This window comes from Pseudorca crassidens, chromosome 4, assembly GCF_039906515.1.
Source record: "Pseudorca crassidens isolate mPseCra1 chromosome 4, mPseCra1.hap1, whole genome shotgun sequence".
In the NCBI taxonomy this organism is placed as follows: Eukaryota; Metazoa; Chordata; class Mammalia; order Artiodactyla; family Delphinidae; genus Pseudorca; species Pseudorca crassidens.
The window spans coordinates 95825584-95897672 of NC_090299.1; positions in this window are offsets into that span (position 1 = coordinate 95825584).

Genomic DNA, 72089 nt, shown 5'->3' on the forward strand with positions numbered 1-72089 from the left:
AAAAATGGAGCTAAGGGCCACTGCAATTCAAAAACCTGCAGAGTTATAAAGGCCAACTATTTTCCAAAAGTATATTGAGGTAAGGCTATGAAGAGGCACTGACAGCAAGGCAGAATTGCAGGAAACCGATTTCAAGAGGTAGACTAGAATTGCATTGACAACATATGAAAAGACTCAGAACGTCGACAATGATGCACTTGGCCAAAAAGGGCGCATGCGTTTTTTCCTTAATATATTCAGGAAGAAACGCATATGCCCTTTCTGGCCAACCAAACAACCTTGCAAAGGAAATCTGCACTACAATGAAGTCTCACTTCCCCCCGGTCAAAAGGGCCATCTGAAAAAAGTATAAAATCCAGAAAGGAAGGACAGGCCATGGAGAACTGGGAGCCTTGTTATGCTGGTGGGCGGGATGTAAATTGGCAACAGCCACTCTGGAGAAGTGTATGGTGTTTCCTGAAACATCTAAAAAACAAAGCAACAGAGCCTAGGGCACTTCCACTTATGGTCCTATAGCTTAGGGAAATTAAAATCAAAAAGACACAGCCACCCCAAAGTTTGGGACGGCACTGTTTACAAGAACCTCGTTTACGGTACAAGTTCAATATCGCAGAAAGGGAAAAATGGATAAAGAAGTTGTGGTACTTACGTACAATGCAATATCACTCAGCAATGAAATCTATGTCATCAGGCCCGTAGCAGCATAATGAGTGGATTCAGGTACGATGATTCTAAGTGAAATAAGTCACACAGAAAAAGAAACATCATAAGATATCACTACTACACGGAATGTAAACTTGGCTACACAGGAACTGAATTACAAAACAGAACAGGGTCTCAAATGTAGAAAACCAACGTATGCTTGCTTAAGGGGAAAGGTGAGTTGGGGTGCTGCATAAAACCACAGATTGAAATTAGCACAGATACCTTTCCATAAGCCAAATATGTAATAGACAAGAGCTACTCCTTGCTCAACGAAGTGGACTCAACACCCCATATTAAACGCCTAAGAATATACCTGACTAGGAAGAATCTTAAAACCTATGGATTGATATGTCTCCGAAAGAGAATCAAGCGTGTGTACAGCGGCATAAACGCAGCAGTGATAGGTTTGGTGAGGTTCGGTGAGCAAATGCAGACCCTTTGAAGTCATATTGCATGGTACCCGTTCCATGGGTCTCAACTCTCGAGGTTTAAGGGATTCTTCATTCAGCTAAAACATGCATGTGGAACCCAGAGAATGATCCACTGTGTGATCGGGAAACGTGTTCAAATGTGACTCAGTTTTCGTCCCCTGGTACTCGGGTGCAACATTGCAGACACTTTCCTAACACTCTCCCCACTTGGAGAGTCAGTGCCTTTAACCTCCTGTTTGGCCCAGTTTGCAATTTCTGCGGAAAATGAACACGAATAGGGAGAACCAATGAGAGACTAGCTGGAGGTGTCTGGACGGGCAAATTTAACTCTCATTTCCCACCAGGAAGAGGAATTAACCAAAGGCTCAGCGTGCCATGCCGGAACCACACTAGGGCCTGAAGCAATCCTGCGGTGTTGCGGCCAGCTCACAAGAAAGCGAGTTGAAAAAAGAAGCTCAGGGGAACTGTAATTCACAAACCTGCAGAGTTATAAATGACAGCTATCGTCCAAAAAGATATTGAAGTAAGGCTGCCAGGAGGACTTGAAAGCGGGGCAGAATTGCAGGAAACCGATTTCAGGAGGTAGACTGGAATTGCATGTAAAGCATAGGAAAAGAGGCAGAACGTCCACAATGATGCACTTGGCCAAAAAGGGCGTATGCGTTTTTTCCGGAATACAGGAAAAAACGCATACGCCCTTTTTGGCCAACCAAGCAAGCTTGCAAAGGAAATCTGCACTACAATGAAGTCTCACTGCCCCCCGGTCAAAAGGGCCATCTGAAAAAAGTATAAAATCCAGAAAGGTAGGACAGGCAATGGAGAACTGGAGGCCTTGTTATGCTATTGGATGGGATGTAACTTGCCAACAGGCACTCTGGAGAAGTGTATGGTTTTTCCTGAAACATCTACAAAACAAAGCAACAGAGCCTAGGGCTCTTCCACTTATGGTCCTATAGCTTAGGGAAATTAAAATCAAAAAGACACAGCCACCACAAAGTTTGGGAAGGCTCTGTTTACAAGAACCTCGTTTACGGTACAAGTTAAATATCACAGAAAGTGAAAAATGGATAAAGAAGTTGTGGTACTTACGTACAATGCAATATCACTCAGCAATGAAATCTATGTCATCAGGCCCGTAGCAGCATAATGAGTGGATTCAGGTACGATGATTCTAAGTGAAATAAGTCACACAGAAAAAGAAACATCATAAGATATCACTACTACACGGAATGTAAACTTGGCTACACAGGAACTGAATTACAAAACAGAACAGGGTCTCAAATGTAGAAAACCAACTTATGCTTGCTTAAGGGGAAAGGTGAGTTGGGTTGCTGCATAAAACCAGAGATTGAAATTAGCACAGATACCGTTCCATAAGCCAAATATGTAATAGACAAGAGCTACTCCTTGCTCAACGAAGTGGACTCAACACCCCATATTAAACGCCTAAGAATATACCTGACTAGTAAGAATCTTAAAACCTATGGATTTATATGTCTCCGAAAGAGAATCAAGTGTGTGTACAGCGGCATAAACGCAGCAGTGATAGGATTGGTGAGGATCGGTGAGCAAATGCAGACCCTTTGAAGTCATATTGCATGGTACCCATTCCATGGGTCTCAACTCTCCAGGTTGAAGGGATTCTTCCTTCAGCTAAAACATGCATGTGGAACCCAGAGTATGATCCACCGTGTGATCGGGAAACGTGTTCAAATGTGACTCAGGTTTCGTCCCCTGGTACTCGGGTGCAACATTCCAGACGCTTTACTAACACTCTCTCCACTTGGAGACTCAGTGCCTTTAACCTCCTGATTGGCCCAGTTTGCAATTTCTGTGGAAAATGAACAGGAATAGGGAGAACCAATGAGAGACTAGCTGGAGGTGTCTGGACGGGCAAATTTAACTCTCATTTCCCACCAGGAAGAGGAATTAACCATAGGCTCAGCGTGTCATGCCAGAACCACACTAGGGCCTGAAGCAATGCAGTGGTGTTGTGGCCAGCTCACAAGAAAGCGAGTTGAAGAAAGGAGCTCAGGGGCACTGTCATTCACAAACCTGCAGAGTTATAAATGACAGCTATCGTCCAAAAATATATTGAAGAAAGGCTGCCAAGAGTGCTTGAAAGAGGGGCAGAATTGCAGGAAACCGATTTCAGGAGGTAGACTGGAATTGCATGTAAAGCATAGCAAAAGAGGCAGAACGTCCACAATGATGCACTTGGCCAAAAAGGGCGTATGCATTTTTTCCTGAATATATTCAGGAAAAAACGCATACGCCCTTTTTGGCCAAGCAAGCAACTTGCAAAGGAAATCTGCACTACAATGATGTCTAACTGCCCCCCGGTCAAAAGGGCCATCTGAAAAAAGTTTAAAATCCAGAAAGGCAGGACAGGCCATGGAGAACTGGGAGCCTTGTTATGTTCATGGGCGGGATGTAAATTGCCAACAGCCACTCTGGAGAAGTGTATGGTGTTTCCTGAAACATCTAAAAAACGAAGCAACAGAGCCTAGGGCAATTCCACTTATGGTCCTATAGCTTAAGGAAATTAAAATCAAAAAGACACAGCCACCCCAAAGTTTGGGATGGCTCTGTTTACAAGAACCTCGTTTACGGTACATGTTCAATATCGCAGAAAGCAAAATATTGGATAAAGAAGTTGTGGTACTTACGTACAATGCAATATCACTCAGCAATGAAATCTATGTCATCAGGCCCGTAGCAGCATAACGAGTTTATTCAGGTACGATGATTCTAAGTGAAATAAGTCACAGAGAAAAAGAAGCGTCATAAGATATCACTACTACACGGAATGTAAACTTGGCTACACAGGAACTGAATTACAAAACAGAACAGGGTCTCAAATGTAGAAAACCAACTTATGCTTCCTTAAAGGGAAAGGTGAGTTGGGGTGCTGCATAAAACCAGAGATTGAAATTAGCACAGATACCGTTCCATAAGCCAAATATGTAATAGACAAGAGCTACTCCTTGCTCAACGCAGTGGACTCAACACCCCATATTAAACTCCTAAGAATATATCTGACTAGTAAGAATCTTAAAACCTATGGATTTATATGCTCCGAAAGAGAATCAAGCGTGTGTACAACGGCATAAACGCAGCAGTGATAGGATTGGTGAGGTTCGGTGAGCAAATGCAGACCCTTTGAAGTCATATTGCATGGTACCCATTCCATGGGTCTCAACTCTCCAGGGTTAAGGGATTCTTCCTTCAGCTAAAACATGCATGTGGAACCCAGAGTATCATCCACCGTGTGATCAGAAAACGTGTTCAAATGTGCCAGTTTTCGTCCCCTGGTACTCGGGTGCAACATTCCAGACGCTTTACTAACACTCTCCCCACTTGGAGAGTCAGTGCCTTCAACCTCCTGTTTGGCACAGTTTGCAATTTCTGTGGAAAATGAACAGGAATAGAGGGAACCAATGAGAGACTAGCTGGAGGTGTCTGGATGGGCAAATTTAACTCTCATTTCCCACCAGGAAGAGGAATTAACCAAAGGCTCAATGTGCCATGCCGGAACCACACTAGGGCCTGAAGCAATCCTGCGGTGTTGCGGCCAGCTCACAAGAAAGCGAGTTGAAGAAAGGAGCTCAGGGGCACTGTCATTCACAGACCTGCAGAGTTATAAATGACAGCTATCGTCCAAAAATATATTGAAGTAAGGCTGCCAAGAGGACTTGAAAGCGGGGCAGAATTGCAGGAAACCGATTTCAGGAGGTAGACTGGAATTGCATGTAAAGCATAGGAAATGAGGCAGAACGTCCACAATGATGCACTTGGCCAAAAAGGGCGTATGCGTTTTTTCCTGAATATATTCAGGAAAAAACGCATACGCCCTTTTTGGCCAACAAAGCAATCTTGCAAAGGAAATCTGCACTACAATGGAGTGTCACTGCCCCCCGGTCAAAAGGGCCATCTGAAAAAAGTGTAAAATCCAGAAAGGCAGGAGAGGCCATGGAGAACTGGGAGCCTTGTTATGCTGATGGGCGGGATGTAAATTGCCAACAGCCACTCTGGAGAAGTGTATGGTGTTTCCTGAAACATCTACAAAACAAAGCAACAGAGCCTAGGGCACTACCACTTATGGTCCTATAGCTTAGGGAACTTAAAATCAAAAAGACACAGCCACCCCAAAATTTGGGACGGCTCTGTTTACAAGAACCTCGTTTACGGTACAAGTTCAATATCGCAGAAAGCGAAAAATGGATAAAGAAGTTGTGGTACTTACGTACAATGCAATATCACTCAGCAATGAAATCTATGTCGTCAGGCCCGTAGAAGCATAACGAGTGGATCCAGGTACGATGATTCTAAGTGAAATAAGTCACAGAGAAAAAGAAACATCATAAGATATCACTACTACACGGAATGTAAACTTGGCTACACAGGAACTGGATTACAAAACAGAACAGGGTCTAAAATGTAGAAAACCAACTTATGCTTGCTTAAGGGGAAAGGTGAGTTGGGGTGCTGCATAAATCCAGAGATTGAAATTATCACAGATAACGTTCCATAAGACAAATATATAATAGACAAGAGCTACTCCTTGCTCAACGAAGTGGACTCAACACCCCATATTAAACGCCTAAGAATATACCTGACTAGTAAGAATCTTAAAACCTATGGATTTATATGTCTCCGAAAGAGAATCAAGGGTGTGTACAGCGGCATAAACGCAGCAGTGATAGGATTAGTGAGGTTCGGTGAGCAAATGCAGACCCTTTGAAATCATATTGCATGGTACCCATTCCATGGATCTCAACTCTCCAGGTTTAAGGGATTCTTCCTTCAGCTAAAACATGCATGTGGAACCCAGAGTATCATCCACCGTGTGATCAGGAAACGTGTTCAAATGTGCCAGTTTTCGTCCCCTGGTACTCGGGTGCAACATTCCAGGCGCTTTACTAACACTCTCCCCACTTGGAGAGTCAGTGCCTTTAACCTCCTGTTTGGCCCAGTTTGCAATTTCTGAGGAAAATGAACAGGAATAGGGAGAACCAATGAGAGACAAGCTGGAGGTGTGTGAACGGGCAAATTTAACTCTCATTTAACACCAGGAAGAGGAATTAACCAAAGGCTCAGCGTGCAATACCGGAACCACACTAGGGCCTGAAGAAATCCTGCGGTGTTGCGGCCAGCTCACAAGAAAGCAAGTAAAAGAAAGGAGCTCAGGGGCACTGTCATTCACAAACCTGCAGAGTTATAAATGACAGCTATCGTCCAAAAATATATTGAAGTAAGGCTGCCAAGAGGACTTGAAAGCGGGGCAGAATTGCAGGAAACTGATTTCAGGAGGTAGACAGGAATTGCATGTAAAGCATAGGAAAAGAGGCAGAACGTCCACAATGATGCACTCGGCCAAAAAGTGCGTATGCGTTTTTTCCTGAATATATTCAGGAAAAAACGCATACGCCCTTTTTGGCGAACCAAGCAAGCGTGCAAAGGAAGTCTGCACTAAAATGGAGTGTCACTGCTCCCCAGTCAAAAGGGCCATCTGAAAAAAGTGTAAAATCCAGAAAGGCAGGACAGGCCATGGAGAACTGGGAGCCTTGTTAATGCGATGGGCGGGATGTAAATTGCCAACAGCCACTCTGGAGAAGTGTATGGTGTTTCCTGAAACATCTAAAAAACAAGGCATCAGAGCCTAGGGCACTTCCACTTATGGTCCTATAGCTTAGGGAAATTAAAATCTAAAACACACAGCCACCCCAAAGTTTGGGACGGCTCTGTTTACAAGAACCTCGTTTACGGTACAAATTCAATATCACAGAAAGTGAAAAATGGATAAAGAACTTGTGGTACTTACGTACAATGCAATATCACTCAGCAATGAAATCCATGTCATCAGGCCCGTAGCAGCATAATGAGTGGATTCAGGTACGATGATTCTAAGTGAAATAAGTCACACAGAAAAAGAAACATCATAAGATATCACTACTACACGGAATGTAAACTTGGCTACACAGGAACTGAATTACAAAACAGAACAGGGTCTCAAATGTAGAAAACCAACTTATGCTTGCTTAAGGGGAAACGTGAGTTGGGGGGCTGCATAAAACCAGAGATTGAAATTAGCACAGATACCGTTCCATAAGCCAAATATGTCATAGACAAGAGCTACTCCTTGCTCAACGAAGTGGACTCAACACCCCATATTAAACGCCTAAGAATATACCTGACTAGTAACAATCTTAAAACCTATGGATTTATATGCTCCGAAAGAGAATCAAGCGTGTGTACAGCGGCATAAATGCAGCCCTGATAGGATTGGTGAGGTTCGGTGAGCAAATGCAGACCGTTTGAAGTCATATTGCATGGTACCCATTCCATGGGTCTCAACTCTCCAGGTTTAAGGGATTCTTCCTTCAGCTAAAACATGCATGTGGAACCCAGAGTATGATCCACCGTGTGATCAGGAAACGTGTTCAAATGTGTCTCAGTTTTCGTGTCCTGGTACTCGGGTGCAACATTCCAGACGCTTTACTAACACTCTCCCCACTTGGAGAGTCAGTGCCTTTAACCTCCTGTTTGTCCCAGTTTGCAATTTCTGCGGAAAATGAACAGGAATAGGGAGAACCAATGAGAGACTAGCTGGAGATGTCTGAACGGGCAAATTTAACTCTCATTTCCCACCAGGAAGAGGAATTAACCAAAGCCTCAGCGGGCCATGCCGAAACCACACTAGGGCCTGAAGCAATCCTGCGGTGTTGCGGCCAGCTCACAAGAAAGCGAGTTGAAGAAAGGAGCTCAGGGGCACTGTCATTTTCAAACCTGCAGAGTTATAAATGACAGCTATCGTCCAAAAATATATTGAAGTAAGGCTGCCAAGAGGACTTGAAAGCGGGGCAGAATTGCAGGAAACCGATTTCAGGAGGTAGACTGGAATTGCATGTAAAGCATAGGAAAAGAGGCAGAACGTCCACAATGATGGACTTGGCCAAAAAGGGCATACGCGTTTTTTCCTGAATATATTCAGGAAAACATGCATATGCCCTTTTTGGCCAACCAATCAAGCTTGAAAACGAAATCTGCACTACAATAAGGTCTCACTGCGCCCCGGTCAAATGGGCCATCTGAAAAAAATGTAAAATCCAGAAAGGCAGGACAGGCCATGGAGAACTGGGAGCCTTGTTATGCTCATGGGCGGGATGTAAATTGCCAACAGCCACTCTGGAGAAGTGTATGGTGTTTCCTGAAACATCTAAAAAACAAGGCAACAGAGCCTAGGGCACTTCCACTTATGGTCCTATAGCTTAGGGAAATTAAAATCTAAAACACACAGCCAACCCAAAGGTTGGGACGGCTCTGTTTACAAGAACCTCGTTTACGGTACAAATTCAATATCACAGAAAGCGAAAAGTGGATAAAGAAGTTGTGGTACTTACGTACAATGCAATATCACTCAGCAATGAAATCTATGTCATCAGGCCCGTAGCAGCATAATGAGTGGATTCAGGTACGATGATTCTAAGTGAAATAAGTCACACAGAAAAAGAAACATCATAAGATATCACTACTACATGGAATGTAAACTTGGCTACACAGTAACTGAATTACAAAACAGAAGAGTGTCTCAAATGTAGAAAACCAACTTATGCTTGCTTAAGGGGAAACGTGAGTTGGGGGGCTGCATAAAACCAGAGATTGAAATTAGCACAGATACCGTTCCATAAGCCAAATATGTCATAGACAAGAGCTACTCCTTGCTCAACGAAGTGGACTCAACACCCCATATTAAACGCCTAAGAATATACCTGACTAGTAAGAATCTTAAAACCTATGGATTTATATGCTCCGAAAGAGAATCAAGCGTGTGTACAGCGGCATAAATGCGGCAGTGATAGGATTGGTGAGGTTCGGTGAGCAAATGCAGACCCTTTGAAGTCATATTGCATGGTACCCATTCCATGGGTCTCAACTCTCCAGGTTTAAGGGATTCTTCCTTCAGCTAAAACATGCATGTGGAACCTAGAGTATGATCCACCGTGTGATTGGGAAACGTGTTCAAATGTGTCTCTGTTTTCGTCCCCTGGTACTCGGGTACAACATTCCAGAGGCTTTACTAACACTCTCCCCACTTGGAGAGTCAGTGCCTTTAACCTCCTGTTTGGCCCAGTTTGCAATTTCTGCGGAAAATGAACAGGAATAGGGAGAACCAATGAGAGACTAGCTGGAGGTGTCTGGACGGGCAAATTTAACTCTCATTTCCCACTAGGAATAGGAATTAACCAAAGGCTCAGCGTGCCATGCCGGAACCACAGTAGGGCCTGAAGCAATCCTGCGGTGTTGCGGCCAGCTCACAAGAAAGCGAGTTGAAGAAAGGAGCTCAGGGGCACTGTCATTCACAAACCTGCAGAGTTATAAATGACAGCTATCGTCCAAAAATATATTGAAGTAAGGCTGCCAAGAGGACTTGAAAGCGGGGCAGAATTGCAGGAAACCGATTTCAGGAGGTAGACTGGAATTGCATGTAAAGCATAGGAAAAGAGGCAGAACGTCCACAATGATGCACTTGGCCAAAAAGGGCGTATGCGTTTTTTCCTGAATATATTCAGGAAAAAACGCATACGCCCTTTTTGGTCAACCAAGCAAGCTTACAAAGTAAATCTTCACTAAAATGAAGTCTCACTGCCCCCCGGTCAAAAGGGCCATCTGAAAAAAGTGTAAAATCCAGAAAGGCAGGACAGGCCATGGAGAACTGGGAGCCTTGTTATGCTGATGGGCGGGATGTAAATTGCCAACAGCCACTCTGGAGAAATGTATGGTGTTTCCTGAAACATCTAAAAAACAAAGCAACAGAGCCTAGGGCACTTCCACTTATGGTCCTATAGCTTAGGGAAATTAAAACAAAAAGACACAGCCACCCCAAAGTTTGGGACGGCTCTGTTTACAAGAACCTCGTTTACGGTACAAGTTCAATATCGCAGAAAGCGAAAAATGGATAAAGAAGTTGTGGTACTTACGTACAATGCAATATCACTCAGCAATGAAATCTATGTCATGAGACTTGTAGCAGCATAATGAGTGGATTCAGGTACGATGATTCTAAGTGAAATAACTCACAGAGAAAAAGAAACATCATAAGATATCACTACTACATGGAATGTAAACTTGGCTACACAGGAACTGAATTACAAAACAGAACAGGGTCTCAAATGTAGAAAACCAACTTATGCTTGCTTAAGGGGAAAGGTGAGTTGGGGTGCTGCATAAATCCAGAGATTGAAATTATCACAGATAACGTTCCATAAGACAAATATGTAATAGACAAGAGCTACTCCTTGCTCAACGAAGTGGACTCAACACCCCATATTAAACGCCTAAGAATATACCTGACTAGTAAGAATCTTAAAACCTATGGATTTATATGTCTCCGAAAGAGAATCAAGGGTGTGTACAGCGGCATAAACGCAGCAGTGATAGGATTAGTGAGGTTTGGTGAGCAAATGCAGACCCTTTGAAATCATATTGCATGGTACCCATTCCATGGATCTCAACTCTCCAGGTTTAAGGGATTCTTCCTTCAGCTAAAACATGCATGTGGAACCCAGAGTATCATCCACCGTGTGATCAGGAAACGTGTTCAAATGTGCCAGTTTTCGTCCCCTGGTACTCGGGCGCAACATTCCAGGCGCTTTACTAACACTCTCCCCACTTGGAGAGTCAGTGCCTTTAACCTCCTGTTTGGCCCAGTTTGCAATTTCTGAGGAAAATGAACAGGAATAGGGAGAACCAATGAGAGACAAGCTGGAGGTGTGTGAACGGGCAAATTTAACTCTCATTTAACACCAGGAAGAGGAATTAACCAAAGGCTCAGCGTGCAATACCGGAACCACACTAGGGCCTGAAGAAATCCTGCGGTGTTGCGGCCAGCTCACAAGAAAGCAAGTAAAAGAAAGGAGCTCAGGGGCACTGTCATTCACAAACCTGCAGAGTTATAAATGACAGCTATCGTCCAAAAATATATTGAAGTAAGTCTGCCAAGAGGACTTGAAAGCGGGGCAGAATTGCAGGAAACTGATTTCAGGAGGTAGACTGGAATTGCATGTAAAGCATAGGAAAAGAGGCAGAACGTCCACAATGATGCACTCGGCCAAAAAGTGCGTATGCGTTTTTTCCTGAATATATTCAGGAAAAAACGCATACGCCCTTTTTGGCGAACCAAGCAAGCGTGCAAAGGAAGTCTGCACTACAATGGAGTGTCACTGCTCCCCAGTCAAAAGGGCCATCTGAAAAAAGTGTAAAATCCAGAAAGGCAGGACAGGCCATGGAGAACTGGGAGCCTTGTTATGCTGATGGGCGGGATGTAAATTGCCAACAGCCACTCTGGAGAAGTGTATGGTGTTTCCTGAAACATCTAAAAAACAAGGCATCAGAGCCTAGGGCACTTCCACTTATGGTCCTATAGCTTAGGGAAATTAAAATCTAAAACACACAGCCACCCCAAAGTTTGGGACGGCTCTGTTTACAAGAACCTCGTTTACGGTACAAATTCAATATCACAGAAAGTGAAAAATGGATAAAGAACTTGTGGTACTTACGTACAATGCAATATCACTCAGCAATGAAATCTATGTCATCAGGCCCGTAGCAGCATAATGAGTGGATTCAGGTACGATGATTCTAAGTGAAATAAGTCACACAGAAAAAGAAACATCATAAGATATCACTACTACACGGAATGTAAACTTGGCTACACAGGAACTGAATTACAAAACAGAACAGGGTCTCAAATGTAGAAAACCAACTTATGCTTGCTTAAGGGGAAACGTGAGTTGGGGGGCTGCATAAAACCAGAGATTGAAATTAGCACAGATACCGTTCCATAAGCCAAATATGTAATAGACAAGAGCTACTCCTTGCTCAACGAAGTGGACTCAACACCCCATATTAAACGCCTAAGAATATACCTGACTAGTAACAATCTTAAAACCTATGGATTTATATGCTCCGAAAGAGAATCAAGCGTGTGTACAGCGGCATAAATGCAGCCCTGATAGGATTGGTGAGGTTCGGTGAGCAAATGCAGACCGTTTGAAGTCATATTGCATGGTACCCATTCCATGGGTCTCAACTCTCCAGGTTTAAGGGATTCTTCCTTCAGCTAAAACATGCATGTGGAACCCAGAGTATGATCCACCGTGTGATCAGGAAACGTGTTCAAATGTGTCTCAGTTTTCGTGTCCTGGTACTCGGGTGCAACATTCCAGACGCTTTACTAACACTCTCCCCACTTGGAGAGTCAGTGCCTTTAACCTCCTGTTTGTCCCAGTTTGCAATTTCTGCGGAAAATGAACAGGAATAGGGAGAACCAATGAGAGACTAGCTGGAGATGTCTGAACGGGCAAATTTAACTCTCATTTCCCACCAGGAAGAGGAATTAACCAAAGCCTCAGCGGGCCATGCCGAAACCACACTAGGGCCTGAAGCAATCCTGCGGTGTTGCGGCCAGCTCACAAGAAAGCGAGTTGAAGAAAGGAGCTCAGGGGCACTGTCATTTTCAAACCTGCAGAGTTATAAATGACAGCTATCGTCCAAAAATATATTGAAGTAAGGCTGCCAAGAGGACTTGAAAGCGGGGCAGAATTGCAGGAAACCGATTTCAGGAGGTAGACTGGAATTGCATGTAAAGCATAGGAAAAGAGGCAGAACGTCCACAATGATGGACTTGGCCAAAAAGGGCATACGCGTTTTTTCCTGAATATATTCAGGAAAACATGCATATGCCCTTTTTGGCCAACCAATCAAGCTTGAAAACGAAATCTGCACTACAATAAGGTCTCACTGCGCCCCGGTCAAATGGGCCATCTGAAAAAAATGTAAAATCCAGAAAGGCAGGACAGGCCATGGAGAACTGGGAGCCTTGTTATGCTCATGGGCGGGATGTAAATTGCCAACAGCCACTCTGGAGAAGTGTATGGTGTTTCCTGAAACATCTAAAAAACAAGGCAACAGAGCCTAGGGCACTTCCACTTATGGTCCTATAGCTTAGGGAAATTAAAATCTAAAACACACAGCCAACCCAAAGGTTGGGACGGCTCTGTTTACAAGAACCTCGTTTACGGTACAAATTCAATATCACAGAAAGCGAAAAATGGATAAAGAAGTTGTGGTACTTACGTACAATGCAATATCACTCAGCAATGAAATCTATGTCATCAGGCCCGTAGCAGCATAATGAGTGGATTCAGGTACGATGATTCTAAGTGAAATAAGTCACACAGAAAAAGAAACATCATAAGATATCACTACTACATGGAATGTAAACGTGGCTACACAGGAACTGAATTACAAAACAGAAGAGTGTCTCAAATGTAGAAAACCAACTTATGCTTGCTTAAGGGGAAACGTGAGTTGGGGGGCTGCATAAAACCAGAGATTGAAATTAGCACAGATACCGTTCCATAAGCCAAATATGTCATAGACAAGAGCTACTCCTTGCTCAACGAAGTGGACTCAACACCCCATATTAAACGCCTAAGAATATACCTGACTAGTAAGAATCTTAAAACCTATGGATTTATATGCTCCGAAAGAGAATCAAGCGTGTGTACAGCGGCATAAATGCGGCAGTGATAGGATTGGTGAGGTTCGGTGAGCAAATGCAGACCCTTTGAAATCATATTGCATGGTACCCATTCCATGGGTCTCAACTCTCCAGGTTTAAGGGATTCTTCCTTCAGCTAAAACATGCATGTGGAACCTAGAGTATGATCCACCGTGTGATTGGGAAACGTGTTCAAATGTGTCTCTGTTTTCGTCCCCTGGTACTCGGGTACAACATTCCAGAGGCTTTACTAACACTCTCCCCACTTGGAGAGTCAGTGCCTTTAACCTCCTGTTTGGCCCAGTTTGCAATTTCTGCGGAAAATGAACAGGAATAGGGAGAACCAATGAGAGACTAGCTGGAGGTGTCTGGACGGGCAAATTTAACTCTCATTTCCCACTAGGAATAGGAATTAACCAAAGGATCAGCGTGCCATGCCGGAACCACAGTAGGGCCTGAAGCAATCCTGCGGTGTTGCGGCCAGCTCACAAGAAAGCGAGTTGAAGAAAGGAGCTCAGGGGCACTGTCATTCACAAACCTGCAGAGTTATAAATGACAGCTATCGTCCAAAAATATATTGAAGTAAGGCTGCCAAGAGGACTTGAAAGCGGGGCAGAATTGCAGGAAACCGATTTCAGGAGGTAGACTGGAATTGCATGTAAAGCATAGGAAAAGAGGCAGAACGTCCACAATGATGCACTTGGCCAAAAAGGGCGTATGCGTTTTTTCCTGAATATATTCAGGAAAAAACGCATACGCCCTTTTTGGTCAACCAAGCAAGCTTACAAAGTAAATCTTCACTAAAATGAAGTCTCACTGCCCCCCGGTCAAAAGGGCCATCTGAAAAAAGTGTAAAATCCAGAAAGGCAGGACAGGCCATGGAGAACTGGGAGCCTTGTTATGCTGATGGGCGGGATGTAAATTGCCAACAGCCACTCTGGAGAAATGTATGGTGTTTCCTGAAACATCTAAAAAACAAAGCAACAGAGCCTAGGGCACTTCCACTTATGGTCCTATAGCTTAGGGAAATTAAAACAAAAAGACACAGCCACCCCAAAGTTTGGGACGGCTCTGTTTACAAGAACCTCGTTTACGGTACAAGTTCAATATCGCAGAAAGCGAAAAATGGATAAAGAAGTTGTGGTACTTACGTACAATGCAATATCACTCAGCAATGAAATCTATGTCATGAGACTTGTAGCAGCATAATGAGTGGATTCAGGTACGATGATTCTAAGTGAAATAACTCACAGAGAAAAAGAAACATCATAAGATATCACTACTACATGGAATGTAAACTTGGCTACACAGGAACTGAATTACAAAACAGAACAGGGTCTCAAATGTAGAAAACCAACTTATGCTTGCTTAAGGGGAAAGGTGAGTTGGGGGGCTGCATAAAACCAGAGATTGAAATTAGCACAGATACCGTTCCATAAGCCAAATATGTAATAGACAAGAGCTACTCCTTGCTCAACGAAGTGGACTCAACACCCCACATTAAACTCCTAAGAATATACCTGACTAGTAAGAATCTTAAAACCTATGGATTTATATGCTCCGAAAGAGAATCAAGCGTGTGTACAGCGGCATAAACGCAGCAGTGATAGGATTGGTGAGGTTCGGTGAGCAAATGCAGACCCTTTGAAGTCATATTGCATGGTACCCATTCCATGGATCTCAACTCTCCAGGTTTAAGGGATTCTTCCTTCAGCTAAAACATGCATGTGGAACCCAGAGTATCATCCACCGTGTGATCGGGAAACGTGTTCAAATGTGCCAGTTTTCGTCCCCTGGTACTCGGGTGCAACATTCCAGACGCTTTACTAACACTCTCCCCACTTGGAGAGTCAGTGCCTTTAACCTCCAGTTTGGCCCAGTTTGCAATTTCTGTGGAAGATGAACAGGAATAGGGAGAACCAATGAGAGACTAGCTGGAGGTGTCTGGACGGGCAAATTTAACTCTCATTTCCCACCAGGAAGAGGAATTAACCAAAGGCTCAATGTGCCATGCCGGAACAACACTAGGGCCTGAAGCAATCCTGCGGTGTTGCGGCCAGCTCACAAGAAAGCGAGTTGAAGAAAGGAGCTCAGGGGCACTGTCATTCACAAACCTGCAGAGTTATAAATGACAGCTATCGTCCAAAAATATATTGAAGTAAGGCTGCCAAGAGGACTTGAAAGCGGGGCAGAATTGCAGGAAACCGATTTCAGGAGGTAGACTGGAATTGCATGTAAAGCATAGGAAAAGAGGCAGAACGTCCACAATGATGCACTCGGCCAAAAAGAGCGTATGCGTTTTTTCCTGAATATATTCAGGAAAAAACGCATACGCCCTTTTTGGCCAATCAAGCAAGCGTGCAAAGGAAGTCTGCACTACAATGGAGTGTCACTGCCCCCCGGTCAAAAGGGCCATCAGAAAAAAGTGTAAAATCCAGAAAGGCAGGACAGGCCATGGAGAACAGGGAGCCTTGTTATGCTGATGGGCGGGATGTAAATTGCCAACAGCCACTCTGGAGAAGTGTATGGTGTTTCCTGAAACATCTAAAAAACAAAGCAACAGAGCCTAGGGCACTTCCAATTATGGTCCTATAGCTTAGGGAAATTAAAATCAAAACGACACAACCACCCAAATGTTTGGGACAGCTCTGTTTACAAGAACCTCATTTACGGTACAAGTTCAATATCGCAGAAAGTGAAAAATGGATAAAGAAGTTGTGGTACTTACGTACAATGCAATATCACTCAGCAATGAAATCTATGTCATCTGCCCGTAGCAGCATAATGAGTGGATTCAGGTACGATGATTCTAAGTGAAATAAGTCACACAGAAAAAGAAACATCATAAGATATCACTACTACACGGAATGTAAACTTGGCTACACAGGAACTGAATTACAAAACGGAACAGGGTCTCAAATGTAGAAAACCAACTTATGCTTGCTTAAGGGGAAAGGTGAGTTGGGGTGCTACATAAAACCAGAGATTGAAATTAACACAGATACCGTTCCATAAGCCAAATATGTAATAGACAAGAGCTACTCCTTGCCCAACGAAGTGGACTCAACACCCCATATTAAACGCCTAAGAATATACCTGACTAGTAAGAATCTTAAAACCTATGGATTTATATGTCTCCGAAAGAGAATCAAGCGTGTGTACAGCGGCATAAACGCAGCAGTGATAGGATTGGTGAGGTTCGGTGAGCAAATGCAGACCCTTTGAAGTCATATTGCATGGAACCCATTCCATGGGTCTCAACTCTCCAGGTTTAAGGGATTCTTCCTTCAGCTAAAACATGCATGTGGTACCCAGAGTATGATCCACTGTGTGATCGGAAACGTGTTCAAATGTGTCTCAGTTTTCGTCCCCCGGTTCTCGGGTGCAACATTCCAGACACTTTACTAACACTCTCCCCACTTGGAGAGTCAGTGCCTTTAACCTCCTGTTTGGCCCAGTTTGCAATTTCTACGGAAAATGAACAGGAATAGGGAGAACCAATGAGAAACTAGCTGGAGGTGTCTGGACGCGCAAAGTTAACTCTCGTTTCCCACCAGGAAGAGGAATTAACCAAAGGCTAAGCGTGCCGTGCCGGAACCACACTAGGGCCTGAAGCAATCCTGCGGTGTTGCGGCCAGCTCACAAGAAAGCGAGTTGAAGAAAGGGGTTCAGGGGCACTGTAATTCACAAACATGCAGAGTTATAAATGACAGCTATCGTCCAAAAATATATTGAAGTAAGGCTGCCAAGAGGACTTGAAAGCGGGGCAGAATTGCAGGAAACCGATTTCAGGAGGTAGACTGGAAATGCATGTAAAGCATAGGAAAAGAGGCAGAACGTCCACAATGATGCACTTGGCCAAAAGGGGCGTATGCGTTTTTTCCTGAATATATTCAAGAAAAAACGCATACGCCCTTTTTGGCCAACCAAGCAAGCTTGCAAAGGAAATCCGCACTACAATGAAGTCTCACTGGCCCCCAGTCAAAAGGGCCATCTGATAAAAGTGTAAAATCCAGAAAGGCAGGACAGGCCATGGAGATGTGAGAGCCTTGTTATGCTGATGGGCGGGATGTAAATTGCCAACAGCGACAATGGAGAAGTGTATGGTGTTTCCTGAAACATCTAAAAAACAAAGCAACAGAGCCTAGGGCAATTCCACTTATGGTCCTATAGCTTAGGGAAATTAAAATCAAAAAGACACAGCCACCCCAAAGTTTGGGACGGCTCTGTTTACAAGAACCTCGTTTACGGTACAAGTTCAATATCACAGAAAGCGAAAAATGGATAAAGAAGTTGTGGTACTTACGTACAATGCAATATCACTCAGCAATGAAATCTATGTCATCAGGCCCGTAGCAGCATAATGAGTGGATTCAGGTACGATGATTCTAAGTGAAATAAGTCACACAGAAAAAGAAACATCATAAGATATCACTACTACACGGAATGTAAACTTGGCTACACAGGAACTGAATTACAAAACAGAACAGGGTCTCAAATGTAGAAAACCAACTTATGCTTCCTTAAGGGGAAAGGTGAGTTGGGGTGCTGCATAAAACCAGAGATTGAAATTAACACAGATACCGTTCCATAAGTCAAATATGTAATAGACATGAGCTTCTCCTTGCTCAACGAAGTGGACTCAACACCACATATTAAACGCCTAAGAATATACCTGACTAGTAAGAATCTTAAAACCTATGGATTTATATGTCTCCGAAAGAGAATCAAGCATGTGTACAGGGGCATAAACACAGCAGTGATAGGATTGGTGAGGATCGGTGAGCAAATGCAGACCCTTTGAAGTCATATTTCATGGTACCCATTGCATGGGTGTCAACTCTCCAGGTTTAAGGTATTCTTCCTTCAGCTAAAACATGCATGTGGAACCCAGAGTATGATACACCATGTGATTGGGAAACGTGTTCAAAGGTGTCTCAGTTTTCGTCCCCTGGTACTCGGGTGCAACATTCCAGACGCTTTACTAACACTCTCCCCACTTGGAGAGTCAGTGCCTTTAACCTCCTGTTTGGCCCAGTTTGCAATTTCTGCGGAAAATGAACAGGAATAGGGAGAACCAATGAGAGACTAGCTGGAGGTGTCTGGACGGGCAAATTTAACTCTCATTTCCCACCAGGAAGAGGAATTAACCAAAGGCTCAGCGTGCCATGCAGTAACCACACTGGGGCCTTAAGAAATCCTGCGGTGTTGCGGCCAGCTCACAAGAAAGCGAGTTGAAGAAAGGAGCTCAGGGGCACTGTCATTCAAAAACCTGCAGAGTTATAAATGACAGCTATCGTCAAAAAATATATTGAAGTAAGGCTGCCAAGAGGACTTGAAAGCGGGGCAGAATTGCAGGAAACCAATTTCAGGAGGTAGACTGGAATTGCATGTTAAGCATAGGAAAAGAGGCAGAACGTCCACAATGATGCACTTGGCCAAAAAGGGCGTATGCGTTTTTTCCTGAATATATTCAGGAAAAAACGCATACGCCCTTTTTGGCCAACCAAGCAAGCTTGCAAAGGAAATCTGCACTACAATGAAGTCTAACTGCCTCCCGGTCAAAAGGGCCATCTGAAAAAAGTGTAAAATCCAGAAAGGCAGGACAGGCCATGGAGAACTGGGAGCCTTGTTATGCTGATGGGCGGGATGTAAATTGCCAACAACCACTCTGGAGAAGTGTATGGTGTTTCCTGAAACATCCAAAAAACAAAGCAACAGAGCCTAGGGCACTTCCACTTATGGTCCTATAGCTTAGGGAAATTAAAATCAAAAAGACACAGCCACCCCAAAGTTTGGGACGGTTCTGTTTACAAGAACCTCGTTTACGGAACAAGTTCAATATCGCAGAAAGCGAAAAATGGATAAAGAAGTTGTGGTACTTACCTACAATGCAATATCACTCAGCAATGAAATCTATGTCATCAGGCCCGTAGCAGCATAATGAGTGGATTCAGGTACGATGATTCTAAGTGAAATAACTCACAGAGAAAAAGAAACATCATAAGATATCACTACTACACGGAATGTAAACTTGGCTACACAGGAACTGAATTACAAAACAGAACGGGGTCTCAAATGTAGAAAACCAACTTATGCTTGCTTAAGGGGAAAGGTGAGTTGGGGTGCTGCATAAATCCAGAGATTGAAATTAGCACAGTTACCGTTCCATAAGCCATATAAGTAATAGAAAAGAGCTACACCTTGCTCAACGAAGTGGACTCAACACCCCATATTAAACGCCTAAGAATATACCTGACTAGTAAGAATCTTAAAACCTATGGATTTATATGTCTCCGAAAGAGAATCAAGAGTGTGTACAGCGGCATAAACGCAGCAGTGATAGGATTGGTGAGGATCGGTGAGCAAATGCAGACCATTTGAAGTCATATTGCATGGTACCCATTCCATGGGTCTCAACTCTCCAGGTTTAAGGGATTCTTCCTTCAGCTAACACATGCATGTGGAACCCAGAGTATGATCCACCGTATGATTGGGAAACGTGTTCAAATGTGTCTCAGTTTTCGTCCCCTGGTACTCGGGTACAACATTCCAGACGCTTTACTAACACTCTCCCCACTTGGAGAGTCAGTGCCTTTAACCTCCTGTTTGTCCCAGTTTGCAATTTCTGCGGAAAATGAACAGGAATAGGGAGAATCAATGAGAGACTAGCTGGAGGTGTCTGGACGGGCAAATTTAACTCTCATTTCCCACCAGGAATAGGAATTAACCAAAGGCTCAGCGTGCCATGCCGGAACCACACTAGGGCCTGAAGCAATCCTGCGGTGTTGCGGGCAGCTCACAAGAAAGCGAGTTGGAGAAAGGAGCTCAGGGGCACTGTCATTCACAAACCTGCAGAGTTATAAATGACAGCTATCGTCCAAAAATATATTGAAGTAAGGCTGCCAAGAGGACTTGAAAGCGGGGCAGAATTGCAGGAAACCAATTTCAGGAGGTAGACTGGAATTGCATGTAAAGCATAGGAAAAGAGGCAGAACGTCCACAATGATGCACTTGGCCAAAAAGGGCGTATGCGTTTTTTCCTGAATATATTCAGGAAAAAACGCATACGCCCTTTTTGGTCAACCAAGCAAGCTTACAAAGGAAATCTGCACTAAAATGAAGTCTCACTGCCCCCCGGTCAAAAGGGCCATCTGAAAAAAGTGTAAAATCCAGAAAGGCAGGAGAGGCCATGGAGAACTGGGAGCCTTGTTATGCTGATGGGCGGGATGTAAATTGCCAACAGCCACTTTGGAGAAGTGTATGTTGTTTCCTGAAACATCTAAAAAACAAAGCAACAGAGCCTAGGGCACTTCCACTTATGGTCCTATAGCTTAGGGAAATTAAAATCAAAAAGACACAGCCACCCCAAAGTTTGGGATGGCTCTGTTTACAAGAACCTCGTTTACGGTACAAGTTCAATATCGCAGAAAGCGAAAAATGGATAAAGAAGTTGTGGTACTTACGTACAATGCAATATCACTCAGCAATGAAATCTATGTCATGAGGCCCGTAGCAGCATAATGAGTGGATTCAGGTACGATGATTCTAAGTGAAATAAGTCACAGAGAAAAAGAAACATCATAAGATATCACTACTACATGGAATGTAAACTTGGCTACACAGGAACTGAATTACAAAACAGAACAGGGTCTCAAATGTAGAAAACCAACTTATGCTTGCTTAAGGGGAAAGGTGAGTTGGGGTGCTGCATAAAAACAGAGATTGAAATTAGCACAGATACCGTTCCATAAGCCAAATATGTAATAGACAAGAGCTACTCCTTGCTCAACGAAGTGGACTCAACACCCCATATTAAACTCCTAAGAATATACCTGACTAGTAAGAATCTTAAAACCTATGGATTTATATGCTCCGAAAGAGAATCAAGCGTGTGTACAGCGGCATAAACGCAGCAGTGATAGGATTGGTGAGGTTCGGTGAGCAAATGCAGACCCTTTGAAGTCATATTGCATGGTACCCATTCCATGGATCTCAACTCTCCAGGTTTAAGGGATTCTTCCTTCAGCTAAAACATGCATGTGGAACCCAGAGTATCATCCACCGTGTGACCGGGAAATGTGTTCAAAGGTGTCTCAGTTTTCGTCCCCTGGTACTCGGGTGCAACATTCCAGACTGTTTACTAACACTCTCCCCACTTGGAGAGTCAGTGCCTTTAACCTCCTGTTTGGCCCAGTTTGCAATTTCTGCGGAAAATGAACAGGAATAGGGAGAACCAATGAGAGACTAGCTGGAGGTGTCTGGACGGGCAAATTTAACTCTCATTTCCCACCAGGAATAGGAATTAACCAAAGACTCAGCGTGCCATGCCGTAACCACACTGGGGCCTTAAGAAATCCTGCGGTGTTGCGGCCAGCTCACAAGAAAGCGAGTTGAAGAAAGGAGCTCAGGGGCACTATCATTCACAGACCTGCAGAGTTATAAATGACAGCTATCGTCCAAAAATATATTGAAGTAAGGCTGCCAAGAGGACTTGAAAGCGGGGCAGAATTGCAGGAAACCGATTTCAGGAGGTAGACTGGAATTGCATGTAAAGCATAGGAAAAGAGGCAGAACGTCCACAATGATGCACTTGGCCAAAAAGGGCGTATGCGTTTTTTCCTGAATATATTCAGGAAAAAACGCATACGCCCTTTTTGGCCAACCAAGCAAGCTTGCAAAGGAAATCTGCACTACAATGAAGTCTAACTGCCTCCCGGTCAAAAGGGCCATCTGAAAAAAGTGTAAAATCCAGAAAGGCAGGACAGGCCATGGAGAACTGGGAGCCTTGTTATGCTGATGGGCGGGATGTAAATTGCCAACAACCACTCTGGAGAAGTGTATGGTGTTTCCTGAAACATCCAAAAAACAAAGCAACAGAGCCTAGGGCACTTCCACTTATGGTCCTATAGCTTAGGGAAATTAAAATCAAAAAGACACAGCCACCCCAAAGTTTGGGACGGTTCTGTTTACAAGAACCTCGTTTACGGAACAAGTTCAATATCGCAGAAAGCGAAAAATGGATAAAGAAGTTGTGGTACTTACGTACAATGCAATATCACTCAGCAATGAAATCTATGTCATCAGGCCCGTAGCAGCATAATGAGTGGATTCAGGTACGATGATTCTAAGTGAAATAAGTCACAGAGAAAAAGAAACATCATAAGATATCACTACTACACGGAATGTAAACTTGGCTACACAGGAACTGAATTACAAAACAGAACGGGGTCTCAAATGTAGAAAACCAACTTATGCTTGCTTAAGGGGAAAGGTGAGTTGGGGTGCTGCATAAATCCAGAGATTGAAATTAGCACAGATACCGTTCCATAAGCCATATAAGTAATAGAAAAGAGCTACACCTTGCTCAACGAAGTGGACTCAACACCCCATATTAAACGCCTAAGAATATACCTGACTAGTAAGAATCTTAAAACCTATGGATTTATATGTCTCCGAAAGAGAATCAAGAGTGTGTACAGCGGCATAAACGCAGCAGTGATAGGATTGGTGAGGATCGGTGAGCAAATGCAGACCATTTGAAGTCATATTGCATGGTACCCATTCCATGGGTCTCAACTCTCCAGGTTTAAGGGATTCTTCCTTCAGCTAACACATGCATGTGGAACCCAGAGTATGATCCACCGTATGATTGGGAAACGTGTTCAAATGTGTCTCAGTTTTCGTCCCCTGGTACTCGGGTACAACATTCCAGACGCTTTACTAACACTCTCCCCACTTGGAGAGTCAGTGCCTTTAACCTCCTGTTTGGCCCAGTTTGCAATTTCTGCGGAAAATGAACAGGAATAGGGAGAATCAATGAGAGACTAGCTGGAGGTGTCTGGACGGGCAAATTTAACTCTCATTTCCCACCAGGAATAGGAATTAACCAAAGGCTCAGCGTGCCATGCCGGAACCACAGTAGGGCCTGAAGCAATCCTGCGGTGTTGCGGGCAGCTCACAAGAAAGCGAGTTGGAGAAAGGAGCTCAGGGGCACTGTCATTCACAAACCTGCAGAGTTATAAATGACAGCTATCGTCCAAAAATATATTGAAGTAAGGCTGCCAAGAGGACTTGAAAGCGGGGCAGAATTGCAGGAAACCAATTTCAGGAGGTAGACTGGAATTGCATGTAAAGCATAGGAAAAGAGGCAGAACGTCCACAATGATGCACTTGGCCAAAAAGGGCGTATGCGTTTTTTCCTGAATATATTCAGGAAAAAACGCATACGCCCTTTTTGGTCAACCAAGCAAGCTTACAAAGGAAATCTGCACTTAAATGAAGTCTCACTGCCCCCCGGTCAAAAGGGCCATCTGAAAAAAGTGTAAAATCCAGAAAGGCAGGAGAGGCCATGGAGAACTGGGAGCCTTGTTATGCTGATGGGCGGGATGTAAATTGCCAACAGCCACTTTGGAGAAGTGTATGTTGTTTCCTGAAACATCTAAAAAACAAAGCAACAGAGCCTAGGGCACTTCCACTTATGGTCCTATAGCTTAGGGAAATTAAAATCAAAAAGACACAGCCACCCCAAAGTTTGGGATGGCTCTGTTTACAAGAACCTCGTTTACGGTACAAGTTCAATATCGCAGAAAGCGAAAAATGGATAAAGAAGTTGTGGTACTTACGTACAATGCAATATCACTCAGCAATGAAATCTATGTCATGAGGCCCGTAGCAGCATAATGAGTGGATTCAGGTACGATGATTCTAAGTGAAATAAGTCACAGAGAAAAAGAAACATCATAAGATATCACTACTACATGGAATGTAAACTTGGCTACACAGGAACTGAATTACAAAACAGAACAGGGTCTCAAATGTAGAAAACCAACTTATGCTTGCTTAAGGGGAAAGGTGAGTTGGGGTGCTGCATAAAAACAGAGATTGAAATTAGCACAGATACCGTTCCATAAGCCAAATATGTAATAGACAAGAGCTACTCCTTGCTCAACGAAGTGGACTCAACACCCCATATTAAACTCCTAAGAATATACCTGACTAGTAAGAATCTTAAAACCTATGGATTTATATGCTCCGAAAGAGAATCAAGCGTGTGTACAGCGGCATAAACGCAGCAGTGATAGGATTGGTGAGGTTCGGTGAGCAAATGCAGACCCTTTGAAGTCATATTGCATGGTACCCATTCCATGGATCTCAACTCTCCAGGTTTAAGGGATTCTTCCTTCAGCTAAAACATGCATGTGGAACCCAGAGTATCATCCACCGTGTGACCGGGAAATGTGTTCAAAGGTGTCTCAGTTTTCGTCCCCTGGTACTCGGGTGCAACATTCCAGACTGTTTACTAACACTCTCCCCACTTGGAGAGTCAGTGCCTTTAACCTCCTGTTTGGCCCAGTTTGCAATTTCTGCGGAAAATGAACAGGAATAGGGAGAACCAATGAGAGACTAGCTGGAGGTGTCTGGACGGGCAAATTTAACTCTCATTTCCCACCAGGAATAGGAATTAACCAAAGACTCAGCGTGCCATGCCGTAACCACACTGGGGCCTTAAGAAATCCTGCGGTGTTGCGGCCAGCTCACAAGAAAGCGAGTTGAAGAAAGGAGCTCAGGGGCACTATCATTCACAGACCTGCAGAGTTATAAATGACAGCTATCGTCCAAAAATATATTGAAGTAAGGCTGCCAAGAGGACTTGAAAGCGGGGCAGAATTGCAGGAAACCGATTTCAGGAGGTAGACTGGAATTGCATGTAAAGCATAGGAAATGAGGCAGAACGTCCACAATGATGCACTTGGCCAAAAAGGGCGTATGCGTTTTTTCCTGAATATATTCAGGAAAAAACGCATACACCCTTTTTGGCCAAACAAGCAAGCTTGCAAAGGAAATCTGCACTACAATGGAGTGTCACTGCCCCCCGGTCAAAAGGGCCATCTGAAAAAAGTGTAAAATCCAGAAAGGCAGGAGAGGCCATGGAGAACTGGGAGCCTTGTTATGCTGATGGGCGGGATGTAAATTGCCAACAGCCACTCTGGAGAAGTGTATGGTGTTTCCTGAAACATCTACAAAACAAGGCAACAGAGCCTAGTGCAATTCCACTTATGGTCCTATAGCTTAGGGAAATTAAAATCTAAAAGACACAGCCACCCCAAAGTTTGGGACGGCTCTGTTTACAAGAACCTGGATTACGATACAAGTTCAATATCACACAAAGCGAAAAATGGATAAAGAAGTTGTGGTACTTACGTACAATGCAATATCACTCAGCAATGAAATCTATGTCATCAGGCCCGTAGCAGCATAATGAGTGGATTCAGGTACGATGATTCTAAGTGAAATAAGTCACACAGAAAAGGAAACATCATAAGATATCACTACTACACGGAATGTAAACTTGGCTACACAGGAACTGAATTACAAAACAGAACAGGGTCTCAAATGTAGAAAACCAACTTATGCTTGCTTAAGGGGAAAGGTGAGTTGGGGTGCTACATAAAACCAGAGATTGAAATTAGCACAGATACCGTTCCATAAGCCAAATATGTAATAGACAAGAGCTACTCCATGCTCAACGAAGGGGACTCAACACCCCATATTAAACGCCTAAGAATATACCTGACTAGTAAGAATCTTAAAACCTATGGATTTATATGCTCCGAAAGAGAATCAAGCGTGTGTACAGCGGCATAAACGCAGCAGTGATAGGATTGGTGAGGTTCGGTGAGCAAATGCAGACCCTTTGAAGTCATATTGCATGGTACCCATTCCATGGATCTCAACTCTCCAGGTTTAAGGGATTCTTCCTTCAGCTAAAACATGCATGTGGAACCCAGAGTATCATCCACCGTGTGACCGGGAAATGTGTTCAAAGGTGTCTCAGTTTTCGTCCCCTGGTACTCGGGTGCAACATTCCAGACTGTTTACTAACACTCTCCCCACTTGGAGAGTCAGTGCCTTTAACCTCCTGTTTGGCCCAGTTTGCAATTTCTGCGGAAAATGAACAGGAATAGGGAGAACCAATGAGAGACTAGCTGGAGGTGTCTGGACGGGCAAATTTAACTCTCATTTCCCACCAGGAATAGGAATTAACCAAAGACTCAGCGTGTCATGCCGTAACCACACTGGGGCCTTAAGAAATCCTGCGGTGTTGCGGCCAGCTCACAAGAAAGCGAGTTGAAGAAAGGAGCTCAGGGGCACTATCATTCACAGACCTGCAGAGTTATAAATGACAGCTATCGTCCAAAAATATATTGAAGTAAGGCTGCCAAGAGGACTTGAAAGCGGGGCAGAATTGCAGGAAACCGATTTCAGGAGGTAGACTGGAATTGCATGTAAAGCATAGGAAATGAGGCAGAACGTCCACAATGATGCACTTGGCCAAAAAGGGCGTATGCGTTTTTTCCTGAATATATTCAGGAAAAAACGCATACGCCCTTTTTGGCCAAACAAGCAAGCTTGCAAAGGAAATCTGCACTACAATGGAGTGTCACTGCCCCCCGGTCAAAAGGGCCATCTGAAAAAAGTGTAAAATCCAGAAAGGCAGGAGAGGCCATGGAGAACTGGGAGCCTTGTTATGCTGATGGGCGGGATGTAAATTGCCAACAGCCACTCTGGAGAAGTGTATGGTGTTTCCTGAAACATCTACAAAACAAGGCAACAGAGCCTAGTGCAATTCCACTTATGGTCCTATAGCTTAGGGAAATTAAAATCTAAAAGACACAGCCACCCCAAAGTTTGGGACGGCTCTGTTTACAAGAACCTGGATTACGATACAAGTTCAATATCACACAAAGCGAAAAATGGATAAAGAAGTTGTGGTACTTACGTACAATGCAATATCACTCAGCAATGAAATCTATGTCATCAGGCCCGTAGCAGCATAATGAGTGGATTCAGGTACGATGATTCTAAGTGAAATAAGTCACACAGAAAAGGAAACATCATAAGATATCACTACTACACGGAATGTAAACTTGGCTACACAGGAACTGAATTACAAAACAGAACAGGGTCTCAAATGTAGAAAACCAACTTATGCTTGCTTAAGGGGAAAGGTGAGTTGGGGTGCTACATAAAACCAGAGATTGAAATTAGCACAGATACCGTTCCATAAGCCAAATATGTAATAGACAAGAGCTACTCCATGCTCAACGAAGGGGACTCAACACCCCATATTAAACGCCTAAGAATATACCTGACTAGTAAGAATCTTAAAACCTATGGATTTATATGCTCCGAAAGAGAATCAAGCGTGTGTACAGCGGCATAAATGCAGCAGTGATAGGATTGGTGAGGTTCGGTGAGCAAATGCAGACCCTTTGAAGTCATATTGCATGGTACCCATTCCATGGGTCTCAACTCTCCAGGTTTAAGGGATTCTTCCTTCAGCTAAAACATGCATGTGGAACCCAGAGTATGATCCACCATGTGATCGGGAAACGTGTTCAAATGTGTCTCAGTTTTCGTCCCCTGGTACTCGGGTGCAACATTCCAGACGCTTTACTAACACTCTCCCCACTTGGAGAGTCAGTGCCTTTAACCTCCTGTTTGGCCCAGTTTGCAATTTCTGCAGAAAATGAACAGGAATAGGGAGAAACAAGAGAGACTAGCTTGAGGTGTCTGGACGGGCAAATTTAACTCTCATTACCCACCAGGAAGAGGAATTAACCAAAGGCTCAGCGTGCTGTGCCGGAACAACACTAGGGCCTGAAGCAATCCTGCGGTGTTGTGGCCAGCTCACAAGAAAGCGAGTTGAAGAAAGGAGCTCAGGGGCACTGTAATTCACAAACCTGCAGAGTTATAAATGACAGCTATCGTCCAAAAATATATTGAAGTAAGGCTGCCAAGAGGACTTGAAAGCGGGGCAGAATTGCAGGAAACCGATTTCAGGAGGTAGACTGGAATTGCATGTAAAGCAGAGGAAAAGAGGCAGAACGTCCACAATGATGCACTTGGCCAAAAAGGGCGTATGCGTTTTTTCCTGAATATATTCAGGAAAAAACGCATACGCCCTTTTTGGCCAACCAAGCAAGCTTGCAAAGGAAATCTGCACTACAATGAAGTCTCACTGCCCCCCGGTCAAAAGGGCCATCTGAAAAAAGTGTAAAATCCAGAAAGGCAGGAGAGGCCATGGAGAACTGGGAGCCTTGTTATGCTGATGGGCGGGATGTAAATTGCCAAGAACCACTCTGGAGAAGTGTATGGTGTTTCCTGAAACATCTACAAAACAAAGCAACAGAGGCTAGGGCACTTCCACTTATGGTCCTATAGCTTAGGGAAAATAAAATCAAAAAGACACAGCCACCCCAAAGTTTGCGATGGTTCTGTTTACAAGAAGCTCGTTTACGGTACAAGTTCAATATCGCAGAAAGCGAAAAATGGATAAAGAAGTTGTGGTACTTACGTACAATGCAATATCACTCAGCAATGAAATCTATGTCATCAGGCCCGTAGCAGCATAATGAGTGGATTCAGGTACGATGATTCTAAGTGAAATAAGTCACAGAGAAAAAGAAACATCATAAGATATCACTACTACACGGAATGTAAACTTGGCTACACAGGAACTGAATTACAAAACAGAACGGGGTCTCAAATGTAGAAAACCAACTTATGCTTGCTTAAGGGGAAAGGTGAGTTGGGGTGCTGCATAAAACCAGAGATTGAAATTAGCACAGATACCGTTCCATAAGCCAAATATGTAATAGACAAGAGCTACTCCTTGCTCAACGAAGTGGACCCAACACCCCATATTAAACGCGTAAGAATATACCTGACTAGTAAGAATCTTAAAACCTATGGATTTATATGTCTCCGAAAGAGAATCAAGCATGTGTACAGCGGCATAAATGCAGCAGTGATAGGATTGGTGAGGATAGGTGAGCAAATGCAGACCATTTGAAGTCATATTGCATGGTACCCATTCCATGGGTCTCAACTCTCCAGGTTTAAGGGATTCTTCCTTCAGCTAACACATGCATGTGGAACCCAGAGTATGATCCACCGTGTGATTGGGAAACGTGTTCAAATGTGTCTCAGTTTTCGTCCCCTGGTACTCTGGTACAACATTCCAGACGCTTTACTAACACTCTCCCCACTTGGAGAGTCAGTGCCTTTAACCTCCTGTTTGGCCCAGTTTGCAATTTCTGCGGAAAATGAACAGGAATAGGGAGAACCAATGAGAGACTAGCTGGAGGTGTCTGGACGGGCAAATTTAACTCTCATTTCCCACCAGGAAGAGGAATTAACCAAAGGCTCTGCGTGCCATGCCGGAACCACAGTAGGGCCTGAAGCAATCCTGCGGTGTTGCGGGCAGCTCACAAGAAAGCGAGTTGAAGAAAGGAGCTCAGGGTCACTGTCATTCACAAACCTGCAGAGTTATAAATGACAGCTATCGTCTAAAAATATATTGAAGTAAGGCTCCCAAGAGGACTTGAAAGCGGGGCAGAATTGCAGGAAACCGATTTCAGGAGGTAGACTGGAATTGCATGTAAAGCAAAGGAAAAGAGGCAGAACGTCCACAATGATGCACTTGGCCAAAAAGGGCATATGCGTTTTTTCCTCAAGAAAAAAAGCCTACGCCCTTTTTGGCCAAGCAAGCAAGCTTGCAAAGGAAATCTTCACTACAATGAAGTCTCACTGCCCCCCGGTCAAAAGGGCCATCTGAGAAAAGTGTAAAATCCAGAAAGGCAGGACAGGCCATGGAGAACTGGGAGCCTTGTTATGCTGATGGGCGGGATGTAAATTGCCAACAGCCACTCTGGAGAAGTGTATGGTGTTTCCTGAAACATCTAAAAAACAAGGCAACAGAGCCTAGGGCACTTCCACTTATGGTCCTATAGCTTAGGGAAATTAAAATCTAAAACACACAGCCACCCCAAAGTTTGGGACGGCTCTGTTTACAAGAACCTTGTTTACGGTACAAATTCAATATCACAGAAAGCGAAAAATGGATAAAGAACTTGTGGTACTTACGTACAATGCAATATCACTCAGCAATGAAATCTATGTCATCAGGCCCGTAGCAGCATAATGAGTGGATTCAGGTACGATGATTCTAAGTGAAATAAGTCACACAGAAAAAGAAACATCATAAGATATCACTACTACACGGAATGTAATCTTGGCTACACAGGAACTGAATTACAAAACAGAACAGGGTCTCAAATGTAGAAAACCAACTTATGCTTGCTTAAGGGGAAACGTGAGTTGGGGGGCTGCATAAAACCAGAGATTGAAATTAGCACAGATACCGTTCCATAACCCAAATATTTAATAGACAAGAGCTACTCCTTGCTCAACGAAGTGGACTCTACACCCCATATTAAACGCGTAAGAATATACATGACTAGAAAGAATCTTAAAACCTATGGATTTATATGTCTCCGAAAGAGAATCAAGCGTGTGTACAGTGTCATAAACGCAGCAGTGATAGGATTGGTGAGGTTCGGTGAGCAAATGCAGACCCTTTGAAGTCATATTGCATGGTACCCATTCCATGGGTCTCAACTCTCCAGGTTTAAGGGATTCTTCCTTCAGCTAAAACATGCATGTGGAACCCAGAGTATGATCCACCGTGTGATCGGGAAACGTGTTTAATTGTGTCAGTTTTCATCCCCCGGGACTCGGGTGCAACATTCCAGATGCTTTACTAACACTCTCCCCACTTGGAGAGTCAGTGCCTTTAACCTCTTGTTTGGCCCAGTTTGCAATTTCTGCGGAAAATGAACAGGAATAGGGAGAACCAATGAGAGACTAGCTGGAGGTCTCTGGACGGGCAAATTTAACTCTCATTTCCCACCAGGAAGAGGAATTAACCAAAGGCTCAGTGTGCCATGCCGGAACCACACTAGGGCCTGACGCAATGCTGTGGTGTTGCGGCCAGCTCACAAGAAAGCGAGTTGAAGAAAGGAGCTCAGGGGCACTGTCATTCACATACCTGCAGAGTTATAAATGACAGCTATCGTCCAAAAATATATTGAAGTAAGGCTGCCAAGAGGACTTGAAAGCGGGGCAGAATTGCAGGAAACCGATCTCAGGAGGTAGACTGGAATTGCATGTAAAGCATAGGAAAAGAGGCAGAACGTCCACAATGATGCACTTGGCCAAAAAGGGCATATGCGTTTTTTCCTTAATATATTCAGGAATAAACGCATACGCCCTTTTTGGCCAACCAAGCAAGCTTGCAAAGGAAATCTGCACTACAATGAAGTCTCAATGCCCCCCGGTCAAAAGGGCCATCTGAAAAAAGTGTAAAATCCACAAAGGCAGGACAGGCCATGGAGAACTGGGAGCCTTGTTATGCTGATGGGCAGGATGTAAATTGCCAACAGTCACTCTGGAGAAGTGTATGGTGTTTCCTGAAACATCTAAAAAACAAGGCAACAGAGCCTAGGGCACTTCCACTTATGGTCCTATAGCTTAGGGAAATTAAAATCTAAAACACACAACCACCCCAATCTTTGGGACAGCTCTGTTTACAAGAACCTCGTTTACGGTACAAGTTCAATATCACAGAAAGCGCAAAATGGATAAAGAAGTTGTAGTACTTACGTACAATGCAATATCACTCAGCAATGAAATCTATGTCATCAGGCCCGTAGCAGCATAATGAGTGGATTCAGGTACGATGATTGTAAGTGAAATAAGTCACACAGAGAAAGAAACATCATAAGATATCTCTACCACATGGAATGTAAACTTGGCTACACAGGAACTGAATTACAAAACAGAACAGGGTCTCAAATGTAGAAAACCGACTTATGCTTGCTTAAGGGGAAAGCTAAGTTGGGGTGCTGCATAAAACCAGAGATTGAAATTAGCACAGATACCGTTCCATAAGCCAAATATGTAATAGACAAGAGCTACTCCTTGCTCAACGAAGTGGACTCTACACCCCATATTAAACGCCTAAGAATATACCTGACTAGTAAGAATCTTAAAACCTATGGATTTATATGTCTCAGAAAGAGAATCAAGCATGTGTACAGTGGCATAAATGCAGCAGTGATAGGATTGGTGAGGTTCGGTGAGCAAATGCAGACCCTTTGAAGTCATATTGCATGGTACCCATTGCAGGGGTCTCAACTCTCCAGGTTTAAGGGATTCTTCCTTCAGCTAAAACAGGCATGTGGAACCCAGAGTATGATCCACCATGTAATCGGGAAACGTGTTCAAATGTGTCTCAGTTTTCATCCCCTGGTACTCGGGTGCAACATTCCAGACGCTTTACTAACACTCTCCCCACTTGGAGAGTCAGTGCCTTTAACCTCCTGTTTGGCCCAGTTTGCAATTTCTGCGGAAAATGAACAGGAATAGGGAGAACCAATGAGAGACTAGCTGGAGGTGTCTGGACGGACAAATTTAACTCTCATTTCCCACCAGGAAGAGGAATTAAACAAAGGCTCAGCGTGCCATGCCGGAACCACACTAGGGCCTGAAGCAATCCTGCGGTGTTGCGGCCAGCTCACAAGAAAGCGAGTTGAAGAAAGGAGCTCAGGGGCACTGTCATTCACATACCTGCAGAGTTATAAATGATAGCTATCGTCCAAAAATATATTGAAGTAAGTCTGCCAAGAGGACTTGAAAGCGGGGCAGAATTGCAGGAAACCGATTTCAGGAGGTAGACTGGAATTGCATGTAAAGCATAGGAAAAGAGGCAGAACGTCCGCAATGATGCACTTGGCCAAAAATGGCGTATGCGTTTTTTCCTTAATATATTCAGGAAAAAACGCATACGCCCTTTTTGGCCAACCAAGCAAGCTTGCAAAGGAAATCTGCACTACAATGAAGTCTCACTGCTCCCCGGTCAAAAGGGCCATCTGAAAAAAGTGTAAAATCCAGAAAGGCAGGACAGGCCATGGAGAACTGGGAGCCTTGTTATGCTGATGGGCGGGATGTAAATTGCCAACAGCCACTCTGGAGAAGTGTATGGTGTTTCCTGAAACATCTAAAAAACAAAGCAACAGAGCCTAGGGCACTTCCACTTATGGTCCTATAGCTTAGGGAAATTAAAATCAAAAAGACTCAGCCACCCCAAAGTTAGGGACAGCTCTGTTTACAAGAACCTCATTTATGGTCCAAGTTCAATATCACAGAAAGCGAAAAATGGATAAAGAAGTTGTGGTACTTACGTACAATGCAATATCACTCAGCAATGAAATCTATGTCATCAGGCCCGTAGCAGCATAATGAGTGGATTCAGGTACGATGATTCTAAGTGAAATAAGTCACACAGAAAAACAAACATCATAAGATATCACTACTACAAGGAATGTAAACTTGGCTACACAGGAACTGAATTACAAAACAGAACAGGGTCTCAAATGTAGAAAACCAACTTATGCTTGCTTAAGGCGAAAGGTGAGTTGGGGTGCTGCATAAAACCAGAGATTGAAATTAGAACAGATACCGTTCCATAACCCAAATATTTAATAGACAAGAGCTACTCCTTGCTCAACGAAGTGGACTCTACACCCCATATTAAACGCGTAAAAATATACCTGACTAGAAAGAATCTTAAAACCTATGGATTTATATGTCTCCGAAAGAGAATCAAGCGTGTGTACAGTGGCATAAACGCAGCAGTGATAGGATTGGTGATGTTCGGTGAGCAAATGCAGACCCTTTGAAGTCATATTGCATGGTACCCATTCCATGGGTCTCAACTCTCCAGGTTTAAGGGATTCTTCCTTCAGCTAAAACATGCATGTGGAACCCAGAGTATGATCCACCGTGTGATCGGGAAACGTGTTTAATTGTGTCAGTTTTCATCCCCCGGGACTCGGGTGCAACATTCCAGATGCTTTACTAACACTCTCCCCACTTGGAGAGTCAGTGCCTTTAACCTCTTGTTTGGCCCAGTTTGCAATTTCTGCGGAAAATGAACAGGAATAGGGAGAACCAATGAGAGACTAGCTGGAGGTGTCTGGACGGGCAAATTTAACTCTCATTTCCCACCAGGAAGAGGAATTAACCAAAGGCTCAGTGTGCCATGCCGGAACCACACTAGGGCCTGACGCAATGCTGTGGTGTTGCGGCCAGCTCACAAGAAAGCGAGTTGAAGAAAGGAGCTCAGGGGCACTGTCATTCACATACCTGCAGAGTTATAAATGACAGCTATCGTCCAAAAATATATTGAAGTAAGGCTGCCAAGAGGACTTGAAAGCGGGGCAGAATTGCAGGAAACCGATCTCAGGAGGTAGACTGGAATTGCATGTAAAGCATAGGAAAAGAGGCAGAACGTCCACAATGATGCACTTGGCCAAAAAGGGCATATGCGTTTTTTCCTTAATATATTCAGGAATAAACGCATACGCCCTTTTTGGCCAACCAAGCAAGCTTGCAAAGGAAATCTGCACTACAATGAAGTCTCACTGCCCCCCGGTCAAAAGGGCCATCTGAAAAAAGTGTAAAATCCACAAAGGCAGGACAGGCCACGGAGAACTGGGAGCCTTGTTATGCTGATGGGCGGGATGTAAATTGCCAACAGTCACTCTGGAGAAGTGTATGGTGTTTCCTGAAACATCTAAAAAACAAGGCAACAGAGCCTAGGGCACTTCCACTTATGGTCCTATAGCTTAGGGAAATTAAAATCTAAAACACACAACCACCCCAATCTTTGGGACAGCTCTGTTTACAAGAACCTCGTTTACGGTACAAGTTCAATATCACAGAAAGCGCAAAATGGATAAAGAAGTTGTAGTACTTACGTACAATGCAATATCACTCAGCAATGAAATCTATGTCATCAGGCCCGTAGCAGCATAATGAGTGGATTCAGGTACGATGATTGTAAGTGAAATAAGTCACACAGAGAAAGAAACATCATAAGATATCTCTACCACATGGAATGTAAACTTGGCTACACAGGAACTGAATTACAAAACAGAACAGGGTCTCAAATGTAGAAAACCGACTTATGCTTGCTTAAGGGGAAAGGTGAGTTGGGGTGCTGCATAAAACCAGAGATTGAAATTAGCACAGATACCGTTCCATAAGCCAAATATGTAATAGACAAGAGCTACTCCTTGCTCAACGAAGTGGACTCTACACCCCATATTAAACGCCTAAGAATATACCTGACTAGTAAGAATCTTAAAACCTATGGATTTATATGTCTCAGAAAGAGAATCAAGCGTGTGTACAGTGGCATAAATGCAGTAGTGATAGGATTGGTGAGGTTTGGTGAGCAAATGCAGACCCTTTGAAGTCATATTGCATGGTACCCATTGCAGGGGTCTCAACTCTCCAGGTTTAAGGGATTCTTCCTTCAGCTAAAACATGCATGTGGAACCCAGAGTATGATCCACCATGTGATCGGGAAACGTGTTCAAATGTGTCTCAGTTTTTGTCCCCTGGTACTCGGGTGCAACATTCCAGACGCTTTACTAACACTCTCCCCACTTGGAGAGTCAGTGCCTTTAACCTCCTGTTTGGCCCAGTTTGCAATTTCTGCGGAAAATGAACAGGAATAGGGAGAACCAATGAGAGACTAGCTGGAGGTGTCTGGACGGGCAAATTTAACTCTCATTTCCCACCAGGAAGAGGAATTAAACAAAGGTTCAGCGTGCCATGCCGGAACCACACTAGGGCCTGAAGCAATCCTGCGGTGTTGCGGCCAGCTCACAAGAAAGCGAGTTGAAGAAAGGAGCTCAGGGACACTGTCATTCACATACCTGCAGAGTTATAAATGATAGCTATCGTCCAAAAATATATTGAAGTAAGGCTGCCAAGAGGACTTGAAAGCGGGGCAGAATTGCAGGAAACTGATTTCAGGAGGTAGACTGGAATTGCATGTAAAGCATAGGAAAAGAGGCAGAACGTCCACAATGATGCACTTGGCCAAAAATGGCGTATGCGTTTTTTCCTTAATATATTCTGGAGAAAACGCATACGCCCTTTTTGGCCAACCAAGCAAGCTTGCAAAGGAAATCTGCACTACAATGAAGTCTCACTGCCCCCGGTCAAAAGGGCCATCTGAAAAAAGTGTAAAATCCAGAAAGGCAGGACAGGCCATGGAGAACTGGGAGCCTTGTTATGCTGATGGGCGGGATGTAAATTGCCAACAGCCACTCTGGAGAAGTGTATGGTGTTTCCTGAAACATCTACAAAACAAAGCAACAGAGCCTAGGGCACTTCCACTTATGGTCCTATAGCTTAGGGAAATTAAAATCAAAAAGACTCAGCCACCCCAAAGTTAGGGACAGCTCTGTTTACAAGAACCTCATTTATGGTCCAAGTTCAATATCACAGAAAGCGAAAAATGGATAAAGAAGTTGTGGTACTTACGTACAATGCAATATCACTCAGCAATGAAATCTATGTCATCAGGCCCGTAGCAGCATAATGAGTGGATTCAGGTACGATGATTCTAAGTGAAATAAGTCACACAGAAAAACAAACATCATAAGATATCACTACTACAAGGAATGTAAACTTGGCTACACAGGAACTGAATTACAAAACAGAACAGGGTCTCAAATGTAGAAAACCAACTTATGCTTGCTTAAGGCGAAAGGTGAGTTGGGGTGCTGCATAAAACCAGAGATTGAAATTAGAACAGATACCGTTCCATAACCCAAATATTTAATACACAAGAGCTACTCCTTGCTCAACGAAGTGGACTCTACACCCCATGTTAAACGTGTAAGAATATACATGACTAGAAAGAATCTTAAAACCTATGGATTTATATGTCTCCGAAAGAGAATCAAGCGTGTGTACAGTGTCATAAACGCAGCAGTGATAGGATTGGTGAGGTTCGGTGAGCAAATGCAGACCCTTTGAAGTCATATTGCATGGTACCCATTGCAGGGGTCTCAACTCTCCAGGTTTAAGGGATTCTTCCTTCAGCTAAAACAGGCATGTGGAACCCAGAGTATGATCCACCATGTAATCGGGAAACGTGTTCAAATGTGTCTCAGTTTTCATCCCCTGGTACTCGGGTGCAACATTCCAGACGCTTTACTAACACTCTCCCCACTTGGAGAGTCAGTGCCTTTAACCTCCTGTTTGGCCCAGTTTGCAATTTCTGCGGAAAATGAACAGGAATAGGGAGAACCAATGAGAGACTAGCTGGAGGTGTCTGGACGGACAAATTTAACTCTCATTTCCCACCAGGAAGAGGAATTAAACAAAGGCTCAGCGTGCCATGCCAGAACCACACTAGGGCCTGAAGCAATCCTGCGGTGTTGCGGCCAGCTCACAAGAAAGCGAGTTGAAGAAAGGAGCTCAGGGGCACTGTCATTCACATACCTGCAGAGTTATAAATGATAGCTATCGTCCAAAAATATATTGAAGTAAGGCTGCCAAGAGGACTTGAAAGCGGGGCAGAATTGCAGGAAACCGATTTCAGGAGGTAGACTGGAATTGCATGTAAAGCATAGGAAAAGAGGCAGAACGTCCGCAATGATGCACTTGGCCAAAAATGGCGTATGCGTTTTTTCCTTAATATATTCAGGAAAAAACGCATACGCCCTTTTTGGCCAACCAAGCAAGCTTGCAAAGGAAATCTGCACTACAATGAAGTCTCACTGCCCCCCGGTCAAAAGGGCCATCTGAAAAAAGTGTAAAATCCAGAAAGGCAGGACAGGCCATGGAGAACTGGGAGCCTTGTTATGCTGATGGGCGGGATGTAAATTGCCAACAGCCACTCTGGAGAAGTGTATGGTGTTTCCTGAAACATCTAAAAAACAAGGCAACAGAGCCTAGGGCACTTCCACTTATGGTCCTATAGCTTAGGGAAATTAAAATCTAAAACACACAACCACCCCAATCTTTGGGACAGCTCTGTTTACAAGAACCTCGTTTACGGTACAAGTTCAATATCACAGAAAGCGCAAAATGGATAAAGAAGTTGTAGTACTTACGTACAATGCAATATCACTCAGCAATGAAATCTATGTCATCAGGCCCGTACCAGCATAATGAGTGGATTCAGGTACGATGATTGTAAGTGAAATAAGTCACACAGAGAAAGAAACATCATAAGATATCTCTACCACATGGAATGTAAACTTGGCTACACAGGAACTGAATTACAAAACAGAACAGGGTCTCAAATGTAGAAAACCGACTTATGCTTGCTTAAAGGGAAAGGTGAGTTGGGGTGCTGCATAAAACAAGAGATTGAAATTAGCACAGATACCGTTCCATAAGCCAAATATGTAATAGACAAGAGCTACTCCTTGCTCAACGAAGTGGACTCTACACCCCATATTAAACGCCTAAGAATATACCTGACTAGTAAGAATCTTAAAACCTATGGATTTATATGTCTCAGAAAGAGAATCAAGCGTGTGTACAGTGGCATAAATGCAGCAGTGATAGGATTGGTGAGGTTCGGTGAGCAAATGCAGACCCTTTGAAGTCATATTGCATGGTACCCATTGCAGGGGTCTCAACTCTCCAGGTTTAAGGGATTCTTCCTTCAGCTAAAACATGCATGTGGAACCCAGAGTATGATCCACCATGTGATCGGGAAACGTGTTCAAATGTGTCTCAGTTTTCGTCCCCTGGTACTCGGGTGCAACATTCCAGACGCTTTACTAACACTCTCCCCACTTGGAGAGTCAGTGCCTTTAACCTCCTGTTTGGCCCAGTTTGCAATTTCTGCGGAAAATGAACAGGAATAGGGAGAACCAATGAGAGACTAGCTGGAGGTGTCTGGACGGGCAAATTTAACTCTCATTTCCCACCAGGAAGAGGAATTAAACAAAGGCTCAGCGTGCCATGCCGGAACCACACTAGGGCCTGAAGCAATCCTGCGGTGTTGCGGCCAGCTCACAAGAAAGCGAGTTGAAGAAAGGAGCTCAGGGGCACTGTCATTCACATACCTGCAGAGTTATAAATGATAGCTATCGTCCAAAAATATATTGAAGTAAGGCTGCCAAGAGGACTTGAAAGCGGGGCAGAATTGCAGGAAACCGATTTCAGGAGGTAGACTGGAATTGCATGTAAAGCATAGGAAAAGAGGCAGAACGTCCGCAATGATGCACTTGGCCAAAAATGGCGTATGCGTTTTTTCCTTAATATATTCAGGAAAAAACGCATACGCCCTTTTTGGCCAACCAAGCAAGCTTGCAAAGGAAATCTGCACTACAATGAAGTCTCACTGCTCCCCGGTCAAAAGGGCCATCTGAAAAAAGTGTAAAATCCAGAAAGGCAGGACAGGCCATGGAGAACTGGGAGCCTTGTTATGCTGATGGGCGGGATGTAAATTGCCAACAGCCACTCTGGAGAAGTGTATGGTGTTTCCTGAAACATCTAAAAAACAAAGCAACAGAGCCTAGGGCACTTCCACTTATGGTCCTATAGCTTAGGGAAATTAAAATCAAAAAGACTCAGCCACCCCAAAGTTAGGGACAGCTCTGTTTACAAGAACCTCATTTATGGTCCAAGTTCAATATCACAGAAAGCGAAAAATGGATAAAGAAGTTGTGGTACTTACGTACAATGCAATATCACTCAGCAATGAAATCTATGTCATCAGGCCCGTAGCAGCATAATGAGTGGATTCAGGTACGATGATTCTAAGTGAAATAAGTCACACAGAAAAACAAACATCATAAGATATCACTACTACAAGGAATGTAAACTTGGCTACACAGGAACTGAATTACAAAACAGAACAGGGTCTCAAATGTAGAAAACCAACTTATGCTTGCTTAAGGCGAAAGGTGAGTTGGGGTGCTGCATAAAACCAGAGATTGAAATTAGAACAGATACCGTTCCATAACCCAAATATTTAATAGACAAGAGCTACTCCTTGCTCAACGAAGTGGACTCTACACCCCATATTAAACGCGTAAAAATATACCTGACTAGAAAGAATCTTAAAACCTATGGATTTATATGTCTCCGAAAGAGAATCAAGCGTGTGTACAGTGGCATAAACGCAGCAGTGATAGGATTGGTGATGTTCGGTGAGCAAATGCAGACCCTTTGAAGTCATATTGCATGGTACCCATTCCATGGGTCTCAACTCTCCAGGTTTAAGGGATTCTTCCTTCAGCTAAAACATGCATGTGGAACCCAGAGTATGATCCACCGTGTGATCGGGAAACGTGTTTAATTGTGTCAGTTTTCATCCCCCGGGACTCGGGTGCAACATTCCAGATGCTTTACTAACACTCTCCCCACTTGGAGAGTCAGTGCCTTTAACCTCTTGTTTGGCCCAGTTTGCAATTTCTGCGGAAAATGAACAGGAATAGGGAGAACCAATGAGAGACTAGCTGGAGGTGTCTGGACGGGCAAATTTAACTCTCATTTCCCACCAGGAAGAGGAATTAACCAAAGGCTCAGTGTGCCATGCCGGAACCACACTAGGGCCTGACGCAATGCTGTGGTGTTGCGGCCAGCTCACAAGAAAGCGAGTTGAAGAAAGGAGCTCAGGGGCACTGTCATTCACATACCTGCAGAGTTATAAATGACAGCTATCGTCCAAAAATATATTGAAGTAAGGCTGCCAAGAGGACTTGAAAGCGGGGCAGAATTGCAGGAAACCGATCTCAGGAGGTAGACTGGAATTGCATGTAAAGCATAGGAAAAGAGGCAGAACGTCCACAATGATGCACTTGGCCAAAAAGGGCATATGCGTTTTTTCCTTAATATATTCAGGAATAAACGCATACGCCCTTTTTGGCCAACCAAGCAAGCTTGCAAAGGAAATCTGCACTACAATGAAGTCTCACTGCCCCCCGGTCAAAAGGGCCATCTGAAAAAAGTGTAAAATCCACAAAGGCAGGACAGGCCATGGAGAACTGGGAGCCTTGTTATGCTGATGGGCGGGATGTAAATTGCCAACAGTCACTCTGGAGAAGTGTATGGTGTTTCCTGAAACATCTAAAAAACAAGGCAACAGAGCCTAGGGCACTTCCACTTATGGTCCTATAGCTTAGGGAAATTAAAATCTAAAACACACAACCACCCCAATCTTTGGGACAGCTCTGTTTACAAGAACCTCGTTTACGGTACAAGTTCAATATCACAGAAAGCGCAAAATGGATAAAGAAGTTGTAGTACTTACGTACAATGCAATATCACTCAGCAATGAAATCTATGTCATCAGGCCCGTAGCAGCATAATGAGTGGATTCAGGTACGATGATTGTAAGTGAAATAAGTCACACAGAGAAAGAAACATCATAAGATATCTCTACCACATGGAATGTAAACTTGGCTACACAGGAACTGAATTACAAAACAGAACAGGGTCTCAAATGTAGAAAACCGACTTATGCTTGCTTAAGGGGAAAGGTGAGTTGGGGTGCTGCATAAAACCAGAGATTGAAATTAGCACAGATACCGTTCCATAAGCCAAATATGTAATAGACAAGAGCTACTCCTTGCTCAACGAAGTGGACTCTACACCCCATATTAAACGCCTAAGAATATACCTGACTAGTAAGAATCTTAAAACCTATGGATTTATATGTCTCAGAAAGAGAATCAAGCGTGTGTACAGTGGCATAAATGCAGTAGTGATAGGATTGGTGAGGTTTGGTGAGCAAATGCAGACCCTTTGAAGTCATATTGCATGGTACCCATTGCAGGGGTCTCAACTCTCCAGGTTTAAGGGATTCTTCCTTCAGCTAAAACATGCATGTGGAACCCAGAGTATGATCCACCATGTGATCGGGAAACGTGTTCAAATGTGTCTCAGTTTTTGTCCCCTGGTACTCGGGTGCAACATTCCAGACGCTTTACTAACACTCTCCCCACTTGGAGAGTCAGTGCCTTTAACCTCCTGTTTGGCCCAGTTTGCAATTTCTGCGGAAAATGAACAGGAATAGGGAGAACCAATGAGAGACTAGCTGGAGGTGTCTGGACGGGCAAATTTAACTCTCATTTCCCACCAGGAAGAGGAATTAAACAAAGGTTCAGCGTGCCATGCCGGAACCACACTAGGGCCTGAAGCAATCCTGCGGTGTTGCGGCCAGCTCACAAGAAAGCGAGTTGAAGAAAGGAGCTCAGGGACACTGTCATTCACATACCTGCAGAGTTATAAATGATAGCTATCGTCCAAAAATATATTGAAGTAAGGCTGCCAAGAGGACTTGAAAGCGGGGCAGAATTGCAGGAAACTGATTTCAGGAGGTAGACTGGAATTGCATGTAAAGCATAGGAAAAGAGGCAGAACGTCCACAATGATGCACTTGGCCAAAAATGGCGTATGCGTTTTTTCCTTAATATATTCTGGAGAAAACGCATACGCCCTTTTTGGCCAACCAAGCAAGCTTGCAAAGGAAATCTGCACTACAATGAAGTCTCACTGCCCCCGGTCAAAAGGGCCATCTGAAAAAAGTGTAAAATCCAGAAAGGCAGGACAGGCCATGGAGAACTGGGAGCCTTGTTATGCTGATGGGCGGGATGTAAATTGCCAACAGCCACTCTGGAGAAGTGTATGGTGTTTCCTGAAACATCTACAAAACAAAGCAACAGAGCCTAGGGCACTTCCACTTATGGTCCTATAGCTTAGGGAAATTAAAATCAAAAAGACTCAGCCACCCCAAAGTTAGGGACAGCTCTGTTTACAAGAACCTCATTTATGGTCCAAGTTCAATATCACAGAAAGCGAAAAATGGATAAAGAAGTTGTGGTACTTACGTACAATGCAATATCACTCAGCAATGAAATCTATGTCATCAGGCCCGTAGCAGCATAATGAGTGGATTCAGGTACGATGATTCTAAGTGAAATAAGTCACACAGAAAAACAAACATCATAAGATATCACTACTACAAGGAATGTAAACTTGGCTACACAGGAACTGAATTACAAAACAGAACAGGGTCTCAAATGTAGAAAACCAACTTATGCTTGCTTAAGGCGAAAGGTGAGTTGGGGTGCTGCATAAAACCAGAGATTGAAATTAGAACAGATACCGTTCCATAACCCAAATATTTAATACACAAGAGCTACTCCTTGCTCAACGAAGTGGACTCTACACCCCATGTTAAACGTGTAAGAATATACATGACTAGAAAGAATCTTAAAACCTATGGATTTATATGTCTCCGAAAGAGAATCAAGCGTGTGTACAGTGTCATAAACGCAGCAGTGATAGGATTGGTGAGGTTCGGTGAGCAAATGCAGACCCTTTGAAGTCATATTGCATGGTACCCATTGCAGGGGTCTCAACTCTCCAGGTTTAAGGGATTCTTCCTTCAGCTAAAACAGGCATGTGGAACCCAGAGTATGATCCACCATGTAATCGGGAAACGTGTTCAAATGTGTCTCAGTTTTCATCCCCTGGTACTCGGGTGCAACATTCCAGACGCTTTACTAACACTCTCCCCACTTGGAGAGTCAGTGCCTTTAACCTCCTGTTTGGCCCAGTTTGCAATTTCTGCGGAAAATGAACAGGAATAGGGAGAACCAATGAGAGACTAGCTGGAGGTGTCTGGACGGACAAATTTAACTCTCATTTCCCACCAGGAAGAGGAATTAAACAAAGGCTCAGCGTGCCATGCCAGAACCACACTAGGGCCTGAAGCAATCCTGCGGTGTTGCGGCCAGCTCACAAGAAAGCGAGTTGAAGAAAGGAGCTCAGGGGCACTGTCATTCACATACCTGCAGAGTTATAAATGATAGCTATCGTCCAAAAATATATTGAAGTAAGGCTGCCAAGAGGACTTGAAAGCGGGGCAGAATTGCAGGAAACCGATTTCAGGAGGTAGACTGGAATTGCATGTAAAGCATAGGAAAAGAGGCAGAACGTCCGCAATGATGCACTTGGCCAAAAATGGCGTATGCGTTTTTTCCTTAATATATTCAGGAAAAAACGCATACGCCCTTTTTGGCCAACCAAGCAAGCTTGCAAAGGAAATCTGCACTACAATGAAGTCTCACTGCCCCCCGGTCAAAAGGGCCATCTGAAAAAAGTGTAAAATCCAGAAAGGCAGGACAGGCCATGGAGAACTGGGAGCCTTGTTATGCTGATGGGCGGGATGTAAATTGCCAACAGCCACTCTGGAGAAGTGTATGGTGTTTCCTGAAACATCTAAAAAACAAGGCAACAGAGCCTAGGGCACTTCCACTTATGGTCCTATAGCTTAGGGAAATTAAAATCTAAAACACACAACCACCCCAATCTTTGGGACAGCTCTGTTTACAAGAACCTCGTTTACGGTACAAGTTCAATATCACAGAAAGCGCAAAATGGATAAAGAAGTTGTAGTACTTACGTACAATGCAATATCACTCAGCAATGAAATCTATGTCATCAGGCCCGTACCAGCATAATGAGTGGATTCAGGTACGATGATTGTAAGTGAAATAAGTCACACAGAGAAAGAAACATCATAAGATATCTCTACCACATGGAATGTAAACTTGGCTACACAGGAACTGAATTACAAAACAGAACAGGGTCTCAAATGTAGAAAACCGACTTATGCTTGCTTAAAGGGAAAGGTGAGTTGGGGTGCTGCATAAAACAAGAGATTGAAATTAGCACAGATACCGTTCCATAAGCCAAATATGTAATAGACAAGAGCTACTCCTTGCTCAACGAAGTGGACTCTACACCCCATATTAAACGCCTAAGAATATACCTGACTAGTAAGAATCTTAAAACCTATGGATTTATATGTCTCAGAAAGAGAATCAAGCGTGTGTACAGTGGCATAAATGCAGCAGTGATAGGATTGGTGAGGTTCGGTGAGCAAATGCAGACCCTTTGAAGTCATATTGCATGGTACCCATTGCAGGGGTCTCAACTCTCCAGGTTTAAGGGATTCTTCCTTCAGCTAAAACATGCATGTGGAACCCAGAGTATGATCCACCATGTGATCGGGAAACGTGTTCAAATGTGTCTCAGTTTTCGTCCCCTGGTACTCGGGTGCAACATTCCAGACGCTTTACTAACACTCTCCCCACTTGGAGAGTCAGTGCCTTTAACCTCCTGTTTGGCCCAGTTTGCAATTTCTGCGGAAAATGAACAGGAATAGGGAGAACCAATGAGAGACTAGCTGGAGGTGTCTGGACGGGCAAATTTAACTCTCATTTCCCACCAGGAAGAGGAATTAAACAAAGGCTCAGCGTGCCATGCCGGAACCACACTAGGGCCTGAAGCAATCCTGCGGTGTTGCGGCCAGCTCACAAGAAAGCGAGTTGAAGAAAGGAGCTCAGGGACACTGTCATTCACATACCTGCAGAGTTATAAATGATAGCTATCGTCCAAAAATATATTGAAGTAAGGCTGCCAAGAGGACTTGAAAGCGGGGCAGAATTGCAGGAAACTGATTTCAGGAGGTAGACTGGAATTGCATGTAAAGCATAGGAAAAGAGGCAGAACGTCCACAATGATGCACTTGGCCAAAAAGGGCGTATGCGTTTTTTCCTTAATATATTCAGGAGAAAACGCATACGTCCTTTTTGGCCAACCAAGCAAGCTTGCAAAGGAAATCTGCACTACAATGAAGTCTCACTGCCCCCGGTCAAAAGGGCCATCTGAAAAAAGTGTAAAATCCAGAAAGGCAGGACAGGCCATGGAGAACTGGGAGCCTTGTTATGCTGATGGGCGGGATGTAAATTGCCAACAGCCACTCTGGAGAAGTGTATGGTGTTTCCTGAAACATCTACAAAACAAAGCAACAGAGCCTAGGGCACTTCCACTTATGGTCCTATAGCTTAGGGAAATTAAAATCAAAAAGACTCAGCCACCCCAAAGTTAGGGACAGCTCTGTTTACAAGAACCTCATTTATGGTCCAAGTTCAATATCACAGAAAGCGAAAAATGGATAAAGAAGTTGTGGTACTTACGTACAATGCAATATCACTCAGCAATGAAATCTATGTCATCAGGCCCGTAGCAGCATAATGAGTGGATTCAGGTACGATGATTCTAAGTGAAATAAGTCACACAGAAAAACAAACATCATAAGATATCACTACTACAAGGAATGTAAACTTGGCTACACAGGAACTGAATTACAAAACAGAACAGGGTCTCAAATGTAGAAAACCAACTTATGCTTGCTTAAGGCGAAAGGTGAGTTGGGGTGCTGCATAAAACCAGAGATTGAAATTAGAACAGATACCGTTCCATAACCCAAATATTTAATACACAAGAGCTACTCCTTGCTCAACGAAGTGGACTCTACACCCCATATTAAACGCGTAAGAATATACATGACTAGAAAGAATCTTAAAACCTATGGATTTATATGTCTCCGAAAGAGAATCAAGCGTGTGTACAGTGTCATAAACGCAGCAGTGATAGGATTGGTGAGGTTCGGTGAGCAAATGCAGACCCTTTGAAGTCATATTGCATGGTACCCATTCCATGGGTCTCAACTCTCCAGGTTTAAGGGATTCTTCCTTCAGCTAAAACATGCATGTGGAACCCAGAGTATGATCCACCGTGTGATCGGGAAACGTGTTTAATTGTGTCAGTTTTCATCCCCCGGGACTCGGGTGCAACATTCCAGATGCTTTACTAACACTCTCCCCACTTGGAGAGTCAGTGCCTTTAACCTCTTGTTTGGCCCAGTTTGCAATTTCTGCGGAAAATGAACAGGAATAGTGAGAACCAATGAGAGACTAGCTGGAGGTGTCTGGACGGGCAAATTTAACTCTCATTTCCCACCAGGAAGAGGAATTAACCAAAGGCTCAGTGTGCCATGCCGGAACCACACTAGGGCCTGACGCAATGTTGCGGTGTTGCGGCCAGCTCACAAGAAAGCGAGTTGAAGAAAGGAGCTCAGGGGCACTGTCATTCACAGACCTGCAGAGTTATAAATGACAGCTATCGTCCAAAAATATATTGAAGTAAGGCTGCCAAGAGGACTTGAACGCTGGGCAGAATTGCAGGAAACCGATTTCAGGAGGTAGACTGGAATTGCATGTAAAGCATAGGAAAAGAGGCAGAACGTCCACAATGATGCACTTGGCCAAAAAGGGCGTATGCGTTTTTTCCTGAATATATTCAGGAATAAACGCATACGCCCTTTTTGGCCAACCAAGCAAGCTTGCAAAGGAAATCTGCACTACAATGAAGTCTCACTGCCCCGCGGTCAAAAGGGCCATCTGAAAAAAGTGTAAAATCCAGAAAGGCAGGACAGGCCATGGAGAACTGGGAGCCTTGTTATGCTGATGGGCGGGATGTAAATTGCCAACAGTCACTCTGGAGAAGTGTATGGTGTTTCCTGAAACATCTAAAAAACAAGGCAACAGAGCCTAGGGCACTTCCACTTATGGTCCTATAGCTTAGGGAAATTAAAATCAAAAAGACTCAGCCACCCCAAAGTTAGGGACAGCTCTGTTTACAAGAACCTCATTTATGGTCCAAGGTCAGTATCACAGAAAGCGAAAAATGGATAAAGAAGTTGTGGTACTTACGTACAATGCAATATCACTCAGCAATGAAATCTATGTCATCAGGCCCGTAGCAGCATAATGAGTGGATTCAGGTACGATGATTCTAAGTGAAATAAGTCACACAGAAAAACAAACATCATAAGATATCACTACTACAAGGAATGTAAACTTGGCTACACAGGAACTGAATTACAAAACAGAACAGGGTCTCAAATGTAGAAAACCAACTTATGCTTGCTTAAGGCGAAAGGTGAGTTGGGGTGCTGCATAAAACCAGAGATTGAAATTAGAACAGATACCGTTCCATAACACAAATATTTAATACACAAGAGCTACTCCTTGCTCAACGAAGTGGACTCTACACCCCATGTTAAACGCGTAAGAATATACATGACTAGAAAGAATCTTAAAACCTATGGATTTATATGTCTCCGAAAGAGAATCAAGCGTGTGTACAGTGTCATAAACGCAGCAGTGATAGGATTGTTGAGGTGCGGTGAGCAAATGCAGACCCTTTGAAGTCATATTGCATGATACCCATTCCATGGGTCTCAACTCTCCAGGTTTAAGGGATTCTTCCTTCAGCTAAAACATGCATGTGGAACCCAGAGTATGATCCACCGTGTGATCGGGAAACGTGTTTAATTGTGTCAGTTTTCATCCCCCGGGACTCGGGTGCAACATTCCAGACGCTTTACTAACACTCTCCCCACTTGGAGAGTCAGTGCCTTTAACCTCTTGTTTGGCCCAGTTTGCAATTTCTGCGGAAAATGAACAGGAATAGGGAGAACCAATGAGAGACTAGCTGGAGGTGTCTGGACGGGCAAATTTAACTCTCATTTCCCACCAGGAAGAGGAATTAACCAAAGGCTCAGCATGTCATTCCGGAACCACACTAGGGCCTGAAGCAATGCTGCGGTGTTGCGGCCAGCTCACAAGAAAGCGAGTTGAAGAAAGGAGCTCAGGGGCACTGTCATTCACAAACCTGCAGAGTTATAAATGACAGCTATCGTCCAAAAATATATTGAAGTAAGGCTGCCAAGAGGACTTGAACGCTGGGCAGAATTGCAGGAAACCGATTTCAGGAGGTAGACTGGAATTGCATGTAAAGCAAAGGAAAAGAGGCAGAACGTCCACAATGATGCACTTGGCCAAAAAGGGCGTATGCGTTTTTTCCTGAATATATTCAGGAAAAAACGGATACGCCCTTTTTGGCCAACCAAGCAAGCTTGAAAAGGAAATCTGCACTACAATGAAGTCTCACTGCCCCCCGGTCAAAAGGGCCATCTGAAAAAAGTGTAAAATCCAGAAAGGCAGGACAGGCCATGGAGAACTGGGAGCCTTGTTATGCTCATGGGCGGGATGTAAATTGCCAACAGCCACTCTGGAGAAGTGTATGGTGTTTCCTGAAACATCTAAAAAACAAAGCAACAGAGCCTAGGGCACTTCCACTTATGGTCCTATAGCTTAGGGAAATTAAAATCAAAAAGACACAGCCACCCCAAAGTTTGGGAAGGCTCTGTTTAAAAGAACCTCGTTTACAGTACAAGTTCAAAATCACAGAAAGTGAAAAATGGATAAAGAAGTTGTGGTACTTACGTACAATGCAATATCACTCAGCAATGAAATCTATGTCATCAGGCCCATAGCAGCATAATGAGTGGATTCAGGTACGATGATTCTAAGTGAAATAAGTCACACAGAAAAAGAAACATCATAAGATATCTCTACCACATGGAATGTAAACTTGGCTACACAGGAACTGAATTACAAAACAGAACAGGGTCTCAAATGTAGAAAACCAACTTATGCTTGCTTAAGGGGAAAGGTGAGTTGGGGTGCTGCATAAAACCAGAGATTGAAATTAGCACAGATACCGTTCCATAAGCCAAATATGTAATAGACAAGAGCTACTCCTTGCTCAACGAAGTGGACTCTACACCCCATATTAAACGCCTAAGAATATACCTGACTAGTAAGAATCTTAAAACCTATGGATTTATATGTCTCAGAAAGAGAATCAAGCGTGTGTACAGTGTCATAAACGCAGCAGTGATAGGATTGTTGAGGTGCGGTGAGCAAATGCAGACCCTTTGAAGTCATATTGCATGATACCCATTCCATGGGTCTCAACTCTCCAGGTTTAAGGGATTCTTCCTTCAGCTAAAACATGCATGTGGAACCCAGAGTATGATCCACCGTGTGATCGGGAAACGTGTTTAATTGTGTCAGTTTTCATCCCCCGGGACTCGGGTGCAACATTCCAGACGCTTTACTAACACTCTCCCCACTTGGAGAGTCAGTGCCTTTAACCTCTTGTTTGGCCCAGTTTGCAATTTCTGCGGAAAATGAACAGGAATAGGGAGAACCAATGAGAGACTAGCTGGAGGTGTCTGGACGGGCAAATTTAACTCTCATTTCCCACCAGGAAGAGGAATTAACCAAAGGCTCAGCATGTCATTCCGGAACCACACTAGGGCCTGAAGCAATGCTGCGGTGTTGCGGCCAGCTCACAAGAAAGCGAGTTGAAGAAAGGAGCTCAGGGGCACTGTCATTCACAAACCTGCAGAGTTATAAATGACAGCTATCGTCCAAAAATATATTGAAGTAAGGCTGCCAAGAGGACTTGAACGCTGGGCAGAATTGCAGGAAACCGATTTCAGGAGGTAGACTGGAATTGCATGTAAAGCAAAGGAAAAGAGGCAGAACGTCCACAATGATGCACTTGGCCAAAAAGGGCGTATGCGTTTTTTCCTGAATATATTCAGGAAAAAACGGATACGCCCTTTTTGGCCAACCAAGCAAGCTTGAAAAGGAAATCTGCACTACAATGAAGTCTCACTGCCCCCCGGTCAAAAGGGCCATCTGAAAAAAGTGTAAAATCCAGAAAGGCAGGACAGGCCATGGAGAACTGGGAGCCTTGTTATGCTCATGGGCGGGATGTAAATTGCCAACAGCCACTCTGGAGAAGTGTATGGTGTTTCCTGAAACATCTAAAAAACAAAGCAACAGAGCCTAGGGCACTTCCACTTATGGTCCTATAGCTTAGGGAAATTAAAATCAAAAAGACACAGCCACCCCAAAGTTTGGGAAGGCTCTGTTTAAAAGAACCTCGTTTACAGTACAAGTTCAAAATCACAGAAAGTGAAAAATGGATAAAGAAGTTGTGGTACTTACGTACAATGCAATATCACTCAGCAATGAAATCTATGTCATCAGGCCCATAGCAGCATAATGAGTGGATTCAGGTACGATGATTCTAAGTGAAATAAGTCACACAGAAAAAGAAACATCATAAGATATCTCTACCACATGGAATGTAAACTTGGCTACACAGGAACTGAATTACAAAACAGAACAGGGTCTCAAATGTAGAAAACCAACTTATGCTTGCTTAAGGGGAAAGGTGAGTTGGGGTGCTGCATAAAACCAGAGATTGAAATTAGCACAGATACCGTTCCATAAGCCAAATATGTAATAGACAAGAGCTACTCCTTGCTCAACGAAGTGGACTCTACACCCCATATTAAACGCCTAAGAATATACCTGACTAGTAAGAATCTTAAAACCTATGGATTTATATGTCTCAGAAAGAGAATCAAGTGTGTGTACAGTGGCATAAATGCAGCAGTGATAGGATTGGTGAGGTTCGGTGAGCAAATGCAGACCCTTTGAAGTCATATTGCATGGTACCCATTGCAGGGGTCTCAACTCTCCAGGTTTAAGGGATTCTTCCTTCAGCTAAAACATGCATGTGGAACCCAGAGTATGATCCACCGTGTGATCGGGAAACGTGTTTAATTGTGTCAGTTTTCATCCCCCGGGACTCGGGTGCAACATTCCAGATGCTTTACTAACACTCTCCCCACTTGGAGAGTCAGTGCCTTTAACCTCTTGTTTGGCCCAGTTTGCAATTTCTGCGGAAAATGAACAGGAATAGTGAGAACCAATGAGAGACTAGCTGGAGGTGTCTGGACGGGCAAATTTAACTCTCATTTCCCACCAGGAAGAGGAATTAACCAAAGGCTCAGTGTGCCATGCCGGAACCACACTAGGGCCTGACGCAATGCTGCGGTGTTGCGGCCAGCTCACAAGAAAGCGAGTTGAAGAAAGGAGCTCAGGGGCACTGTCATTCACAGACCTGCAGAGTTATAAATGACAGCTATCGTCCAAAAATATATTGAAGTAAGGCTGCCAAGAGGACTTGAAAGCGGGGCAGAATTGCAGGAAACCGATTTCAGGAGGTAGACTGGAATTGCATGTAAAGCATAGGAAAAGAGGCAGAACGTCCACAATGATGCACTTGGCCAAAAAGGGCGTATGCGTTTTTTCCTGAATATATTCAGGAATAAACGCATACGCCCTTTTTGGCCAACCAAGCAAGCTTGCAAAGGAAATCTGCACTACAATGAAGTCTCACTGCCCCCCGGTCAAAAGGGCCATCTGAAAAAAGTGTAAAATCCAGAAAGGCAGGACAGGCCATGGAGAACTGGGAGCCTTGTTATGCTGATGGGCGGGATGTAAATTGCCAAAAGTCACTCTGGAGAAGTGTATGGTGTTTCCTGAAACATCTAAAAAACAAGGCAACAGAGCCTAGGGCACTTCCACTTATGGTCCTATAGCTTAGGGAAATTAAAATCTAAAACACACAACCACCCCAATCTTTGGAACAGCTCTGTTTACAAGAACCTCGTTTACGGTACAAGTTCAATATCACAGAAAGCGCAAAATGGATAAAGAAGTTGTGGTACTTACGTACAATGCAATATCACTCAGCAATGAAATCTATGTCATCAGGCCCGTAGCAGCATAATGAGTGGATTCAGGTACGATGATTGTAAGTGAAATAAGTCACACAGAGAAAGAAACATCATAAGATATCTCTACCACATGGAATGTAAACTTGGCTACACAGGAACTGAATTACAAAACAGAACAGGGTCTCAAATGTAGAAAACCGACTTATGCTTGCTTAAGGGGAAAGCTAAGTTGGGGTGCTGCATAAAACCAGAGATTGAAATTAGCACAGATACCGTTCCATAAGCCAAATATGTAATAGACAAGAGCTACTCCTTGCTCAACGAAGTGGACTCTACACCCCATATTAAACGCCTAAGAATATACCTGACTAGTAAGAATCTTAAAACCTATGGATTTATATGTCTCAGAAAGAGAATCAAGCGTGTGTACAGTGGCATAAATGCAGCAGTGATAGGATTGGTGAGGTTCGGTGAGCAAATGCAGACCCTTTGAAGTCATATTGCATGGTACCCATTGCAGGGGTCTCAACTCTCCAGGTTTAAGGGATTCTTCCTTCAGCTAAAACATGCATGTGGAACCCAGAGTATGATCCACCATGTGATCGGGAAACGTGTTCAAATGTGTCTCAGTTTTCGTCCCCTGGTACTCGGGTGCAACATTCCAGACGCTTTACTAACACTCTCCCCACTTGGAGAGTCAGTGCCTTTAACCTCCTGTTTGGCCCAGTTTGCAATTTCTGCGGAAAATGAACAGGAATAGGGAGAACCAATGAGAGACTAGCTGGAGGTGTCTGGACGGGCAAATTTAACTCTCATTTCCCACCAGGAAGAGGAATTAAACAAAGGCTCAGCGTGCCATGCCGGAACCACACTAGGGCCTGAAGCAATCCTGCGGTGTTGCGGCCAGCTCACAAGAAAGCGAGTTGAAGAAAGGAGCTCAGGGGCACTGTCATTCACATACCTGCAGAGTTATAAATGATAGCTATCGTCCAAAAATATATTGAAGTAAGGCTGCCAAGAGGACTTGAAAGCGGGGCAGAATTGCAGGAAACCGATTTCAGGAGGTAGACTGGAATTGCATGTAAAGCATAGGAAAAGAGGCAGAACGTCCACAATGATGCACTTGGCCAAAAAGGGCGTATGCGTTTTTTCCTTAATATATTCAGGAAAAAACGCATACGCCCTTTTTGGCCAACCAAGCAAGCTTGCAAAGGAAATCTGCACTACAAAGAAGTCTCACTGCTCCCCGGTCAAAAGGGCCATCGGAAAAAAGTGTAAAATCCAGAAAGGCAGGACAGGCCATGGAGAACTGGGAGCCTTGTTATGCTGATGGGCGGGATGTAAATTGCCAACAGCCACTCTGGAGAAGTGTATGGTGTTTCCTGAAACATCTAAAAAACAAAGCAACAGAGCCTAGGGCACTTCCACTTATGGTCCTATAGCTTAGGGAAATTAAAATCAAAAAGACTCAGCCACCCCAAAGTTAGGGACAGCTCTGTTTACAAGAACCTCATTTATGGTCCAAGTTCAATATCACAGAAAGCGAAAAATGGATAAAGAAGTTGTGGTACTTACGTACAATGCAATATAACTCAGCAATGAAATCTATGTCATCAGGCCCGTAGCAGCATAATGAGTGGATTCAGGTACGATGATTCTAAGTGAAATAAGTCACACAGAAAAACAAACATCATAAGATATCACTACTACAAGGAATGTAAACTTGGCTACACAGGAAATGAATTACAAAACAGAACAGGGTCTCAAATGTAGAAAACCGACTTATGCTTGCTTAAGGCGAAAGGTGAGTTGGGGTGCTGCATAAAACCAGAGATTGAAATTAGAACAGATACCGTTCCATAAGCCAAATATTTAATAGACAAGAGCTACTCCTTGCTCAACGAAGTGGACTCTACACCCCATATTAAACGCGTAAGAATATACATGACTAGAAAGAATCTTAAAACCTATGGATTTATATGTCTCCGAAAGAGAATCAAGCGTGTGTACAGTGGCATAAATGCAGCAGTGATAGGATTGGTGAGGTTCGGTGAGCAAATGCAGACCCTTTGAAGTCATATTGCATGGTACCCATTCCATGGGTCTCAACTCTCCAGGTTTAAGGGATTCTTCCTTCAGCTAAAACATGCATGTGGAACCCAGAGTATGATCCACCGTGTGATCGGGAAACGTGTTTAATTGTGTCAGTTTTCATCCCCCGGGACTCGGGTGCAACATTCCAGATGCTTTACTAACACTCTCCCCACTTGGAGAGTCAGTGCCTTTAACCTCTTGTTTGGCCCAGTTTGCAATTTCTGCGGAAAATGAACAGGAATAGTGAGAACCAATGAGAGACTAGCTGGAGGTGTCTGGACGGGCAAATTTAACTCTCATTTCCCACCAGGAAGAGGAATTAACCAAAGGCTCAGTGTGCCATGCCGGAACCACACTAGGGCCTGACGCAATGCTGCGGTGTTGCGGCCAGCTCACAAGAAAGCGAGTTGAAGAAAGGAGCTCAGGGGCACTGTCATTCACAGACCTGCAGAGTTATAAATGACAGCTATCGTCCAAAAGTATATTGAAGTAAGGCTGCCAAGAGGACTTGAAAGCGGGGCAGAATTGCAGGAAACCGATTTCAGGAGGTAGACTGGAATTGCATGTAAAGCATAGGAAAAGAGGCAGAACGTCCACAATGATGCACTTGGCCAAAAAGGGCGTATGCGTTTTTTCCTGAATATATTCAGGAATAAACGCATACGCCCTTTTTGGCCAACCAAGCAAGCTTGCAAAGGAAATCTGCACTACAATGAAGTCTCACTGCCCCCCGGTCAAAAGGGCCATCTGAAAAAAGTGTAAAATCCAGAAAGGCAGGACAGGCCATGGAGAACTGGGAGCCTTGTTATGCTGATGGGCGGGATGTAAATTGCCAAAAGTCACTCTGGAGAAGTGTATGGTGTTTCCTGAAACATCTAAAAAACAAGGCAACAGAGCCTAGGGCACTTCCACTTATGGTCCTATAGCTTAGGGAAATTAAAATCTAAAACACACAACCACCCCAATCTTTGGAACAGCTCTGTTTACAAGAACCTCGTTTACGGTACAAGTTCAATATCACAGAAAGCGCAAAATGGATAAAGAAGTTGTGGTACTTACGTACAATGCAATATCACTCAGCAATGAAATCTATGTCATCAGGCCCGTACCAGCATAATGAGTGGATTCAGGTACGATGATTGTAAGTGAAATAAGTCACACAGAAAAAGAAACATCATAAGATATCTCTACCACATGGAATGTAAACTTGGCTACACAGGAACTGAATTACAAAACAGAACAGGGTCTCAAATGTAGAAAACCGACTTATGCTTGCTTAAGGGGAAAGCTAAGTTGGGGTGCTGCATAAAACCAGAGATTGAAATTAGCACAGATACCGTTCCATAAGCCAAATATGTAATAGACAAGAGCTACTCCTTGCTCAACGAAGTGGACTCTACACCCCATATTAAACGCCTAAGAATATACCTGACTAGTAAGAATCTTAAAACCTATGGATTTATATGTCTCCGAAAGAGAATCAAGCGTGTGTACAGTGGCATAAATGCAGCAGTGATAGGATTGGTGAGGTTCGGTGAGCAAATGCAGACCCTTTGAAGTCATATTGCATGGTACCCATTGCAGGGGTCTCAACTCTGCAGGTTTAAGGGATTCTTCCTTCAGCTAAAACATGCATGTGGAACCCAGAGTATGATCCACCATGTGATCGGGAAACGTGTTCAAATGTGTCTCAGTTTTCGTCCCCTGGTACTCGGGTGCAACATTCCAGACGCTTTACTAACACTCTCCCCACTTGGAGAGTCAGTGCCTTTAACCTCCTGTTTGGCCCAGTTTGCAATTTCTGCGGAAAATGAACAGGAATAGGGAGAACCAATGAGAGACTAGCTGGAGGTGTCTGGACGGGCAAATTTAACTCTCATTTCCCACCAGGAAGAGGAATTAAACAAAGGCTCAGCGTGCCATGCCGGAACCACACTAGGGCCTGACGCAATGCTGCGGTGTTGCGGCCAGCTCACAAGAAAGCGAGTTGAAGAAAGGAGCTCAGGGGCACTGTCATTCACAGACCTGCAGAGTTATAAATGACAGCTATCGTCCAAAAATATATTGAAGTAAGGCTGCCAAGAGGACTTGAAAGCGGGGCAGAATTGCAGGAAACCGATTTCAGGAGGTAGACTGGAATTGCATGTAAAGCATAGGAAAAGAGGCAGAACGTCCACAATGATGCACTTGGCCAAAAAGGGCGTATGCGTTTTTTCCTGAATATATTCAGGAATAAACGCATACGCCCTTTTTGGCCAACCAAGCAAGCTTGCAAAGGAAATCTGCACTACAATGAAGTCTCACTGCCCCCCGGTCAAAAGGGCCATCTGAAAAATGTGTAAAATCCAGAAAGGCAGGACAGGCCATGGAGAACTGGGAGCCTTGTTATGCTGATGGGCGGGATGTAAATTGCCAAAAGTCACTCTGGAGAAGTGTATGGTGTTTCCTGAAACATCTAAAAAACAAAGCAACAGAGCCTAGGGCACTTCCACTTATGGTCCTATAGCTTAGGGAAATTAAAATCTAAAACACACAACCACCCCAATCTTTGGAACAGCTCTGTTTACAAGAACCTCGTTTACGGTACAAGTTCAATATCACAGAAAGCGCAAAATGGATAAAGAAGTTGTGGTACTTACGTACAATGCAATATCACTCAGCAATGAAATCTATGTCATCAGGCCCGTAGCAGCATAATGAGTGGATTCAGGTACGATGATTGTAAGTGAAATAAGTCACACAGAGAAAGAAACATCATAAGATATCTCTACCACATGGAATGTAAACTTGGCTACACAGGAACTGAATTACAAAACAGAACAGGGTCTCAAATGTAGAAAACCGACTTATGCTTGCTTAAGGGGAAAGCTAAGTTGGGGTGCTGCATAAAACCAGAGATTGAAATTAGCACAGATACCGTTCCATAAGCCAAATATGTAATAGACAAGAGCTACTCCTTGCTCAACGAAGTGGACTCTACACCCCATATTAAACGCCTAAGAATATACCTGACTAGTAAGAATCTTAAAACCTATGGATTTATATGTCTCAGAAAGAGAATCAAGCGTGTGTACAGTGGCATAAATGCAGCAGTGATAGGATTGGTGAGGTTCGGTGAGCAAATGCAGACCCTTTGAAGTCATATTGCATGGTACCCATTGCAGGGGTCTCAACTCTCCAGGTTTAAGGGATTCTTCCTTCAGCTAAAACATGCATGTGGAACCCAGAGTATGATCCACCATGTAATCGGGAAACGTGTTCAAATGTGTCTCAGTTTTCGTCCCCTGGTACTCGGGTGCAACATTCCAGACGCTTTACTAACACTCTCCCCACTTGGAGAGTCAGTGCCTTTAACCTCTTGTTTGGCCCAGTTTGCAATTTCTGCGGAAAATGAACAGGAATAGGGAGAACCAATGAGAGACTAGCTGGAGGTGTCTGGACGGGCAAATTTAACTCTCATTTCCCACCAGGAAGAGGAATTAACCAAAGGCTCATCATGTCATGCCGGAACCACACTAGGGCCTGAAGCAATGCTGCGGTGTTGCGGCCAGCTCACAAGAAAGCGAGTTGAAGAAAGGAGCTCAGGGGCACTGTCATTCACAAACCTGCAGAGTTATAAATGACAGCTATCGTCCAAAAATATATTGAAGTAACGCTGCCAAGAGGACTTGAACGCTGGGCAGAATTGCAGGAAACCGATTTCAGGAGGTAGACTGGAATTGCATGTAAAGCAAAGGAAAAGAGGCAGAACGTCCACAATGATGCACTTGGCCAAAAAGGGCGTATGCGTTTTTTCCTGAATATATTCAGGAAAAAACGGATACGCCCTTTTTGGCCAACCAAGCAAGCTTGAAAAGGAAATCTGCACTACAATGAAGTCTCACTGCCCCGCAGTCAAAAGGGCCATCTGAAAAAAGTGTAAAATCCAGAAAGGCAGGACAGGCCATGGAGAACTGGGAGCCTTGTTATGCTGATGGGCGGGATGTAAATTGCCAACAGCCACTCTGCAGAAGTGTATGGTGTTTCCTGAAACATCTAAAAAACAAAGCAACAGAGCCTAGGGCACTTCCACTTATGGTCCTATAGCTTAGGGAAATTAAAATCAAAAAGACACAGCCACCCCAAAGTTTGGGAAGGCTCTGTTTAAAAGAACCTCGTTTACAGTACAAGTTCAAAATCACAGAAAGTGAAAAATGGATAAAGAAGTTGTGGTACTTACGTACAATGCAATATCACTCAGCAATGAAATCTATGTCATCAGGCCCATAGCAGCATAATGAGTGGATTCAGGTACGATGATTCTAAGTGAAATAAGTCACACAGAAAAAGAAACATCATAAGATATCTCTACCACATGGAATGTAAACTTGGCTACACAGGAACTGAATTACAAAACAGAACAGGGTCTCAAATGTAGAAAACCGACTTATGCTTGCTTAAGGGGAAAGGTGAGTTGGGGTGCTGCATAAAACCAGAGATTGAAATTAGCACAGATACCGTTCCATAAGCCAAATATGTAAGAGACAAGAGCTACTCCTTGCTCAACGAAGTGGACTCTACACCCCATATTAAACGCCTAAGAATATACCTGACTAGTAAGAATCTTAAAACCTATGGATTTATATGTCTCAGAAAGAGAATCAAGCGTGTGTACAGTGGCATAAATGCAGCAGTGATAGGATTGGTGAGGTTCGGTGAGCAAATGCAGACCCTTTGAAGTCATATTGCATGGTACCCATTCCATGGGTCTCAACTCTCCAGGTTTAAGGGATTCTTCCTTCAGCTAAAACATGCATGTGGAACCCAGAGTATGATCCACCATGTGATCGGGAAACGTGTTCAAATGTGTCTCAGTTTTCGTCCCCTGGTACTCGGGTGCAACATTCCAGACGCTTTACTAACACTCTCCCCACTTGGAGAGTCAGTGCCTTTAACCTCCTGTTTGGCCCAGTTTGCAATTTCTGCGGAAAATGAACAGGAATAGGGAGAACCAATGAGAGACTAGCTGGAGGTGTCTGGACGGGCAAATTTAACTCTCATTTCCCACCAGGAAGAGGAATTAAACAAAGGCTCAGCGTGCCATGCCGGAACCACACTAGGGCCTGACGCAATCCTGCGGTGTTGCGGCCAGCTCACAAGAAAGCGAGTTGAAGAAAGGAGCTCAGGGACACTGTCATTCACATACCTGCAGAGTTATAAATGATAGCTATCGTCCAAAAATATATTGAAGTAAGGCTGCCAAGAGGACTTGAAAGCGGGGCAGAATTGCAGGAAACCGATTTCAGGAGGTAGACTGGAATTGCATGTAAAGCATAGGAAAAGAGGCAGAACGTCCACAATGATGCACTTGGCCAAAAAGGGCGTATGCGTTTTTTCCTGAATATATTCCGGAAAAAACGCATACGCACTTTTTGGCCAACCAAGCAAGCTTGCAAAGGAAATCTGCACTACAATGAAGTCTCACTGCTCCCTGGTCAAAAGGGCCATCTGAAAAAAGTGTAAAATCCAGAAAGGCAGGACAGGCCATGGAGAACTGGGAGCCTTGTTATGCTGATGGGCGGGATGTAAATTGCCAACAGCCACTCTGGAGAAGTGTATGGTGTTTCCTGAAACATCTAAAAAACAAAGCAACAGAGCCTAGGGCACTTCCACTTATGGTCCTATAGCTTAGGGAAATTAAAATCAAAAAGACTCAGCCACCCCAAAGTTAGGGACAGCTCTGTTTACAAGAACCTCATTTATGGTCCAAGTTCAATATCACAGAAAGCGAAAAATGGATAAAGAAGTTGTGGTACTTACGTACAATGCAATATCACTCAGCAATGAAATCTATGTCATCAGGCCCGTAGCAGCATAATGAGTGGATTCAGGTACGATGATTCTAAGTGAAATAAGTCACACAGAAAAACAAACATCATAAGATATCACTACTACAAGGAATGTAAACTTGGCTACACAGGAACTGAATTACAAAACAGAACAGGGTCTCAAATGTAGAAAACCAACTTGTGCTTGCTTAAGGCGAAAGGTGAGTTGGGGTGCTGCATAAAACCAGAGATTGAAATTAGCACAGATACTGTTCCATAAGCCAAATATGTAATAGACAAGAGCTACTCCTTGCTCAACGAAGTGGACTCTACACCCCATATTAAACGCCTAAGAATATACCTGACTAGTAAGAATCTTAAAACCTATGGATTTATATGTCTCTGAAAGAGAATCAAGCGTGTGTACAGCAGCATAAATGCAGCAGTGATAGGATTGGTGAGGTTCGGTGAGCAAATGCAGACCCTTTGAAGTCATATTGCATGGTACCCATTGCAGGGGTCTCAACTCTCCAGGTTTAAGGGATTCTTCCTTCAGCTAAAACATACATGTGGAACCCAGAGTATGATCCACCGTGTGATCGGGAAACGTGTTTAAATGTGACTCAGTTTTCATCCCCCGGTACTCGGGTGCAACATTCCAGACGCTTTACTAACACTGTCCCCACTTGGAGAGTCAGTGCCTTTAACCTCCTGTTTGGCCCAGTTTGCAATTTCTGTCGAAAATGAACAGGAATAGAGGGAACCAATGAGAGACTAGCTGGAGGTGTCTGGACGGGCAAATTTAACTCTCATTTCCGATCAGGAAGAGGAATTAACCAAAGGCTCAGCGTGTCATGCCAGAACCACACTAGGGCCTGAAGCAATCCTGCGGTGTTGCGGCCAGCTCACAAAAAAGCGAGTTGAATAAAGGAGCTCAGGGGCACTGTAATTCACAAACCTGCAGAGTTATAAATGACAGCTATCGTCCAAAAATATATTGAAGTAAGGCTGCCAAGTGGACTTGAAAGCGGGGCAGAATTTCAAGAAACCGATTTCAGGAGGTAGGCTGGAATTGCATGTAAAGCATAGGAAAAGAGGCAGAACGTCCACAATGATGCACTTGGCCAAAAAGGGCGTATGCGTTTTTTCCTGAATATATTCAGGAAAAAACGCATACGCCCTTTTTGGCCAACCAAGCAAGCTTGCAAAGGAAATCTGCACTACAATGAAGTCTCACTGCCCCCCGGTCAAAAGGGCCATCTGAAAAAAGTGTAAAATCCAGAAAGGCAGGACAGGCCATGGAGAACTGGGAGCCTTGTTATGCTGATGGCCGGGATGTAAATTGCCAACAGCCACTCTGGAGAAGTGTTTGGTGTTTCCTGTAACATCTAAAAAACAAAGCAACAGAGCCTAGGGCACTTCCACTTATGGTCCTATAGATTAGGGAAATTAAAATCAAAAAGCCACAGCCACCCCAATGTTTGGAACGGTTCTGTTTAAAAGAACCTAGTTTACGGTACAAGTTAAATATCGCAGAAAGCGAAAAATGGATAAAGAAGTTGTGGTACTTACGTACAATGCAATATCACTCAGCAATGAAATCTATGTCATCAGGCCCGTAGCAGCATAATGAGTGGATTCAGGTACGATGATTCTAAGTGAAATAAATCACACAGAAAAGAAACATCATAAGATATCACTAATACATGGAATGTAAACTTGGCTACACAGGAACTGAATTACAAAACAGAACAGGGTCTCAAATGTAGAAAACCAACTTATGCTTGCTTAAGGGGAAAGGTAAGTTGGGGTGCTGCATAAAACCAGAGATTGAAATTAGCACAGATACCGTTCCATAAGCCAAATATGTAATAGAAAAGAGCTACTCCTTGCTCAATGAACTGGACTCAACACCCCATATTAAACGCCTAAGAATATACCTGACTAGGAAGAATCTTAAAACCTATGGATTTATATGTCTCTGAAAGACAATCAAGTGTGTGTACCGTGGCATAAACGCAGCAGTGATAGGATTGGTGAGGTTCGGTGAGCAAATGCAGACCCTTTGAAGTCATATTGCATGGTACCCATTCCATGGGTCTCAACTCTCCAGGTTTAAGGTATTCTTCCTTCAGCTAAAACATGCATGAAAAACCCAGAGTATGATCCACCTTGTGATCGGGAAACGTGTTCAAATGTGTCTCAGTTTTCGTCCCCTGGTACTCGGGTTCAACATTCCAGACGCTTTACTAAGACTCTCCCCACTTGCATAGTCACTGCCTTTAAACTCCTGTTTGGCCCAGTTTGCAATTTCTGCAGAAAATGAACAGGAATAAGGAGAACCAATGAGAGACTAGCTGGAGGTGTCTGGACGGGCAAATTTAACTCTCATTTCCCACCAGGAAGAGGAATTAACCAAAGGTTCAGCGTGCCATGCTGGAACCACACTAGGGCCTGAAGCAATCGTGCGGTGTTGCGGCCAGCTCACAAGAAAGCGAGTTGAAGAAAGGAGCTCAGGGGCACTGTAATTCACAAACCTGCAGAGTTATAAATGACAGATAATGTCCAAAAATATATTGAAGTAAGGCTGCGAAGAGGACTTGAAAGCGGGGCAGAATTTCAGGAAACCGATTTCAGGAGGTAGACTGGATTTGCATTTAAAGCATAGGAAAAGAGGCAGAACATCGACAATGATGCACGTGACAAAAAAGGGCGTATGAGTTTGTTCCTGAATATATTCAGGAAAAAACACATACGCCCTTTTTGGCAAACCAAGCAAGCTTGCAATGGAAATCCGAACTACTATGAAGTGTCACTTCCCCCCGGTCTAAAGAGCCATCTGAAAAAAGTGTAAAATCCAGAAAGGCAGGACAGGCCATGGAGAACTAGGCGCCTTGTTATGCTGATGGGCGGGATGTAAATTGCCAACAGTCACTCTGGAGAAGTGTATAGTGTTTCCTGATACATCTGAAAAACAAAGCAACAGAGTCTAGGGCATTTCCACTTATGGTCTTATAGCTTAGGGAAATTAAAATCAAAAAGACACAGCCACCCCAAAATTTGGGATGGCTCTGTTTATAGGAACCTCTTCTACGGTACAAGTTAAATATTCCAGAGAACAAATAATTGATAAAGAAGTTGCGGTACTTACGTACAACAGAATACCACTCAGCAATGAAATCTGTGTCACCAGGCCTGTACCAGCATAATGAGTGGATTGAGGCACGATGATTCTAAGTGAAATAAGTCACACAGAAAAAGAAACATCATAAGGTATCACTAATGCACGGAATGTAAACTTGGCTACACAGGAACTGAATTACAAAACAGAACAGGGTCTCAAGTTTAGAAAACCAACTTATGCTTGCTTAAGGGGAAAGGTGAGTTGGGGTGCTGCATAAAACCAGAGTTTGAAATTAGCACAGATACCGTTCCATAATCCAAATATGTAATAGACAAGACCTACCCCTTGCTCAACGAAATGGACTCAACAATGAGGTATCACCTCACACCTGTTAGAATGGGCATCATCTGAAAATCTACAAACAACAAATGCTGGAAAGGGTGTGGAGAAAAGGAAGCCTCTTCCACTATTGTTGGGAATATAAATTGATACAGTCACTATGGAGAACAATATGGAGTTTCTTAAGAAACTATTAATAGAATTACCATATGATACAGCAATCCCAGTACTGGACATATACCCAGACAAAACCATAAATCAAAAAGAGACATTCACCGCAATGTTCATTGCATCACTATTTACAATATCGAGGTAATGGAAGCAACCTAAATGACCACAGACAGACGAATGCATAAAGATGTGGTACATATATAAAATGGAATATTACTAAGCCACGAAAGGAATGAAATTGGGTCATTTGTAGAGACGTCGATGGATCTAGAGACTGTCATACAGAGTGAAGTAAGTCAGAAAGAGAAAAACAAATCTTGTATATTCATGCATGTATGTGGAACCTAGAAAAACTGTACAGATTAACCGTTTTGCAAGGCATAAATAGAGCAACAGATGTAGACAACAATCGTATGGACAACAAGGGGGGAAAGCTCTTGGGGGGGTGGTGGTGGGAGGAGTTGAGAGATTGGGATTGGCATGTAAACATTTATATGTATAAAATAGATAACAAATAAGAACTTGCTGTATAAAAATATAAAATAAAATTCAAAATTAAAAAGAAATAAAATTTAAAAAACAAAACAGAAAAAACAATTATTCCCTTCACATACATGTATTTATATGAATAAATTATTTCCATGCTTATATCTGTAAATACAAAAAAGAGGAATAAATTCTACCTTGAACCAAAAACGAAAAAGAGAAAAAAAAAACAGAACCCACCAGTTACTCAGAGGAAAACCGTATCAGGGCCCTTGCTCCAGTTGTAAACAATTCTGAAGTTGGTCAGTGGTGGGGAATCGTCTCCCATTCAGCCAGCAGCCCCCACACAACAAGCGTCCTCATTGCAAAGCTGGGGCACCGTGCCGAGGCATCTGTGAGTGAACGTGAGCTGAGCCCCAGGCCAGTTGCTGTTGAACTGTTCCCACCCTTCCCAGGTAAAACACCTGAATATATACAAGGACTTGAAAGCCTAGAGGAAGGGCCATGGAGCCACATGAGTGACAGCATGCCAGCTGACTTGGTGCCTGCAGGCCAGCCAGGATGGCCCTGGTCCTGGGTGCTCTTCTGGAAGATTTCCATTTCCCTGCCTGAGATACCCGTCCTGTCCCTGCTCCCACTGCTTTTTTCCTTCCTGACCTCTGCCCAGGGAGAAATTCCAGCAGCAGGTATGGGTGACACATCCTCTTCTTTAGCAGGTGGCAGCCTGGCAACTGCTGCAGAAAGTCCAGCAGAGCCCCACTCACACTGGGCCACCCACAAAGCCGTGGCCTCTCACTCCCTCCCACCAGCCCAGCCCCGAGACTGCTGACAGGGCAGAGAAAATGGCGTCAGGCACAGCTGCAGGGGCTCTTGCTGCCTGGAGTGGTATTTATATTGATCTCAACCCAGGCACACCTGGGGAGGGCTGGCCGGCACGGTAAGGCTGCCCAGGTCAGCCAATCATCACCCCTCAGGGGCTCACAGTTGCAGAAAATGGAACTTGCTGAACCGGCCAGGTCCAAGGAACAGGTGTGGGCTCCTGAGAGTCAGGATAGACAAGGGGCTGCAGCTTTGGCTTGTTTTCTAATCATTTTATCTGGCCCATGAGTGGGAGACAACTTCAAGAAAAGCCTCTCCTAATGAGAGGAACCCAGGAGTCAGGGAGAGGAGGGGTGGGTGGTGGTTGGAGACAGAGGCCTGGTGCCCCGGGTGCAGTGGAAGTCTCTGGAAGACCAGGTGGAGGGAGGCCACACAGAGTGATGCCCAGGGTCACAGACCTGTCGCAGCTGCTGTTTGTTAGTTCAAGTCCTGCTCTGAGGTGCTCTGTGTCAGCTCTGAGCGACAGGTGAGATGGGGGTGCTCTTCAGTGAGAGCTATGTGCACGGTTCCTGTGTGCCCAGCCCTGCCACGGTACCTGCAAGGGTAGCTCTGTATCCTGGGAGAGGCCTGACCACGAGAGCCCCGTGGGCTGGGTTGGGGGTGGGGTACCTGCCCAGGAGAGCTCCATATCCTGGGATTGGCCTGACCACGAGAGCCCCATGGGCTGCTGGGGACCTGGTAAAGGATGTCAGGACAGTCAGTGAAGCCACCGAGGATATACCTCCAGTTGCTCCTAATTCCTACACCCTGCTGGTCATTCTACCAACCACCAGGACATGGTATTCTGTATTAGTCTCAATGATGCCTTCTTTTGTATTCCATTAGTCCCAGAGTCACAAGAAATTTTGGCTTGTGAGTGGCAGGACTCAACATACAACTAAAACAATACTTCCGGGCCGTCTTGCCCCAAGGGTTCAAAAATTCCCACACCATCTTTGGGGAAAGCTTAGCTAAAGACTGAAAAGTTCTACCTCTGGAAAAGGAAACCCTCCTTCAATATGCAGATGACATTCTGATCGCCAGCCCTACTAAGGAGGCCTCTGAACTACCAAGCCAATAAAGGATAGAAGTTGTCCAAGAAAAAGCTCAAATATCACAGACTGCGGTGACCTGCCTGGGCTTCATTCTCACAGAAGGTCAGAGAAGCCCATCCCAGGAAAGGGAAGAAACCATTTGCAGCCTTACCCCTTTCTAAAACTAGAAGACAGCTTATGGGTTCCTGGGGAGGCCAGGGTTTGCTGCTTCTGGATCCCTAACTACAGTCTACTAGCTGGGCCTCTATATGAAACACTGAAAGGAAAAGATGATGATCCTTTTGAACAGAATCCAGAAGTGGCCTTTCAAGAATGGAAAGAGCAGTCAATTCAGACCCTTGCCCTGGAACTCCCTAATTGAGCTAAACCCTTTGACCTTTCCATTCCCGGTGAAAGGTGAGTCGCCATTGGAGAATTAGTGCAAAAACTGGGACCACTTGAAATGGAACAACACAAGAATGCCATCCAGGTAGGATAAACTACAGTCACCAAGGGGCTTGGCCCACTGCCACATCTGGCCAAGATACTGGCGGTATCTAAAAACCTGAAAATCAGCAGCCCAAAAGGCCACCTCTCTCCTAAGGGAAAAGGACCCCACGTGGTGATCCTAATCACCAACCATGCCCTGAAGTTGCAGGGTTCACTCCGTGGGCACACCGACCTCGAGTGAGGAGGCCCTCCAACTCCAACATCCAGAGAGATAACCGGGGGCAACAGGGCACCATGACGACTCGTGTGAACATCACTTGACCTGGAGTTTCTCTCATAAAACAACAATAGTGTGTCCCGAAGGAGTAGACTACTGCTTGCAGGACTTACTGCACCCGGAGGGGAGCTAATAATCTTGGCGGGGGAAACGTATATCACACTGTCACCATAGAAAAGCCTACAGACACCGTGATGATGGTGGCCAATAAGACCGGCTGGACTCCTGTTTACTTCAAAAGGCTGTTGACTCAGTGGCCATCATGGTCCTTGATCACCATTGACCCTGGACTGTCTGGGAGTTGAGCGGGCAGGGCTCTGACACCTGGTGCTGTTTTTACGTTAATTCAGGGGCCTAATTGAAGAAAGAGCAGACTACTGGTCAGAGCATCTAGGCTGGCAGAAACGGTCAGCCTAAGGTGGCCGAACAAATGTGGGGCGGGGTGAAACCGGCCCCCACAGCGTCTCTGCACATCTCTTTCCTGGACCCTTAAAGGTCATTAGAATCTATAACACTTCCAATGCTGGTGCTCAGGCGGACGAGCAGGGAGGCAGGGGTCCTGGGGCCAATCAACGTCACCTGGAGGCTGCTGGGGAGAAGTTCTGACCCTCGTCCCCTGGTATGAGGGCTCCCAACTCAGCACTCAGCAGTTACAGAAGAAGGGTCTGCACCCTCAGCACTCCAAGAATGAGGAACGGGACAAAAGGCAGAGGAGGGGTTTGTCCCCAGCAAAGCCCATTAAAAATCCCTGGGAGATAAAAATAGAATCTGGGCAATAAAGTCAAGTCTGACCTTTTTTATCCTTTGTGCTTTGTCTAATTTCACGTGCTCCTAGGGTCCCGCATGCAGAGGTTCCACACCCGGCACTTCAGACCAGATTTCCTAGTGCAGAATGGCTGGGTCGACACCTCAGCTCCTGGGGCCCAGTGCAGACTCCGAGATATAGAGGCTGAGCTGCAGCCAACCCGGCCCTCGAGTGCTCCGCCCCCTCCCTCCCACTGACTCTGACAGGATCTCTACACAGCAGCCCAGCCCACAGCCCACGGGGTAGTGCGTGCTCTCACCTCTCCATTCTCTGTTTAAAATATAAAGTTTCCTTTGCTTGTGAACCAAACTCAGTCTCGATCTGTTGGCCCCAATGACACTGGGCAGGGGGACACTTGTTGGGGTCCACTCTGGAGGATCAGTAACAGAAATTGAGACTATTGTAACTTCAATGAACAGATGTGTGAGCCAAACTGTAGTTAACATAGAACAGTTTATAAGGCTCGGGTAAAATAAGATGTTTCTAACACTTCCATTTGATATTTCCATCACTTTATTATAAGCAAGTTCAGTGAAAAGGTTTGTCTTATTTGTCAGGTCAATATTAGAGAAATGAAGTGATTTCTTTCCAAGGATGTACACCTAATAATCTTGGTTAAAGCTTCAATCTTGTTTTAAATGCTTTTCCATTGAAAATGATACCTCTCTTTCAGCTCCCCCATTTCTGAGAAGTATAAAATCTTATAATTTATTATTACCAAAGGGGAAAGGTGGGAGGAGGGATAAATTAACAGTTTGGAATTAACACATACACACTGCTATGTATAAAATAGATCATCAACAAGGAACTACTGTATAGCACAGGGAACTACACTCAATATTTTGCAATAACCTATAAGGGGAAATAATCGGAAAAAGAATAGATATTTTTATTGACATCATCTATCAATGACAGTTAAAGTGTAACCTAAGGGAAGCCGGTGGTGAGTGCTTCTGACCCTGAAGACTTCAAACATCTAAAGTTTGGACTCTGCCTACTTCCCAAGGCCCTTAATGAACATATGTGTAGCCGTAGCTTAAAAAATTCCCCAGTTTGGGTTTCGGGGAGACACTGATTTTGAAAAAGCCCTGGTGTTCTCCTTACATGAATGGGACTCTTCCTACTGCTAAAACATGTCTGTCACACCCAGAGGATGGTATACCGTCTGATCGGGAAGAGTTTGGAAAAGGCATCTCATCTCCTCATCTCCTGGTGCTCGGGTTCACCCCTCCAGCGTCTTTACTAACAGTCTCCCCACTTGGAGATGTCAGCACTGTCAACATCCTGTTGCGTACAGTTTGGAATTTGTCCAGAGGATGAAGCGGAAGGATGAGGAACAATGAGAGACAAGTCCTAGGTGTTCAGACAGGCACATGTCACTCTAATTTCCAATCAGGAAGACGAATTGACCAAAGGCTAGGGTTGCCCATGGAAACAGTATAGGGCTTGAGGAAATCCCACTGCTTTGTGGCCAGTTCCCATAAACACAAGTTGAACAATGGAACTCAGGGGCAGTAAAATTCACGAAACTGCAGAGTTGAAAATATCTATCACTGAAAAATGTCTTGAGGAAAGTCAGAGAAAAGGATTGGTAAGCAAGGGAGAATGGCAGGAAAGGGATTTGAGGAGGTAGAAAGGACTCGCCATTAAGCACAAGAAAAGGGGCTGAACATTGCCAACATTGCAGTTGGCCAAAAAGGCTGTATGCGTTTTTTTCTGTATATATTCAAGAAAAGGGCATACACTTTTTTAGCCAACCAAACAGGTGGGCACTGGAAATCAATACTACAAAAGATATCACTTCGCATCAGTCAGAAGAGCCATCCTCATAAAGTGTAAACACCAGAAATGCAGGACAGGGCAAGGAGAAGAGGGAGCCCTGTGAGGCTTATAGTGGAAATGTATATTGCCAACGGCCATTCTGGAGAAGTGTATTGTGTTTACTAAAGCATCTAAAAAATGAGCTACAGAGCATAGGGCACTTGCACTCATGGGTGTATGTCTTGGGAAAAACAAAAATCGAGAGGACACAGGCACCCCAATGTTTACTGCCTCTCTGTTTAAAAGATCCTCGACTAGGATATAACTTAAATGTCTCTGGAGGGAAAAAATGGATAGAGATGTGGTACTTATGTAGAGTGGAATATTACTCAGCCTGGAAATCAATGAAATATGGCCAGTTGTAACAACTCCGGAGGAGTTACGTATGATCATTCTAAGTGACATAATTCAAAAAGAAAAAGACACATATCATAAGATATCACTTAAAGGTGGAATCCAAAATGGCTACACATGAAATAAATTACAAAAGAAAAACATAGTCAAGTATGTAGAAAACACGCGTAAGGCTGCTAAACGGGAAAGGTGGGGAGGGGTGAGGCATCATCCAGGAGGTTGAAATTAGCAAAGATACCATTCCAAATACCAAACTGATAATCAACAAGGCCTACACGGTAGCTAAAAGAACTGCACTCAGCACACTCAAGTCACCGGAAAAGAATATATATGACTGGTAAGAATCTGAAAAAGAATTTATTGATGTCTCTCTGTATGTGAATCAAGTGGATGTACAGCAGCAAGAAACAGAGCTTTGAAAATCAGCTGTAACCAATATAGTAATAAATTGAAAAAAATAAACGACAGAGAGACAGAGAAAACCTCTTACAACTTTTCCTCAGGGACGGTGATGCAACATGGATTGAACACATCTAGACCCACAGCAGGATGACACATAAGGCTGGAAACTGTTCGTGCTAAGAGAAATGTGAGGTTGGGTGAGGAAATGCACACCCTTTAAAGTAATACTACCTGGTACCCATTCAATGGGTCCCAAATCTGCAGGTTCAAGGGATCTTCCTACAGCTAAAACATGCATGGAAAACCCAGAGGACTGTACACCATGTGATGGGGAGATGTGTCTAAAATGCACCTCATTTATCCTCTCCTCGTGCTCCTGTTCATCATTCCAGCCACGTTACTTAGAATCTCCCCACTTAGAGAATCAGCACATTTAAACTTCTGTTTCACACATTTTGCAAATTGTGAGGAGGATGAACGGGAAGAGGGGGAACCAATGAGAGAATAGTTGTAGGGGTTTGGACGGGCACATGTCACTCTAATTTCCCATTAAGAATAAGAAGTAAAAAAAGGCTCAGCCCGCCTCGCTGGAGCCAAAATAGGGCCTGAAGCAATCCTGCGGCTTTGAGGCCAGCTCACAAAAGAGCAACTTAAAAAATGGAGCTCAGGGTCACTGCAATTCACAAACCTGCAGAGTTATAAATGAAAACTAACGTCCAAAAATATGTTGAGGTAAGGCAAAGAAGAGGATCTGAATGCAAGACAGAATTGCAAGAAACAGATTTCAAGAGATAGATTGGACTCGTCTTTAAAGCACATGAAAAGCGGCAGAATTTCGACAATGATGCAGTTGGCCCAAAAAGGAGTATGCGTTTTTTCCTGAATATATCCAGGAAAAAACGCATACGCACTTTATGGGCAACCAAGCAAGCAAGCAATGCAAATGTGCACAACAAAGAAGTCTCATTTCCCACCGGTCAAAAGGGCCATCCGAAAAAATTGTAAAAACCAGAAATGCAGGACAGGCCATGGAGAACAGGGAGCCTTTATACGCTGATGGACAGTGTGTGAACTGCCGAGAGCCACTCTGGAGAAGTGTATGGTGGTTCCTAAATCATCTAAAAAACAGAGCTACAGAGCATAGGGCACTTCCAATCATGGAAGTATATCTAGGGAAGTCTAAAAATCAACAAGACACAAGCACACCACAGTTTAGGGCTACTCTGTTTACAAGAACCTCAACTTCAGTACACCTTAAATATCCCAGGAAAGAGAACAATGGATAAAGAAAATGTGGTACTTATGTACAATGGAATATCTCTTCAC